The sequence below is a fragment of the Coturnix japonica genome, chromosome 4 (assembly GCF_054131305.1).
Source record: "Coturnix japonica strain WE chromosome 4, WE-NBRP24, whole genome shotgun sequence".
Taxonomy (NCBI): Eukaryota; Metazoa; Chordata; class Aves; order Galliformes; family Phasianidae; genus Coturnix; species Coturnix japonica.
The window spans coordinates 91,044,169-91,108,208 of record NC_140666.1 but is presented as its reverse complement, the minus strand read 5'-3'; the positions used below and the strand labels follow the sequence as shown (position 1 = coordinate 91,108,208).

At 51.6% G+C, this 64,040-nt stretch overlaps 9 protein-coding genes and 6 long non-coding RNA genes across 15 annotated transcripts; all 15 read left to right on the top strand.

The window, feature by feature from the left end:
• Positions 1-5,149: 5,149 nt before the first annotated feature.
• Positions 5,150-7,290, top strand: LOC146761210 (rho GTPase-activating protein 32-like; the record flags this gene model as incomplete). The annotated part of the gene is made up of 5 exons (XM_085547755.1): positions 5,150-5,237; positions 5,711-5,854; positions 6,289-6,391; positions 6,549-6,681; positions 7,183-7,290. Coding segments are annotated over 5 exons (576 nt in total), but the record flags the coding sequence as incomplete, so codon positions are not given.
• A 1,279-nt stretch (positions 7,291-8,569) lies between these two features.
• LOC146761209 (rho GTPase-activating protein 32-like) lies at positions 8,570-10,094 on the top strand. The gene is made up of 3 exons (XM_085547754.1): positions 8,570-8,826; positions 9,188-9,336; positions 9,587-10,094. The coding sequence occupies exons 1-3, from the start codon at positions 8,570-8,572 to the stop codon at positions 10,003-10,005; spliced, it is 825 nt and encodes a 274-aa protein (XP_085403880.1). The 3' UTR covers positions 10,006-10,094.
• Positions 10,095-11,071: 977 nt separating this feature from the next.
• Positions 11,072-11,990, top strand: LOC146761208 (uncharacterized). Its single transcript, XR_014945584.1, has 2 exons — positions 11,072-11,151; positions 11,890-11,990. It is a non-coding gene; the product is annotated as an uncharacterized LOC146761208 (long non-coding RNA).
• A 5,474-nt stretch (positions 11,991-17,464) lies between these two features.
• On the top strand, positions 17,465-18,860 carry LOC146761207 (uncharacterized). Its single transcript, XR_014945583.1, has 4 exons — positions 17,465-17,503; positions 17,976-18,119; positions 18,554-18,656; positions 18,814-18,860. It is a non-coding gene; the product is annotated as an uncharacterized LOC146761207 (long non-coding RNA).
• A 1,167-nt stretch (positions 18,861-20,027) lies between these two features.
• On the top strand, positions 20,028-22,359 carry LOC146761206 (rho GTPase-activating protein 32-like). Its single transcript, XM_085545945.1, has 3 exons — positions 20,028-21,091; positions 21,453-21,601; positions 21,852-22,359. Exons 1-3 carry the CDS (start codon positions 20,835-20,837, stop codon positions 22,268-22,270), a joined length of 825 nt encoding a protein of 274 aa, XP_085402071.1. The 5' UTR covers positions 20,028-20,834; the 3' UTR covers positions 22,271-22,359.
• Positions 22,360-23,336: 977 nt separating this feature from the next.
• On the top strand, positions 23,337-24,255 carry LOC146761205 (uncharacterized). The gene is made up of 2 exons (XR_014945582.1): positions 23,337-23,416; positions 24,155-24,255. It is a non-coding gene; the product is annotated as an uncharacterized LOC146761205 (long non-coding RNA).
• A 4,852-nt stretch (positions 24,256-29,107) lies between these two features.
• Positions 29,108-32,347, top strand: LOC146761204 (rho GTPase-activating protein 32-like). The gene is made up of 8 exons (XM_085547753.1): positions 29,108-29,173; positions 29,692-29,773; positions 30,247-30,390; positions 30,825-30,927; positions 31,085-31,217; positions 31,719-31,801; positions 32,164-32,271; positions 32,329-32,347. The coding sequence occupies exons 1-8, from the start codon at positions 29,108-29,110 to the stop codon at positions 32,345-32,347; spliced, it is 738 nt and encodes a 245-aa protein (XP_085403879.1).
• LOC146761203 (rho GTPase-activating protein 32-like) lies at positions 32,299-34,630 on the top strand. The gene is made up of 3 exons (XM_085545944.1): positions 32,299-33,362; positions 33,724-33,872; positions 34,123-34,630. The coding sequence occupies exons 1-3, from the start codon at positions 33,106-33,108 to the stop codon at positions 34,539-34,541; spliced, it is 825 nt and encodes a 274-aa protein (XP_085402070.1). The 5' UTR covers positions 32,299-33,105; the 3' UTR covers positions 34,542-34,630.
• A 977-nt stretch (positions 34,631-35,607) lies between these two features.
• LOC146761202 (uncharacterized) lies at positions 35,608-36,526 on the top strand. The gene is made up of 2 exons (XR_014945581.1): positions 35,608-35,687; positions 36,426-36,526. It is a non-coding gene; the product is annotated as an uncharacterized LOC146761202 (long non-coding RNA).
• A 4,852-nt stretch (positions 36,527-41,378) lies between these two features.
• On the top strand, positions 41,379-44,618 carry LOC146761201 (rho GTPase-activating protein 32-like). Its single transcript, XM_085547752.1, has 8 exons — positions 41,379-41,444; positions 41,963-42,044; positions 42,518-42,661; positions 43,096-43,198; positions 43,356-43,488; positions 43,990-44,072; positions 44,435-44,542; positions 44,600-44,618. Exons 1-8 carry the CDS (start codon positions 41,379-41,381, stop codon positions 44,616-44,618), a joined length of 738 nt encoding a protein of 245 aa, XP_085403878.1.
• Positions 44,282-46,901, top strand: LOC146761200 (rho GTPase-activating protein 32-like). The gene is made up of 3 exons (XM_085545943.1): positions 44,282-45,633; positions 45,995-46,143; positions 46,394-46,901. The coding sequence occupies exons 1-3, from the start codon at positions 45,377-45,379 to the stop codon at positions 46,810-46,812; spliced, it is 825 nt and encodes a 274-aa protein (XP_085402069.1). The 5' UTR covers positions 44,282-45,376; the 3' UTR covers positions 46,813-46,901.
• A 977-nt stretch (positions 46,902-47,878) lies between these two features.
• LOC146761199 (uncharacterized) lies at positions 47,879-48,797 on the top strand. Its single transcript, XR_014945579.1, has 2 exons — positions 47,879-47,958; positions 48,697-48,797. It is a non-coding gene; the product is annotated as an uncharacterized LOC146761199 (long non-coding RNA).
• A 4,852-nt stretch (positions 48,798-53,649) lies between these two features.
• Positions 53,650-56,889, top strand: LOC146761198 (rho GTPase-activating protein 32-like). The gene is made up of 8 exons (XM_085547751.1): positions 53,650-53,715; positions 54,234-54,315; positions 54,789-54,932; positions 55,367-55,469; positions 55,627-55,759; positions 56,261-56,343; positions 56,706-56,813; positions 56,871-56,889. The coding sequence occupies exons 1-8, from the start codon at positions 53,650-53,652 to the stop codon at positions 56,887-56,889; spliced, it is 738 nt and encodes a 245-aa protein (XP_085403877.1).
• On the top strand, positions 56,553-59,165 carry LOC146761197 (rho GTPase-activating protein 32-like). Its single transcript, XM_085545941.1, has 3 exons — positions 56,553-57,904; positions 58,266-58,414; positions 58,665-59,165. Exons 1-3 carry the CDS (start codon positions 57,648-57,650, stop codon positions 59,081-59,083), a joined length of 825 nt encoding a protein of 274 aa, XP_085402067.1. The 5' UTR covers positions 56,553-57,647; the 3' UTR covers positions 59,084-59,165.
• Positions 59,166-60,149: 984 nt separating this feature from the next.
• On the top strand, positions 60,150-61,068 carry LOC146761196 (uncharacterized). Its single transcript, XR_014945580.1, has 2 exons — positions 60,150-60,229; positions 60,968-61,068. It is a non-coding gene; the product is annotated as an uncharacterized LOC146761196 (long non-coding RNA).
• The last annotated feature ends 2,972 nt before the right edge of the window (positions 61,069-64,040 follow it).

The window sequence follows — 64,040 nt, the reverse complement described above, 5'->3', positions numbered from 1 at the left end:
TCCTTCTCAGCTCTCCACGACGGACCCCACTGTGGAGATGAGTGTAAACGAGGGCAGTTCAGAATCATCTCTTGCCAGCTTGATGTGCTGGATTTTGAGCTTGTGAAGCCTGCTGTGTCTTTCTGTGGTGTTTCCTTCTGTTCTAAAGGAGAAGGGCAGCATGGTGACTTTTCTCCTGCGGCTTGCAGCTGCACTCCTTGGCACAGCGCTTTGCTTCCAAGCAGCAGATTATTTTGCAGACTGGGGGTGTCTCAGATTCAGCCTTCTATTCCTCTAGTCTGAGAATCATTTTATTTTGAGGAGGAAAGAAAGAATGTGGTTTAATCATAATGACAGTTGAGTGTTAGCACAGTGAGGTGAAGGAGGGCCCCAGAAGCAAATTTGGTGCTGTTGAAGCACTGTGCGATGAGAAGGTGGGAGGTAACACGTGCTGGCAGATGTGGGAACTACTTTGGGATTGAGGTGTGGAGGAAAGGAAAGGCGATGACGGAGCTGATGGCAAAGAGTTTCCTGGGGAGGCTTGGTGCTTGCTTGGGGATGGATCTGATCAACTTCTTGTGTGCTGGTGTCCAGTTGGGCTTTGGAGAGCAGTCTGCATCCCAGGGTCTATCTGGTTAACTCATGCTAACGGCATGAGTTTCATGAGGGCCAAGTGTCGGGTCCTGCATTTTGGTCACAACAACCCCAGGCAACCCTACAGGCTTGGGGAGGTGTGGCTGGAAAGCTCCCAGAAGAAAAGAGACCTTGGTGTGCTGATGGACACTCGGCTGAATATGAGCCAGCAGTGTGCCCAGGTGGCCAAGAGGGCCAATGGAATCCTGGCTTGTATCAGGAATGGTGTGGTGAGCAGGACTAGGGAAGTCATCCTGCCTCTGTACTCGGCATTGGTGACTGGAATAGGCTCCCAAGGGAGGTGGTTGAATCGCCATCCCTGGTTGTATTTAAGAGCCATTTGGATGTGGTACTCAGGGATATGATTTAGTGTAGGGCTTTTAGAGTTAGGGTACTGGTTAGGCTGCGGTTGGACTTGATCATCTTCAAGGTCTTTTCCAACCTGAGTAATTCTACAATCCTATGGTAGGACCGGGGCTTGGGCCAGACCAGGGCAAATCCAGAGACAGGAGTCCAATGGATTTGAGACCTGACTTGAAGCCTGTGGGCATCACCCAGGACTTGGGGTGAGAGGATGAGGCGTAGGAACAAGAACCTCTTTGGTCCGTATTAGCTCCTGCCGTTCCCTTTTTTGTGGGGATCAATGTGGGGTATTTTTTTGTAAAGAACTGACTCATTGTGCAGCCTGTGAATGAATTCATTCTCACCTGCTGATTGGTGCTCTTCTCTAGATGGAGCTGCAGTGGAAATGGACACTTGTGGTCTGATGTCCGGCCCCCTCCCACATGCTCTGATCAGTTGAATTAGCAAGACCTGGCTCTTGGTTGGTGAGTTGGCTTTTGTTGGCTTGGAGACACGTCTTCCAGTTGCACCTCGTGTCATATCTGTTGTGTTGAGCTCTCGAGCTCCAACTGCAACTGGGAATCTAAGTATTAACACAGAAGGAGTAGCTTAGATCTATGTTTACCTTGATTGGAAATGCAGTGCCAAGGGCTGCACACTGTTATGACAGCTCTGAGAGTATGGAAAAGGTATCTGCTGGGTGAGCGCTTTGCTGGGTGAGCATCCCCCTGCTGAAGAGCAGGCAGCTGTTGTGTTTGTAGACAGAATCATCCGTGGGGATTGGAGGCGTTTCCAGCCTTCCAGCTCTTGGCTGTTGCTGTGAGAGTAGAGCTTCCTGCCCAGAGAGAACGAGCAGCAGAAGGGATCCAATGAGAGCAGCTTTAGAAGCTTTTCAGACAAAGCAGGTGGATCAGGCTGTGGCCTGTGCCTGTGCTTTGGAGTGAAGCCAGCAGGCTTTACTTCAAGCAGAATGAGCTGTGGGTGCAGCGTCCAGCAGTGCAAGTGGCCAACAGCTGGAGACAGCATCACCTTGAGCAGCACTCTTGAGGGAAATGCTCGGTGTGAATGAAGGCCACGAAGAAGAGAGTAGCTTGTGGCTGTGTTCACGGGGTAAGGTTTTCCTTCCTGAGCTGTTACCTCTCAGGTGCTGTGTGAGTCTTCTGCAGTGTGCCTACAGCTGTGCGATGTGCTCTGCAGGAAGCGCTGATGTTGCGCTTGCAGCCCTGTCTTTCATGTCTCGTGTCCAATTACACATGTTGTTTGAAGCACCACCTTAGAGGCAGCCTTGATTTCTGCAGCCCCGAGCTTTGTGCAACGAGAGCTCTCCTGCTTCTCGCTGTGATGTGAGACTGAATGGAAGGCCCTGCAGAAGTCTGGGTAGGTGATGTCAGTTGCTGTTCCTTTCCTCACTTGTGCTGGGAAAAGCAGGGAATGGGACTGGGGGACACCCCAACGCTGGGATCCTGCCTCAGCAGAACTGAATGGCTGTTCTAATCCACGTATTTTAACCTGAGTGAATCTGACACTAACCAGAGAGGGGAGGGTGCTGTGGGAAGAAGATGTATGTACCGCAGTTTGTGGTGCAAGTTGTTCTAGGAGCAGCTTGTAACAGTGCCCAGAAGGCTTCCTTTTTGATGGGGAGAGGATTAAGTAGGTTATTTGAATGAATCTATTTCCTTTCTGTTCATCTTTCATACTACCTCTCAAAAAACTGTCTGTGGATTCTGTCATGGTTTTGTGCTGTTGCTGTCAATATTCTACATCATAACATCATGTGCAGTATGAATCATTAATTGAGGGTATAAATAGTGGAATCATGTACAAAGGAAAAGGGTTAAAGAGAAAGAAAGTTTATGTGTGGATTCTGTGAATTCTCAAGTAGTATTTCTTGCTAAAGAGAATTAGTGTGCACCCTGAGCTTTCATATGTGCAAAGGATCTTGTAATCATCTCTGTCTGTGTTTATTAGACCCAGAGATGGAGCAGAGTGGAACACAGACTTGGGTGAATCTTCATTCAGGAGCACGAACACGTAATGCTCATCTTAGGTGTCTGGCTGACAACAAGAGCAGAGAGGTCACAAGGTCACGTGCCCATTTTATTTTATTTTTCATTCATGATGCATAGAGGCGTTACCCAGACAAAGTGAGCATTTGTCGGCTGGACTTTCTAGAAATGACCTATGCAGTGAAAATGGGTTTGAAGCATCCCAAAGAGCCCTGCAAGAGACTGCTGAGAGTTATTCTGGCACCCTCCTTTGGAAACATCCGGTGTCTGTCTGCTCTTCAGCTGTGCCCTAACACCTCCCATTGCGCTGCCACACCAGGATAGAATTCCAAACCCACACTGAGTTCTGGAATGTTGTGGTGCCGTGTTGGAAATAGACGTGACCACTTGGTCTTGCCTCCCCGCCTTGTGGGGGGTCATGGTGGACCAGGCTGTTGGCCCTTGGTGATGTCATAAGCGTCTGGAATGAGGGGAGGAGCGGTGCGTTCTGTGCTCCTTTGTGGGTGAGCTAGTGGTCGGAGTAGTTGGTTGGTTTGTTGCTCTTGTGCCTTTAGTGCCTTTAGTGCCTTTAGTGCCTTTTTCTTCACACCATCGTGCGCAGCATCTTGTAGGTAAGCTGAGCCAACGTGGGATGGACGGGTGGGCAGTGAGGTGTTGAGAACTGCTGGCTGTCGGAGCTCACAGCACCATATTACTTACTCTTGACCATCAGACGTAATTTTCCCCCGGTACACACGTTCCAAAGGGGCTATCCGTAAAGGTGGCACCCGTTCGGTGCTTCTTCCGTCGTCGTCTTTACTCAGTTGTGGAAGCATCGTAAAGTTGCTGGGAGGACAGGCATCACGTAGCCTGAGACTCAGCATGTCTTGCAGCAAGGGGATGGGACGGTTGTGCTGTGTGTGTTATTCCATGGCTGTCTTAGCCCTGCTCGCTGACCTGCTCTTTCTCTCTCCTCTCTTCACCATCCGCCCACTGCCTCGGTGCAGCTTTTGCTCTCATTACATCTGAGCAAAGCGACAAGGAACTGCTGCAGGTAGCTTGAGGTGATCTCACTGCCAGGTACATGCCATGTTTTGTCCCCCTTCATGGTTTTGCCGCAGGGCATGCGAGGGTAGTTCTGAAGAAGTGTCCCCATACTGTGCTGTGTGAACAGAGAAAACAGAAGTGTTTCTGCTCTGTTCCAGCTCTTCACACTTGCTGTGATGGGTGTCGCGTGCAGTGGGATCAGCCGCGAGCCTGAGGTGGCGGCGACGGAGGTACAGTATGAAGCTCTGGCTGGTCTTTGTTCCCTGTGTTGAGCCAGCAGAGGGAGCTGCAGATGTACTCTCCTGCAGGAAAGAATGGGCCAAAAAGGGCCTGGCCACCTGTCTGCACCAGTGCCACTGCTGATTAGTCTGGGTAGAGAGAGATGCATCTTTGCATGGCCTGGCAATGCACGCCAGGAAGAGAAACAACTGTGATGAGATGTGCAGCTCCTTCTGAAGTGCTCCCGACAAGGATGGAGCGCATTTGCTGCAGCTTTCTCTGCAGATGTGCTCCTCACCTTGAAATCCTCCTGGTTTGTCCTCAGCTCCTGACCAAGGCTTGTGCTCTGTTTTGCAGGCTGATAACATGCGGAAGCCGCAGCTGGAGCGTGCGGTGTCATCTCTTAACGTTCCGGCGATTGCGGCAGCCCATGTTATTAAGAGCCACGTCGCCCAGGGGCCGGATGAGCTCTCCCTGGAGGTAAGCAGTTCCAGGCGTTCCTTGTTGTCATGCACGGGAGAGTAGTATAGGGTGTGAACGCCTTTCGAATACTCTCAAGACTCCTTCAAAATGTCTCCCTTGCTGTCAAGCTTGAGGATATTCTGCAGCAAAGAATCAGGCAGTTATTTGAGCTGTGCTTTCCTGCCAGCTGTGCTGAAGCTGGGATTGATGTTTCAGTCTCTTGCAGGTTGGAGACTTGGTGTGCATAGTTGCTATGCCACCAAAGGAGCTGAGCCCCTGGTGGAGAGGCAAGCGTGGCTTTGAGGTAGGCACACGTTTCCGACTAGAGAGCACAACTTGAGTAGAGTCAGGAATCTCAGACTGGAGCTGCTCTGCCTGCACAGGACGGCTTCTAGACGCAAGCAGTTGCCCTGTGTCGGTGTCAGAGGACCTTCCCTTTGGTGCTGAGCTTGGGCTAATGCCCACCTGTCTTTTTGTTCTTGTTCCAGGTCGGGTTTTTCCCTGGTGAGTGCGTGGAACTCATCAGCGGAAAAGTTCCCGAGTCCCTCGTCAATTCCTTGCCAAAGCCAGGTACGTGTTTTACATTTGACAATGCGGATTAATAAAATGGGGACACAGCTTGGCTTTCAGGGGTTTTGTTAATGCCCGAGATGAGCAAGCTTAGCAAGAGGACTGCATTAAGCGGAACACGCAGAGATCTGGCCCAATCTCACTGTGTTTATTTTATTCTTGGGCATGGGGAAGTCACAGAATCCTCCTTGAATGGCTTGGGATTGGAAGGGGCCTAAAGGATCCTCAGGCTCCAAGGCCCCTGCCTCAGTCTGGGTCGCCAGCCTGTGCATTTAGCTGGAGATGAGAGCAGGCTGTATGGGGCCCCTTCTGACCTGGCCTTGGGCAGTTGCAGGGATGGGGAAAACCGTTCTTGCGTGTCCTTGTTCGGAATGTTCTTCCTGTTGTTACGTGCTCGGTCGAATGTGTTATGATCGGCCTCGTCCAACCGATCCAAGCCTGAAATGAACTGGTTTCTTTGTTTTGTTGTGCAGTGCTGAAGAAACGGGGCAAGCTCAGTACCTTCCTTCGTTCCTTGGTGAAGGCCCGCCCCAGGAGAGCAACGGAGCCGGAGCCAACGAAGGAAGGGGTGTTTGGCTGTGACCTGGGGGAGCACCTTCTCCGCTCTGGCCGTGATGGTAAGGAACAACCCATTCCTGAGATCTTTCTCCGTTGGGCATCTAAAGTTGAAAGGGAGATCATATCCAGAAATTGTTTCAGCCTGAAAACGTAGGAAGGCTTCTAGCCACAGAGAGCATCCTGCATCCTTTCCCTAGCTCTTCTGGATGTGAGATTGGATTCTTCCATTCCCCAGGGAGCTGTGATGGGACTTGCAGTGTCTGTGGCTTTGCCAGAATTACTTTCTCCAGGCTGTTGATAGGTCGTGGCATTTCTGGAAAGCCAAGAACGCGTCTCTGTGCACTATCCTCACAGCTGTCTCTGCCAGCTTTCTCCTGTAAGGAGGAAGCAAGCGGTAGCCCGGCTGGGCTTAGAGGATGGGATGTGAGAAGAGCACGGCCTGAACCAGGACTTAAGTAAGAAGCTGAGCTAACCGCTGGCTCTTGTTCTGTAGTCCCCCAGGTCCTCCTGAGCTGCGCTCAATTCATTGAGGAACATGGTGTGGTGCGGGGGATATACCGCCTGTCCGGCGTGGCATCCAGGATCCAGCAACTACGGTAAGAGTGCTGCAACTGACACAGCTGTCAGTAGGGGCCCGTGCCATGCTGCAGGCGTTCAGAGGAACCTCTTCCTTTTCTTGACTGTATGTGTGTCTTTGGACTTGTTTTCCTCTTTCTCAAAGCCCTCTGCCCAATTCTGTGTCCTTCTCTGCAGCCATGAATTCGATACGGAGCAGGTTCCCGAGCTAAGCGTCCGAGAACTTCACAGCGTGAGCTCCCTGTGCAAGTTGTACTTCAGGGAGCTCCCGAACCCTCTCCTGACCGACCAACTGTATGACAAGTTCTCGGTAAGCTCAGGGCAATGTCTTGGAAATGACACATACCTGTTCCCTGGGCGTCCTGGCTAGTGGTTGCAGCAGTGCCCCAGTTCTGAGGTCTTCTTTCTGTTAGCCCCATGAGGCATGCCTTTGCCACATCCTGCCTCTCACTGATGCCACTTGTGGTGGTGCCAGGAGGTGCTTATTTAAGCTATTCACAATGCTTGTGAGAATTCCCTTTCCTTTGCTGTTCCCCAGCTATTGGTAGAATGGGGTTAATAGCAAAGTGGACTTGGAGAGGAATGCCTGCTGCGAGGAGCTGTGCTGTGCAATCAGGCAGTAAAGCCCCCAGAGCTTGCACTGCTTGACCTCAATGACACAGGCTGTGTGCCGCTGTGTTCCCCTGATGCCTCTTGGAAGGCATCGAGTCTGCCTCGGTGCTGACCACCAGCGCGCTGTCCCCATGGTTCCCAAACCTGTGGCAGCTCTCCAGCCTGACTGGTGTCTGAATCCCTTCCTGCCTTTTTCCAGGACGCTGTTTGTGCTGCCACAGAGGAGGAGCGGATGCACAGAATGCAGGAAGCCATCCAGCAGCTGCCCGCTCCTCACTACAGGTCAGTGCTGCGCTCGGTCTGCTGAGCTCAGCCCTGCTGCCTTTCAGAGGGCAATGATGCGATTCCAGGTGTTGCCTCACACCTGCAACATCATGCCTGTGCACGCTGAAGCGGCTGAAGGCTGCACTGGGTCAATGGATTGGGTCAGTTCCTTGGCACGGGGGTACGATTGGTGCAGCCAATGGCTGCGGCTGTGCTTTGCAGGGCTTGGTACTGCAGCGTGGTGCCATTGGAAACGTTTTATCTACTTCATATTCAGGGACAGTAGCAATGACAACCACTAGCATGAAGTGAGGTTTGTTTTGTGCACTGCAGCACCGCTTGCTTTTTGGTGCTGAACATCTGCCTCTCTTGTTTTCCAGGACGCTGGAATACCTGATGAGACACTTGGCGTCTCTAGCCGGGAACAGCTCCGTCACCAACATGGACGCTAAGAATTTAGCGATAGTGTGGGCTCCAAACCTTTTAAGGTAAACTTCTTTTTCCGTTTCAACACCATGCTTACTTCTGCTCTCTCCCAACCCCAGGGGCACAATTTCTAGATGACAGTTTCTGCTCTCATGTTTAGATGGGTCTATTGTGTCCTTGAACTTCCTTGAGAATTTTGTCAGTGGCATTGCTGATGGCCCACTGCGGAAGTCTCCAGAGCCCAGTTTGACAGTTTTTCTCTGCAAAAATTCATACTTGGGGAAATGATCTTGGGGAAATGATTTGTAAGATCTGCCTTTTCTTCAGATCCCAGCAGAGCCAGTCTGCCTGCGCCAGCGGAGAAGTTGCCTGTATGGAGCTGCAGACGCAGTCGGCTGTTGTTGAGTTCATCATAAGCCACACAGACGTCATCTTCTGCTCCAAATCCACACCAGCCGTGGGAGAGGGTGAGCATCTTCCTCTATTAGCTTGATCTTGATCTGACATCTTGATCCAATCCAGGCCTTCTCTAAGACCTCTAAAAATGCTCTAACTGTCGAGGAGACAACAGGCTTCTGGGCTTAGATTAGAATATGGCACCCTGTTGCTATGTCCTTAGTGTGTCCAAACCCAAACCTTACATGGAGAAAACTGTCACTGCTGTTAAGATGTTTTGCCAGCAGGTGATGCATGATTGAAGTGTGGCAGCGAACCTTTCTGAGTTCCCTGCCCACTAGTTTTAATAGGGTTTTCGTTTGCCTATTTTGATACATTGAGCTGCTCTTAATTGTGGCTGTGTCCTTTGCCACGAGCATACCTCTAAGCACATGGTTAGTTTGAGCTCCTCGTCTTCCAGTGTCTCGGATAAGCAAGTCTGAGAGAAATGCAGAACTGGGATGGCTGTGCTGCTGCTGACTGATCCTCCCTCTTACCTGTGGTTTTCCCTTGCAGGGCACAGTTCTCTGGCCGGGCTAAAGTCTGTGTGGGTGTCTCCTCCTGCCACGAAGCTGCTCACCGTGCAGGAGGCACAGGCTGAGAGAAACGGCCAGAGCAGCTCTCCCACTGTGACACAGAGCAGCGAGATAGAAGAGGAGGAAGCCCCCGCAGTTGTACAGGGGAACTTCCACACAGTAATTGATTTTCCATCTAAAAGGTAAAGAGGACTTCCCTTTCCAGCCCCTATCATCATTGGTCGGTTGGGTTTTATTGGTTTAATTTTTGTCCATTATATATATATGAGCCTGCCAGCTCCTGTCCTGTCCTGCTGTGGAGCCTTTGCTCACATGCTCCACATCTTGCTTGACATGGTTGAGAGAAATGTAGCCAGCAGGACTTGAGGGCGGAGCTGTAGGAATGGAAGCGTCCTCTGCTGTTTGAAACAGAGCGCGTTTCTAAGCTGTGTTTCAGCAGAAAGCAGGCAGTGCCAGGAACGGGCAACTGTTGTCAAGGGCTCGGAGCAGCTCTTCCTTCACCCTACACCACGACTGACAGCATGCTCTGTTTTCTCTCTCCAGAGCAAGTTCTCCCAGAAAGAGGATGGAGTCATCGCGCTGCGGCAGTTGGTGTTCCTGCCTCTGCCTGCAAAGACCATCACCTGTGGCCGAACACCAACTGCAGCGCAGTGCCAGGGAGCCATCAGAAGCAGAAGTCGTGGTCCTGGCAGGTAAGAGTGCAAATCCAGCTTTCAAAACACTGCTTGTGAGCAACACAGCTAGAATTCATGCTTTCAGTGGGCTTGTACCTCCTTCACGAGGAGGATCCTGCACGAGGATCACTTTCAAGACAGTGACACTGTTGTTAGAAGCCTATTTGCTTCTGCCCACCACCCATACATAGCCAAATGTCAAGAACCTCTTCCATGATTCATCTTGCGAATGTTCGACACTAACCGCTGTGCATCTACTCCTTCCTAGGTGACTCCAGCCCTCATGTACCCCGAAGACTCAGGGCATGTGACGATGATGCATCCTGTGCTTCCATCAATGGAGAACTCATGGGAAGCACAGGATGCTGCAGTTCCAATGAAAGCCTTCCATATGACAGCAGTGATCAAGAGAAGAACGTCATCGAAGTTCAAGCCCTCATTCATCCCATCCCTGCTGAAGCTGCTGACCTGAGCCTGCCAGACACCACAGGCACCAGCCTGGACCCAGTGCTTCTGCAGTGCAGCCCAGCCCAAGCACAGCCTGAATGCCCCGACAGCAGCAGCACCATACAGGCTCAGGTCAGCGACGCAGAGGAGATGACGAGCCCCTTGGAGGGGGGCATAGAATCAGGCCACCAGGCCCAGGCTCCAAGTAACAGCAGGAGCTCTGAGCCACTCCCTCCTTAACAACAGAGGATGAGTCCCATCTTAAAGCCTGGACCTCTCACGCCCTCCTTTGTCCCATTGAATAAAGGCACGCTCGTGCTCAATCAACACTTTGGCTGCATTCCAAGTCTTCATTCACAGGGACTGGGAAGAGTGCAAGAAACAGCAAGGCAGCTCAGCTTGCAACGCTCTGGCTGTGGGGTGCGTGCAGCAGAGCTCTGGATGTGTTCACATTTTGCCTGACTTTGGGATGCCTGCAGTGAGAGCTCTGCTACCATTTTTTATGGCAGCAAATAGTCTCTAGCATCCTGGATACTGCTCATGAAAACTGCAAGCCTCCTGGCTGTGGCTTTGTGATGCTTTTCAGTGCTTTTTTTTATTGCTTTTTGGATGCTCTTCAACGCCGTGGCTGCTCCCTGACACTTCTGTCCTCCCACCGTGTCCATTCCTGGCTCCCACCTGTGAGCTGTCCCTGCAGATCATCTCCAGCCCTGCCATCATCGCGCTGCGGCAGGAGGAGCTCACCCTGACCAACATCAGGCAGTGCTGCCTGCCTCTCTCACTCTCTCGACCAAGTGTAACTACACTGTCGTGGAGACAAATGCTTTCTGTCACATCCTCTATCTCTGCAGACATTTACTGGTAGGCGGCTCTTGCAGAAGATTCAAGCAGCACAACCTTTTGCTCAGCTACAGCACATGAATGCTACCAAAGCAGAAACAACCCACAAGCTCTGGGTCTGTTTTTCTTACGAAGGCATGCACCGACAGCGTTTGATGGTACCCACCATCCTTGATTTCCTTCCCTGCTTCTTGTCTGATGGCACTGCTGAGCCAGGAACAAGCTGCCCAGTGTGGCAGAGAATGGTGCAGAGCTGTGCTGGAACCTCCTCCCCTTCCTCTGCTGCAGCTTGGTGTGCAACCTCACCCACTTCTCTGACAGACCTGCTGATCCCACGCATGCCATTGGGATGCTCTGGCACGGGATGTGCCTCCAACCCAAAGCTCATTCCCACCTCCCAAGGAAAAGCAAAGCAACCCAAGCATCTCCAGAAAAACTGCCCAGCAGACAGCAGGGAATGCAGACAGCTTCTGGCTGCTCCCCTGCACTCCCGTCCTAAGTAAGAGGCCCCACGAGGACTGGCTGGGAAATCAGTGCATGACACACGTGAGTGTGCACAGCATTGCACAAAGCAGTGGGGTTCCATGAGTTTGTGTGTTTGTGTGTATTTGTGCACCAATGGTGTTGCACACACATTTGTGTCCATGAGTGTACAAATCAGTGGGGTTGCTCAGGTGTGTGTAGGTCAGTGGGTATGTGTGTAAGGACGAGCCTGCACGTATATGTGCGTGCACAGGGGTGTGCAGAGTGTTGGAGCTGCGCAAGGACATTGTGGTACCGGTGTGTGTGTGCACTTTGGGAGTGAAAGGAAGGGGCTGCACATGTGTCTGTGTGTGTGCGCACAGGGCTGCACCAAGGGATGTGGTTGCATGAGTGTGTGTGAGCACACGGATAGTGCGTGGATGCGGTGGCACAATTGTGTGTTTGCACAGGGGTGTGTGAGGAGTTGGGTTGCACACAGGTGGAGACAAAGGGATGTTTTGTGGTATTTGTTGGCACATATGTGTTCCCAGGGATGGTTTGCACGTTTGTGAATGCTAAGGAGGGTACAAGATGCGTTGCGTGCATGAGGGTGTGTAGAAGGGGCAGAGCATTGCACATGTGTGCATGTGCACGTGGATAGGCGGAAGGCTGGGGTGCGGGCTGACCTCTGCTGAGGTGAGTGAGGATTCACGGTGTTGCTCATTGGTAGATTTGTTCACACTGAGTGCTAACAGGGAACTCGCACACCCTTTATGTTTCAGCTGTGCCAGCACTGTGATCCCTTACTGTGATCTCTTGCAGGAATCAAGCGTAGAGCAAAAGGGATGTTTGGGCCAGGTGACCGCAGGAAGGCTGGCTGTTTTAGATGGTGGCAGCTGATGGAAACAGGTGCTCTGGAGACAGTTCAGCTTTTAACAGAAGTCGGGGGACCTGCAGCAAGAACGACTAGGTTCTTGAATGGCTTCTAACATGCACTCTGAGTAGGTCTGTCCTGCTGTGCCATCTCTGCTTCGTTTTGATGAAAGCATTGTATACAACCGCGTGTTGGGCCTGTTTTCCTCTGGAAGGAAGAATTTTAGGTGCAGTTCTCAGTGAGAACGTCTGCTAGGATTTCTGTGTAAGTTAAATCTGAACTACCAGAAGGAGTGCTGCAGGGAAGGGCCCTGCCTCTGCCAGTAAGTTCCTTCTCAGCTCTCCACGACGGACCCCACTGTGGAGATGAGTGTAAACGAGGGCAGTTCAGAATCATCTCTTGCCAGCTTGATGTGCTGGATTTTGAGCTTGTGAAGCCTGCTGTGTCTTTCTGTGGTGTTTCCTTCTGTTCTAAAGGAGAAGGGCAGCATGGTGACTTTTCTCCTGCGGCTTGCAGCTGCACTCCTTGGCACAGCGCTTTGCTTCCAAGCAGCAGATTATTTTGCAGACTGGGGGTGTCTCAGATTCAGCCTTCTATTCCTCTAGTCTGAGAATCATTTTATTTTGAGGAGGAAAGAAAGAATGTGGTTTAATCATAATGACAGTTGAGTGTTAGCACAGTGAGGTGAAGGAGGGCCCCAGAAGCAAATTTGGTGCTGTTGAAGCACTGTGCGATGAGAAGGTGGGAGGTAACACGTGCTGGCAGATGTGGGAACTACTTTGGGATTGAGGTGTGGAGGAAAGGAAAGGCGATGACGGAGCTGATGGCAAAGAGTTTCCTGGGGAGGCTTGGTGCTTGCTTGGGGATGGATCTGATCAACTTCTTGTGTGCTGGTGTCCAGTTGGGCTTTGGAGAGCAGTCTGCATCCCAGGGTCTATCTGGTTAACTCATGCTAACGGCATGAGTTTCATGAGGGCCAAGTGTCGGGTCCTGCATTTTGGTCACAACAACCCCAGGCAACCCTACAGGCTTGGGGAGGTGTGGCTGGAAAGCTCCCAGAAGAAAAGAGACCTTGGTGTGCTGATGGACACTCGGCTGAATATGAGCCAGCAGTGTGCCCAGGTGGCCAAGAGGGCCAATGGAATCCTGGCTTGTATCAGGAATGGTGTGGTGAGCAGGACTAGGGAAGTCATCCTGCCTCTGTACTCGGCATTGGTGACTGGAATAGGCTCCCAAGGGAGGTGGTTGAATCGCCATCCCTGGTTGTATTTAAGAGCCATTTGGATGTGGTACTCAGGGATATGATTTAGTGTAGGGCTTTTAGAGTTAGGGTACTGGTTAGGCTGCGGTTGGACTTGATCATCTTCAAGGTCTTTTCCAACCTGAGTAATTCTACAATCCTATGGTAGGACCGGGGCTTGGGCCAGACCAGGGCAAATCCAGAGACAGGAGTCCAATGGATTTGAGACCTGACTTGAAGCCTGTGGGCATCACCCAGGACTTGGGGTGAGAGGATGAGGCGTAGGAACAAGAACCTCTTTGGTCCGTATTAGCTCCTGCCGTTCCCTTTTTTGTGGGGATCAATGTGGGGTATTTTTTTGTAAAGAACTGACTCATTGTGCAGCCTGTGAATGAATTCATTCTCACCTGCTGATTGGTGCTCTTCTCTAGATGGAGCTGCAGTGGAAATGGACACTTGTGGTCTGATGTCCGGCCCCCTCCCACATGCTCTGATCAGTTGAATTAGCAAGACCTGGCTCTTGGTTGGTGAGTTGGCTTTTGTTGGCTTGGAGACACGTCTTCCAGTTGCACCTCGTGTCATATCTGTTGTGTTGAGCTCTCGAGCTCCAACTGCAACTGGGAATCTAAGTATTAACACAGAAGGAGTAGCTTAGATCTATGTTTACCTTGATTGGAAATGCAGTGCCAAGGGCTGCACACTGTTATGACAGCTCTGAGAGTATGGAAAAGGTATCTGCTGGGTGAGCGCTTTGCTGGGTGAGCATCCCCCTGCTGAAGAGCAGGCAGCTGTTGTGTTTGTAGACAGAATCATCCGTGGGGATTGGAGGCGTTTCCAGCCTTCCAGCTCTTGGCTGTTGCTGTGAGAGTAGAGCTTCCTGCCCAGAGAGAACGAGCAGCAGAAGGGATCCAATGAGAGCAGCTTTAGAAGCTTTTCAGACAAAGCAGGTGGATCAGGCTGTGGCCTGTGCCTGTGCTTTGGAGTGAAGCCAGCAGGCTTTACTTCAAGCAGAATGAGCTGTGGGTGCAGCGTCCAGCAGTGCAAGTGGCCAACAGCTGGAGACAGCATCACCTTGAGCAGCACTCTTGAGGGAAATGCTCGGTGTGAATGAAGGCCACGAAGAAGAGAGTAGCTTGTGGCTGTGTTCACGGGGTAAGGTTTTCCTTCCTGAGCTGTTACCTCTCAGGTGCTGTGTGAGTCTTCTGCAGTGTGCCTACAGCTGTGCGATGTGCTCTGCAGGAAGCGCTGATGTTGCGCTTGCAGCCCTGTCTTTCATGTCTCGTGTCCAATTACACATGTTGTTTGAAGCACCACCTTAGAGGCAGCCTTGATTTCTGCAGCCCCGAGCTTTGTGCAACGAGAGCTCTCCTGCTTCTCGCTGTGATGTGAGACTGAATGGAAGGCCCTGCAGAAGTCTGGGTAGGTGATGTCAGTTGCTGTTCCTTTCCTCACTTGTGCTGGGAAAAGCAGGGAATGGGACTGGGGGACACCCCAACGCTGGGATCCTGCCTCAGCAGAACTGAATGGCTGTTCTAATCCACGTATTTTAACCTGAGTGAATCTGACACTAACCAGAGAGGGGAGGGTGCTGTGGGAAGAAGATGTATGTACCGCAGTTTGTGGTGCAAGTTGTTCTAGGAGCAGCTTGTAACAGTGCCCAGAAGGCTTCCTTTTTGATGGGGAGAGGATTAAGTAGGTTATTTGAATGAATCTATTTCCTTTCTGTTCATCTTTCATACTACCTCTCAAAAAACTGTCTGTGGATTCTGTCATGGTTTTGTGCTGTTGCTGTCAATATTCTACATCATAACATCATGTGCAGTATGAATCATTAATTGAGGGTATAAATAGTGGAATCATGTACAAAGGAAAAGGGTTAAAGAGAAAGAAAGTTTATGTGTGGATTCTGTGAATTCTCAAGTAGTATTTCTTGCTAAAGAGAATTAGTGTGCACCCTGAGCTTTCATATGTGCAAAGGATCTTGTAATCATCTCTGTCTGTGTTTCTTTTAGACCCAGAGATGGAGCAGAGTGGAACACAGACTTGGGTGAATCTTCATTCAGGAGCACGAACACGTAATGCTCATCTTAGGTGTCTGGCTGACAACAAGAGCAGAGAGGTCACAAGGTCACGTGCCCATTTTATTTTATTTTTCATTCATGATGCATAGAGGCGTTACCCAGACAAAGTGAGCATTTGTCGGCTGGACTTTCTAGAAATGACCTATGCAGTGAAAATGGGTTTGAAGCATCCCAAAGAGCCCTGCAAGAGACTGCTGAGAGTTATTCTGGCACCCTCCTTTGGAAACATCCGGTGTCTGTCTGCTCTTCAGCTGTGCCCTAACACCTCCCATTGCGCTGCCACACCAGGATAGAATTCCAAACCCACACTGAGTTCTGGAATGTTGTGGTGCCGTGTTGGAAATAGACGTGACCACTTGGTCTTGCCTCCCCGCCTTGTGGGGGGTCATGGTGGACCAGGCTGTTGGCCCTTGGTGATGTCATAAGCGTCTGGAATGAGGGGAGGAGCGGTGCGTTCTGTGCTCCTTTGTGGGTGAGCTAGTGGTCGGAGTAGTTGGTTGGTTTGTTGCTCTTGTGCCTTTAGTGCCTTTAGTGCCTTTAGTGCCTTTTTCTTCACACCATCGTGCGCAGCATCTTGTAGGTAAGCTGAGCCAACGTGGGATGGACGGGTGGGCAGTGAGGTGTTGAGAACTGCTGGCTGTCGGAGCTCACAGCACCATATTACTTACTCTTGACCATCAGACGTAATTTTCCCCCGGTACACACGTTCCAAAGGGGCTATCCGTAAAGGTGGCACCCGTTCGGTGCTTCTTCCGTCGTCGTCTTTACTCAGTTGTGGAAGCATCGTAAAGTTGCTGGGAGGACAGGCATCACGTAGCCTGAGACTCAGCATGTCTTGCAGCAAGGGGATGGGACGGTTGTGCTGTGTGTGTTATTCCATGGCTGTCTTAGCCCTGCTCGCTGACCTGCTCTTTCTCTCTCCTCTCTTCACCATCCGCCCACTGCCTCGGTGCAGCTTTTGCTCTCATTACATCTGAGCAAAGCGACAAGGAACTGCTGCAGGTAGCTTGAGGTGATCTCACTGCCAGGTACATGCCATGTTTTGTCCCCCTTCATGGTTTTGCCGCAGGGCATGCGAGGGTAGTTCTGAAGAAGTGTCCCCATACTGTGCTGTGTGAACAGAGAAAACAGAAGTGTTTCTGCTCTGTTCCAGCTCTTCACACTTGCTGTGATGGGTGTCGCGTGCAGTGGGATCAGCCGCGAGCCTGAGGTGGCGGCGACGGAGGTACAGTATGAAGCTCTGGCTGGTCTTTGTTCCCTGTGTTGAGCCAGCAGAGGGAGCTGCAGATGTACTCTCCTGCAGGAAAGAATGGGCCAAAAAGGGCCTGGCCACCTGTCTGCACCAGTGCCACTGCTGATTAGTCTGGGTAGAGAGAGATGCATCTTTGCATGGCCTGGCAATGCACGCCAGGAAGAGAAACAACTGTGATGAGATGTGCAGCTCCTTCTGAAGTGCTCCCGACAAGGATGGAGCGCATTTGCTGCAGCTTTCTCTGCAGATGTGCTCCTCACCTTGAAATCCTCCTGGTTTGTCCTCAGCTCCTGACCAAGGCTTGTGCTCTGTTTTGCAGGCTGATAACATGCGGAAGCCGCAGCTGGAGCGTGCGGTGTCATCTCTTAACGTTCCGGCGATTGCGGCAGCCCATGTTATTAAGAGCCACGTCGCCCAGGGGCCGGATGAGCTCTCCCTGGAGGTAAGCAGTTCCAGGCGTTCCTTGTTGTCATGCACGGGAGAGTAGTATAGGGTGTGAACGCCTTTCGAATACTCTCAAGACTCCTTCAAAATGTCTCCCTTGCTGTCAAGCTTGAGGATATTCTGCAGCAAAGAATCAGGCAGTTATTTGAGCTGTGCTTTCCTGCCAGCTGTGCTGAAGCTGGGATTGATGTTTCAGTCTCTTGCAGGTTGGAGACTTGGTGTGCATAGTTGCTATGCCACCAAAGGAGCTGAGCCCCTGGTGGAGAGGCAAGCGTGGCTTTGAGGTAGGCACACGTTTCCGACTAGAGAGCACAACTTGAGTAGAGTCAGGAATCTCAGACTGGAGCTGCTCTGCCTGCACAGGACGGCTTCTAGACGCAAGCAGTTGCCCTGTGTCGGTGTCAGAGGACCTTCCCTTTGGTGCTGAGCTTGGGCTAATGCCCACCTGTCTTTTTGTTCTTGTTCCAGGTCGGGTTTTTCCCTGGTGAGTGCGTGGAACTCATCAGCGGTTCCCGAGTCCCTCGTCAATTCCTTGCCAAAGCCAGGTACGTGTTTTACATTTGACAATGCGGAGTAATAAATGGGGACACAGCTTGGCTTTCAGGGGTTTTGTTAATGCCCGAGATGAGCAAGCTTAGCAAGAGGACTGCATTAAGCGGAACACGCAGAGATCTGGCCCAATCTCACTGTGTTTATTTTATTCTTGGGCATGGGGAAGTCACAGAATCCTCCTTGAATGGCTTGGGATTGGAAGGGGCCTAAAGGATCCTCAGGCTCCAAGGCCCCTGCCTCAGTCTGGGTCGCCAGCCTGTGCATTTAGCTGGAGATGAGAGCAGGCTGTATGGGGCCCCTTCTGACCTGGCCTTGGGCAGTTGCAGGGATGGGGAAAACCGTTCTTGCGTGTCCTTGTTCGGAATGTTCTTCCTGTTGTTACGTGCTCGGTCGAATGTGTTATGATCGGCCTCGTCCAACCGATCCAAGCCTGAAATGAACTGGTTTCTTTGTTTTGTTGTGCAGTGCTGAAGAAACGGGGCAAGCTCAGTACCTTCCTTCGTTCCTTGGTGAAGGCCCGCCCCAGGAGAGCAACGGAGCCGGAGCCAACGAAGGAAGGGGTGTTTGGCTGTGACCTGGGGGAGCACCTTCTCCGCTCTGGCCGTGATGGTAAGGAACAACCCATTCCTGAGATCTTTCTCCGTTGGGCATCTAAAGTTGAAAGGGAGATCATATCCAGAAATTGTTTCAGCCTGAAAACGTAGGAAGGCTTCTAGCCACAGAGAGCATCCTGCATCCTTTCCCTAGCTCTTCTGGATGTGAGATTGGATTCTTCCATTCCCCAGGGAGCTGTGATGGGACTTGCAGTGTCTGTGGCTTTGCCAGAATTACTTTCTCCAGGCTGTTGATAGGTCGTGGCATTTCTGGAAAGCCAAGAACGCGTCTCTGTGCACTATCCTCACAGCTGTCTCTGCCAGCTTTCTCCTGTAAGGAGGAAGCAAGCGGTAGCCCGGCTGGGCTTAGAGGATGGGATGTGAGAAGAGCACGGCCTGAACCAGGACTTAAGTAAGAAGCTGAGCTAACCGCTGGCTCTTGTTCTGTAGTCCCCCAGGTCCTCCTGAGCTGCGCTCAATTCATTGAGGAACATGGTGTGGTGCGGGGGATATACCGCCTGTCCGGCGTGGCATCCAGGATCCAGCAACTACGGTAAGAGTGCTGCAACTGACACAGCTGTCAGTAGGGGCCCGTGCCATGCTGCAGGCGTTCAGAGGAACCTCTTCCTTTTCTTGACTGTATGTGTGTCTTTGGACTTGTTTTCCTCTTTCTCAAAGCCCTCTGCCCAATTCTGTGTCCTTCTCTGCAGCCATGAATTCGATACGGAGCAGGTTCCCGAGCTAAGCGTCCGAGAACTTCACAGCGTGAGCTCCCTGTGCAAGTTGTACTTCAGGGAGCTCCCGAACCCTCTCCTGACCGACCAACTGTATGACAAGTTCTCGGTAAGCTCAGGGCAATGTCTTGGAAATGACACATACCTGTTCCCTGGGCGTCCTGGCTAGTGGTTGCAGCAGTGCCCCAGTTCTGAGGTCTTCTTTCTGTTAGCCCCATGAGGCATGCCTTTGCCACATCCTGCCTCTCACTGATGCCACTTGTGGTGGTGCCAGGAGGTGCTTATTTAAGCTATTCACAATGCTTGTGAGAATTCCCTTTCCTTTGCTGTTCCCCAGCTATTGGTAGAATGGGGTTAATAGCAAAGTGGACTTGGAGAGGAATGCCTGCTGCGAGGAGCTGTGCTGTGCAATCAGGCAGTAAAGCCCCCAGAGCTTGCACTGCTTGACCTCAATGACACAGGCTGTGTGCCGCTGTGTTCCCCTGATGCCTCTTGGAAGGCATCGAGTCTGCCTCGGTGCTGACCACCAGCGCGCTGTCCCCATGGTTCCCAAACCTGTGGCAGCTCTCCAGCCTGACTGGTGTCTGAATCCCTTCCTGCCTTTTTCCAGGACGCTGTTTGTGCTGCCACAGAGGAGGGGCGGATGCACAGAATGCAGGAAGCCATCCAGCAGCTGCCCGCTCCTCACTACAGGTCAGTGCTGCGCTCGGTCTGCTGAGCTCAGCCCTGCTGCCTTTCAGAGGGCAATGATGCGATTCCAGGTGTTGCCTCACACCTGCAACATCATGCCTGTGCACGCTGAAGCGGCTGAAGGCTGCACTGGGTCAATGGATTGGGTCAGTTCCTTGGCACGGGGGTACGATTGGTGCAGCCAATGGCTGCGGCTGTGCTTTGCAGGGCTTGGTACTGCAGCGTGGTGCCATTGGAAACGTTTTATCTACTTCATATTCAGGGACAGTAGCAATGACAACCACTAGCATGAAGTGAGGTTTGTTTTGTGCACTGCAGCACCGCTTGCTTTTTGGTGCTGAACATCTGCCTCTCTTGTTTTCCAGGACGCTGGAATACCTGATGAGACACTTGGCGTCTCTAGCCGGGAACAGCTCCGTCACCAACATGGACGCTAAGAATTTAGCGATAGTGTGGGCTCCAAACCTTTTAAGGTAAACTTCTTTTTCCGTTTCAACACCATGCTTACTTCTGCTCTCTCCCAACCCCAGGGGCACAATTTCTAGATGACAGTTTCTGCTCTCATGTTTAGATGGGTCTATTGTGTCCTTGAACTTCCTTGAGAATTTTGTCAGTGGCATTGCTGATGGCCCACTGCGGAAGTCTCCAGAGCCCAGTTTGACAGTTTTTCTCTGCAAAAATTCATACTTGGGGAAATGATCTTGGGGAAATGATTTGTAAGATCTGCCTTTTCTTCAGATCCCAGCAGAGCCAGTCTGCCTGCGCCAGCGGAGAAGTTGCCTGTATGGAGCTGCAGACGCAGTCGGCTGTTGTTGAGTTCATCATAAGCCACACAGACGTCATCTTCTGCTCCAAATCCACACCAGCCGTGGGAGAGGGTGAGCATCTTCCTCCATTAGCTTGATCTTGATCTGACATCTTGATCCAATCCAGGCCTTCTCTAAGACCTCTAAAAATGCTCTAACTGTCGAGGAGACAACAGGCTTCTGGGCTTAGATTAGAATATGGCACCCTGTTGCTATGTCCTTAGTGTGTCCAAACCCAAACCTTACATGGAGAAAACTGTCACTGCTGTTAAGATGTTTTGCCAGCAGGTGATGCATGATTGAAGTGTGGCAGCGAACCTTTCTGAGTTCCCTGCCCACTAGTTTTAATAGGGTTTTCGTTTGCCTATTTTGATACATTGAGCTGCTCTTAATTGTGGCTGTGTCCTTTGCCACGAGCATACCTCTAAGCACATGGTTAGTTTGAGCTCCTCGTCTTCCAGTGTCTCGGATAAGCAAGTCTGAGAGAAATGCAGAACTGGGATGGCTGTGCTGCTGCTGACTGATCCTCCCTCTTACCTGTGGTTTTCCCTTGCAGGGCACAGTTCTCTGGCCGGGCTAAAGTCTGTGTGGGTGTCTCCTCCTGCCACGAAGCTGCTCACCGTGCAGGAGGCACAGGCTGAGAGAAACGGCCAGAGCAGCTCTCCCACTGTGACACAGAGCAGCGAGATAGAAGAGGAGGAAGCCCCCGCAGTTGTACAGGGGAACTTCCACACAGTAATTGATTTTCCATCTAAAAGGTAAAGAGGACTTCCCTTTCCAGCCCCTATCATCATTGGTCGGTTGGGTTTTATTGGTTTAATTTTTGTCCATTATATATATATGAGCCTGCCAGCTCCTGTCCTGTCCTGCTGTGGAGCCTTTGCTCACATGCTCCACATCTTGCTTGACATGGTTGAGAGAAATGTAGCCAGCAGGACTTGAGGGCGGAGCTGTAGGAATGGAAGCGTCCTCTGCTGTTTGAAACAGAGCGCGTTTCTAAGCTGTGTTTCAGCAGAAAGCAGGCAGTGCCAGGAACGGGCAACTGTTGTCAAGGGCTCGGAGCAGCTCTTCCTTCACCCTACACCACGACTGACAGCATGCTCTGTTTTCTCTCTCCAGAGCAAGTTCTCCCAGAAAGAGGATGGAGTCATCGCGCTGCGGCAGTTGGTGTTCCTGCCTCTGCCTGCAAAGACCATCACCTGTGGCCGAACACCAACTGCAGCGCAGTGCCAGGGAGCCATCAGAAGCAGAAGTCGTGGTCCTGGCAGGTAAGAGTGCAAATCCAGCTTTCAAAACACTGCTTGTGAGCAACACAGCTAGAATTCATGCTTTCAGTGGGCTTGTACCTCCTTCACGAGGAGGATCCTGCACGAGGATCACTTTCAAGACAGTGACACTGTTGTTAGAAGCCTATTTGCTTCTGCCCACCACCCATACATAGCCAAATGTCAAGAACCTCTTCCATGATTCATCTTGCGAATGTTCGACACTAACCGCTGTGCATCTACTCCTTCCTAGGTGACTCCAGCCCTCATGTACCCCGAAGACTCAGGGCATGTGACGATGATGCATCCTGTGCTTCCATCAATGGAGAACTCATGGGAAGCACAGGATGCTGCAGTTCCAATGAAAGCCTTCCATATGACAGCAGTGATCAAGAGAAGAACGTCATCGAAGTTCAAGCCCTCATTCATCCCATCCCTGCTGAAGCTGCTGACCTGAGCCTGCCAGACACCACAGGCACCAGCCTGGACCCAGTGCTTCTGCAGTGCAGCCCAGCCCAAGCACAGCCTGAATGCCCCGACAGCAGCAGCACCATACAGGCTCAGGTCAGCGACGCAGAGGAGATGACGAGCCCCTTGGAGGGGGGCATAGAATCAGGCCACCAGGCCCAGGCTCCAAGTAACAGCAGGAGCTCTGAGCCACTCCCTCCTTAACAACAGAGGATGAGTCCCATCTTAAAGCCTGGACCTCTCACGCCCTCCTTTGTCCCATTGAATAAAGGCACGCTCGTGCTCAATCAACACTTTGGCTGCATTCCAAGTCTTCATTCACAGGGACTGGGAAGAGTGCAAGAAACAGCAAGGCAGCTCAGCTTGCAACGCTCTGGCTGTGGGGTGCGTGCAGCAGAGCTCTGGATGTGTTCACATTTTGCCTGACTTTGGGATGCCTGCAGTGAGAGCTCTGCTACCATTTTTTATGGCAGCAAATAGTCTCTAGCATCCTGGATACTGCTCATGAAAACTGCAAGCCTCCTGGCTGTGGCTTTGTGATGCTTTTCAGTGCTTTTTTTTATTGCTTTTTGGATGCTCTTCAACGCCGTGGCTGCTCCCTGACACTTCTGTCCTCCCACCGTGTCCATTCCTGGCTCCCACCTGTGAGCTGTCCCTGCAGATCATCTCCAGCCCTGCCATCATCGCGCTGCGGCAGGAGGAGCTCACCCTGACCAACATCAGGCAGTGCTGCCTGCCTCTCTCACTCTCTCGACCAAGTGTAACTACACTGTCGTGGAGACAAATGCTTTCTGTCACATCCTCTATCTCTGCAGACATTTACTGGTAGGCGGCTCTTGCAGAAGATTCAAGCAGCACAACCTTTTGCTCAGCTACAGCACATGAATGCTACCAAAGCAGAAACAACCCACAAGCTCTGGGTCTGTTTTTCTTACGAAGGCATGCACCGACAGCATTTGATGGTACCCACCATCCTTGATTTCCTTCCCTGCTTCTTGTCTGATGGCACTGCTGAGCCAGGAACAAGCTGCCCAGTGTGGCAGAGAATGGTGCAGAGCTGTGCTGGAACCTCCTCCCCTTCCTCTGCTGCAGCTTGGTGTGCAACCTCACCCACTTCTCTGACAGACCTGCTGATCCCACGCATGCCATTGGGATGCTCTGGCACGGGATGTGCCTCCAACCCAAAGCTCATTCCCACCTCCCAAGGAAAAGCAAAGCAACCCAAGCATCTCCAGAAAAACTGCCCAGCAGACAGCAGGGAATGCAGACAGCTTCTGGCTGCTCCCCTGCACTCCCGTCCTAAGTAAGAGGCCCCACGAGGACTGGCTGGGAAATCAGTGCATGACACACGTGAGTGTGCACAGCATTGCACAAAGCAGTGGGGTTCCATGAGTTTGTGTGTTTGTGTGTATTTGTGCACCAATGGTGTTGCACACACATTTGTGTCCATGAGTGTACAAATCAGTGGGGTTGCTCAGGTGTGTGTAGGTCAGTGGGTATGTGTGTAAGGACGAGCCTGCACGTATATGTGCGTGCACAGGGGTGTGCAGAGTGTTGGAGCTGCGCAAGGACATTGTGGTACCGGTGTGTGTGTGCACTTTGGGAGTGAAAGGAAGGGGCTGCACATGTGTCTGTGTGTGTGCGCACAGGGCTGCACCAAGGGATGTGGTTGCATGAGTGTGTGTGAGCACACGGATAGTGCGTGGATGCGGTGGCACAATTGTGTGTTTGCACAGGGGTGTGTGAGGAGTTGGGTTGCACACAGGTGGAGACAAAGGGATGTTTTGTGGTATTTGTTGGCACATATGTGTTCCCAGGGATGGTTTGCACGTTTGTGAATGCTAAGGAGGGTACAAGATGCGTTGCGTGCATGAGGGTGTGTAGAAGGGGCAGAGCATTGCACATGTGTGCATGTGCACGTGGATAGGCGGAAGGCTGGGGTGCGGGCTGACCTCTGCTGAGGTGAGTGAGGATTCACGGTGTTGCTCATTGGTAGATTTGTTCACACTGAGTGCTAACAGGGAACTCGCACACCCTTTATGTTTCAGCTGTGCCAGCACTGTGATCCCTTACTGTGATCTCTTGCAGGAATCAAGCGTAGAGCAAAAGGGATGTTTGGGCCAGGTGACCGCAGGAAGGCTGGCTGTTTTAGATGGTGGCAGCTGATGGAAACAGGTGCTCTGGAGACAGTTCAGCTTTTAACAGAAGTCGGGGGACCTGCAGCAAGAACGACTAGGTTCTTGAATGGCTTCTAACATGCACTCTGAGTAGGTCTGTCCTGCTGTGCCATCTCTGCTTCGTTTTGATGAAAGCATTGTATACAACCGCGTGTTGGGCCTGTTTTCCTCTGGAAGGAAGAATTTTAGGTGCAGTTCTCAGTGAGAACGTCTGCTAGGATTTCTGTGTAAGTTAAATCTGAACTACCAGAAGGAGTGCTGCAGGGAAGGGCCCTGCCTCTGCCAGTAAGTTCCTTCTCAGCTCTCCACGACGGACCCCACTGTGGAGATGAGTGTAAACGAGGGCAGTTCAGAATCATCTCTTGCCAGCTTGATGTGCTGGATTTTGAGCTTGTGAAGCCTGCTGTGTCTTTCTGTGGTGTTTCCTTCTGTTCTAAAGGAGAAGGGCAGCATGGTGACTTTTCTCCTGCGGCTTGCAGCTGCACTCCTTGGCACAGCGCTTTGCTTCCAAGCAGCAGATTATTTTGCAGACTGGGGGTGTCTCAGATTCAGCCTTCTATTCCTCTAGTCTGAGAATCATTTTATTTTGAGGAGGAAAGAAAGAATGTGGTTTAATCATAATGACAGTTGAGTGTTAGCACAGTGAGGTGAAGGAGGGCCCCAGAAGCAAATTTGGTGCTGTTGAAGCACTGTGCGATGAGAAGGTGGGAGGTAACACGTGCTGGCAGATGTGGGAACTACTTTGGGATTGAGGTGTGGAGGAAAGGAAAGGCGATGACGGAGCTGATGGCAAAGAGTTTCCTGGGGAGGCTTGGTGCTTGCTTGGGGATGGATCTGATCAACTTCTTGTGTGCTGGTGTCCAGTTGGGCTTTGGAGAGCAGTCTGCATCCCAGGGTCTATCTGGTTAACTCATGCTAACGGCATGAGTTTCATGAGGGCCAAGTGTCGGGTCCTGCATTTTGGTCACAACAACCCCAGGCAACCCTACAGGCTTGGGGAGGTGTGGCTGGAAAGCTCCCAGAAGAAAAGAGACCTTGGTGTGCTGATGGACACTCGGCTGAATATGAGCCAGCAGTGTGCCCAGGTGGCCAAGAGGGCCAATGGAATCCTGGCTTGTATCAGGAATGGTGTGGTGAGCAGGACTAGGGAAGTCATCCTGCCTCTGTACTCGGCATTGGTGACTGGAATAGGCTCCCAAGGGAGGTGGTTGAATCGCCATCCCTGGTTGTATTTAAGAGCCATTTGGATGTGGTACTCAGGGATATGATTTAGTGTAGGGCTTTTAGAGTTAGGGTACTGGTTAGGCTGCGGTTGGACTTGATCATCTTCAAGGTCTTTTCCAACCTGAGTAATTCTACAATCCTATGGTAGGACCGGGGCTTGGGCCAGACCAGGGCAAATCCAGAGACAGGAGTCCAATGGATTTGAGACCTGACTTGAAGCCTGTGGGCATCACCCAGGACTTGGGGTGAGAGGATGAGGCGTAGGAACAAGAACCTCTTTGGTCCGTATTAGCTCCTGCCGTTTCCTTTTTTGTGGGGATCAATGTGGGGTATTTTTGTGTAAAGAACTGACTCATTGTGCAGCCTGTGAATGAATTCATTCTCACCTGCTGATTGGTGCTCTTCTCTAGATGGAGCTGCAGTGGAAATGGACACTTGTGGTCTGATGTCCGGCCCGCTCCCACATGCTCTGATCAGTTGAATTAGCAAGACCTGGCTCTTGGTTGGTGAGTTGGCTTTTGTTGGCTTGGAGACACGTCTTCCAGTTGCACCTCGTGTCATATCTGTTGTGTTGAGCTCTCGAGCTCCAACTGCAACTGGGAATCTAAGTATTAACACAGAAGGAGTAGCTTAGATCTATGTTTACCTTGATTGGAAATGCAGTGCCAAGGGCTGCACACTGTTGTGACTGCTCTGAGAGTATGGAAAAGGTATCTGCTGGGTGAGCGCTTTGCTGGGTGAGCATCCCCCTGCTGAAGAGCAGGCAGCTGTTGTGTTTGTAGACAGAATCATCCGTGGGGATTGGAGGCGTTTCCAGCCTTCCAGCTCTTGGCTGTTGCTGTGAGAGTAGAGCTTCCTGCCCAGAGAGAACGAGCAGCAGAAGGGATCCAATGAGAGCAGCTTTAGAAGCTTTTCAGACAAAGCAGGTGGATCAGGCTGTGGCCTGTGCCTGTGCTTTGGAGTGAAGCCAGCAGGCTTTACTTCAAGCAGAATGAGCTGTGGGTGCAGCGTCCAGCAGTGCAAGTGGCCAACAGCTGGAGACAGCATCACCTTGAGCAGCACTCTTGAGGGAAATGCTCGGTGTGAATGAAGGCCACGAAGAAGAGAGTAGCTTGTGGCTGTGTTCACAGGGTAAGGTTTTCCTTCCTGAGCTGTTACCTCTCAGGTGCTGTGTGAGTCTTCTGCAGTGTGCCTACAGCTGTGCGATGTGCTCTGCAGGAAGCGCTGATGTTGCGCTTGCAGCCCTGTCTTTCATGTCTCGTGTCCAATTACACATGTTGTTTGAAGCACCACCTTAGAGGCAGCCTTGATTTCTGCAGCCCCGAGCTTTGTGCAACGAGAGCTCTCCTGCTTCTCGCTGTGATGTGAGACTGAATGGAAGGCCCTGCAGAAGTCTGGGTAGGTGATGTCAGTTGCTGTTCCCTTCACCACCCGTGCTGGGAAAAGCAGGAAATGGGACTGGGGGACATCCCGGCAGTGGGATCCTGCCTCAGCAGAACTGAATGGCTGTTCTGATCCACGTATTTTAACCTGAGTGAATCTGACACTAACCAGAGAGGGGAGGGTGCTGTGGGAAGAAGATGTATGTACCGCAGTTTGTGGTGCAAGTTGTTCTAGGAGCAGCTTGTAACAGTGCCCAGAAGGCTTCCTTTTTGATGGGGAGAGGATTAAGTAGGTTATTTGAATGAATCTATTTCCTTTCTGTTCATCTTTCATACTACCTCTCAAAAAACTGTCTGTGGATTCTGTCATGGTTTTGTGCTGTTGCTGTCAATATTCTACATCATAACATCATGTGCAGTATGAATCATTAATTGAGGGTATAAATAGTGGAATCATGTACAAAGGAAAAGGTTTAAAAAGAAAGAAAGTTTATGTGTGGATTCTGTGAATTCTCAAGTAGTATTTCTTGCTAAAGAGAATTAGTGTGCACCCTGAGCTTTCATATGTGCAAAGGATCTTGTAATCATCTCTGTCTGTGTTTCTTTTAGACCCAGAGATGGAGCAGAGTGGAACACAGACTTGGGTGAATCTTCATTCAGGAGCACGAACACGTAATGCTCATCTTAGGTGTCTGGCTGACAACAAGAGCAGAGAGGTCACAAGGTCACGTGCCCATTTTATTTTATTTTTCATTCATGATGCATAGAGGCGTTACCCAGACAAAGTGAGCATTTGTCGGCTGGACTTTCTAGAAATGACCTATGCAGTGAAAATGGGTTTGAAGCATCCCAAAGAGCCCTGCAAGAGACTGCTGAGAGTTATTCTGGCACCCTCCTTTGGAAACATCCGGTGTCTGTCTGCTCTTCAGCTGTGCCCTAACACCTCCCATTGCGCTGCCACACCAGGATAGAATTCCAAACCCACACTGAGTTCTGGAATGTTGTGGTGCCGTGTTGGAAATAGACGTGACCACTTGGTCTTGCCTCCCCGCCTTGTGGGGGGTCATGGTGGACCAGGCTGTTGGCCCTTGGTGATGTCATAAGCGTCTGGAATGAGGGGAGGAGCGGTGCGTTCTGTGCTCCTTTGTGGGTGAGCTAGTGGTCGGAGTAGTTGGTTGGTTTGTTGCTCTTGTGCCTTTAGTGCCTTTAGTGCCTTTAGTGCCTTTTTCTTCACACCATCGTGCGCAGCATCTTGTAGGTAAGCTGAGCCAACGTGGGATGGACGGGTGGGCAGTGAGGTGTTGAGAACTGCTGGCTGTCGGAGCTCACAGCACCATATTACTTACTCTTGACCATCAGACGTAATTTTCCCCCGGTACACACGTTCCAAAGGGGCTATCCGTAAAGGTGGCACCCGTTCGGTGCTTCTTCCGTCGTCGTCTTTACTCAGTTGTGGAAGCATCGTAAAGTTGCTGGGAGGACAGGCATCACGTAGCCTGAGACTCAGCATGTCTTGCAGCAAGGGGATGGGACGGTTGTGCTGTGTGTGTTATTCCATGGCTGTCTTAGCCCTGCTCGCTGACCTGCTCTTTCTCTCTCCTCTCTTCACCATCCGCCCACTGCCTCGGTGCAGCTTTTGCTCTCATTACATCTGAGCAAAGCGACAAGGAACTGCTGCAGGTAGCTTGAGGTGATCTCACTGCCAGGTACATGCCATGTTTTGTCCCCCTTCATGGTTTTGCCGCAGGGCATGCGAGGGTAGTTCTGAAGAAGTGTCCCCATACTGTGCTGTGTGAACAGAGAAAACAGAAGTGTTTCTGCTCTGTTCCAGCTCTTCACACTTGCTGTGATGGGTGTCGCGTGCAGTGGGATCAGCCGCGAGCCTGAGGTGGCGGCGACGGAGGTACAGTATGAAGCTCTGGCTGGTCTTTGTTCCCTGTGTTGAGCCAGCAGAGGGAGCTGCAGATGTACTCTCCTGCAGGAAAGAATGGGCCAAAAAGGGCCTGGCCACCTGTCTGCACCAGTGCCACTGCTGATTAGTCTGGGTAGAGAGAGATGCATCTTTGCATGGCCTGGCAATGCACGCCAGGAAGAGAAACAACTGTGATGAGATGTGCAGCTCCTTCTGAAGTGCTCCCGACAAGGATGGAGCGCATTTGCTGCAGCTTTCTCTGCAGATGTGCTCCTCACCTTGAAATCCTCCTGGTTTGTCCTCAGCTCCTGACCAAGGCTTGTGCTCTGTTTTGCAGGCTGATAACATGCGGAAGCCGCAGCTGGAGCGTGCGGTGTCATCTCTTAACGTTCCGGCGATTGCGGCAGCCCATGTTATTAAGAGCCACGTCGCCCAGGGGCCGGATGAGCTCTCCCTGGAGGTAAGCAGTTCCAGGCGTTCCTTGTTGTCATGCACGGGAGAGTAGTATAGGGTGTGAACGCCTTTCGAATACTCTCAAGACTCCTTCAAAATGTCTCCCTTGCTGTCAAGCTTGAGGATATTCTGCAGCAAAGAATCAGGCAGTTATTTGAGCTGTGCTTTCCTGCCAGCTGTGCTGAAGCTGGGATTGATGTTTCAATCTCTTGCAGGTTGGAGACTTGGTGTGCATAGTTGCTATGCCACCAAAGGAGCTGAGCCCCTGGTGGAGAGGCAAGCGTGGCTTTGAGGTAGGCACACGTTTCCGACTAGAGAGCACAACTTGAGTAGAGTCAGGAATCTCAGACTGGAGCTGCTCTGCCTGCACAGGACGGCTTCTAGACGCAAGCAGTTGCCCTGTGTCGGTGTCAGAGGACCTTCCCTTTGGTGCTGAGCTTGGGCTAATGCCCACCTGTCTTTTTGTTCTTGTTCCAGGTCGGGTTTTTCCCTGGTGAGTGCGTGGAACTCATCAGCAGAAAAGTTCCCGAGTCCCTCGTCAATTCCTTGCCAAAGCCAGGTACGTGTTTTACATTTGACAATGCGGATTAATAAAATGGGGACACAGCTTGGCTTTCAGGGGTTTTGTTAATGCCCGAGATGAGCAAGCTTAGCAAGAGGACTGCATTAAGCGGAACACGCAGAGATCTGGCCCAATCTCACTGTGTTTATTTTATTCTTGGGCATGGGGAAGTCACAGAATCCTCCTTGAATGGCTTGGGATTGGAAGGGGCCTAAAGGATCCTCAGGCTCCAAGGCCCCTGCCTCAGTCTGGGTCGCCAGCCTGTGCATTTAGCTGGAGATGAGAGCAGGCTGTATGGGGCCCCTTCTGACCTGGCCTTGGGCAGTTGCAGGGATGGGGAAAACCGTTCTTGCGTGTCCTTGTTCGGAATGTTCTTCCTGTTGTTACGTGCTCGGTCGAATGTGTTATGATCGGCCTCGTCCAACCGATCCAAGCCTGAAATGAACTGGTTTCTTTGTTTTGTTGTGCAGTGCTGAAGAAACGGGGCAAGCTCAGTACCTTCCTTCGTTCCTTGGTGAAGGCCCGCCCCAGGAGAGCAACGGAGCCGGAGCCAACGAAGGAAGGGGTGTTTGGCTGTGACCTGGGGGAGCACCTTCTCCGCTCTGGCCGTGATGGTAAGGAACAACCCATTCCTGAGATCTTTCTCCGTTGGGCATCTAAAGTTGAAAGGGAGATCATATCCAGAAATTGTTTCAGCCTGAAAACGTAGGAAGGCTTCTAGCCACAGAGAGCATCCTGCATCCTTTCCCTAGCTCTTCTGGATGTGAGATTGGATTCTTCCATTCCCCAGGGAGCTGTGATGGGACTTGCAGTGTCTGTGGCTTTGCCAGAATTACTTTCTCCAGGCTGTTGATAGGTCGTGGCATTTCTGGAAAGCCAAGAACGCGTCTCTGTGCACTATCCTCACAGCTGTCTCTGCCAGCTTTCTCCTGTAAGGAGGAAGCAAGCGGTAGCCCGGCTGGGCTTAGAGGATGGGATGTGAGAAGAGCACGGCCTGAACCAGGACTTAAGTAAGAAGCTGAGCTAACCGCTGGCTCTTGTTCTGTAGTCCCCCAGGTCCTCCTGAGCTGCGCTCAATTCATTGAGGAACATGGTGTGGTGCGGGGGATATACCGCCTGTCCGGCGTGGCATCCAGGATCCAGCAACTACGGTAAGAGTGCTGCAACTGACACATATGTCAGTAGGGGCCCGTGCCATGCTGCAGGCGTTCAGAGGAACCTCTTCCTTTTCTTGACTGTATGTGTGTCTTTGGACTTGTTTTCCTCTTTCTCAAAGCCCTCTGCCCAATTCTGTGTCCTTCTCTGCAGCCATGAATTCGATACGGAGCAGGTTCCCGAGCTAAGCGTCCGAGAACTTCACAGCGTGAGCTCCCTGTGCAAGTTGTACTTCAGGGAGCTCCCGAACCCTCTCCTGACCGACCAACTGTATGACAAGTTCTCGGTAAGCTCAGGGCAATGTCTTGGAAATGACACATACCTGTTCCCTGGGCGTCCTGGCTAGTGGTTGCAGCAGTGCCCCAGTTCTGAGGTCTTCTTTCTGTTAGCCCCATGAGGCATGCCTTTGCCACATCCTGCCTCTCACTGATGCCACTTGTGGTGGTGCCAGGAGGTGCTTATTTAAGCTATTCACAATGCTTGTGAGAATTCCCTTTCCTTTGCTGTTCCCCAGCTATTGGTAGAATGGGGTTAATAGCAAAGTGGACTTGGAGAGGAATGCCTGCTGCGAGGAGCTGTGCTGTGCAATCAGGCAGTAAAGCCCCCAGAGCTTGCACTGCTTGACCTCAATGACACAGGCTGTGTGCCGCTGTGTTCCCCTGATGCCTCTTGGAAGGCATCGAGTCTGCCTCGGTGCTGACCACCAGCGCGCTGTCCCCATGGTTCCCAAACCTGTGGCAGCTCTCCAGCCTGACTGGTGTCTGAATCCCTTCCTGCCTTTTTCCAGGACGCTGTTTGTGCTGCCACAGAGGAGGAGCGGATGCACAGAATGCAGGAAGCCATCCAGCAGCTGCCCGCTCCTCACTACAGGTCAGTGCTGCGCTCGGTCTGCTGAGCTCAGCCCTGCTGCCTTTCAGAGGGCAATGATGCGATTCCAGGTGTTGCCTCACACCTGCAACATCATGCCTGTGCACGCTGAAGCGGCTGAAGGCTGCACTGGGTCAATGGATTGGGTCAGTTCCTTGGCACGGGGGTACGATTGGTGCAGCCAATGGCTGCGGCTGTGCTTTGCAGGGCTTGGTACTGCAGCGTGGTGCCATTGGAAACGTTTTATCTACTTCATATTCAGGGACAGTAGCAATGACAACCACTAGCATGAAGTGAGGTTTGTTTTGTGCACTGCAGCACCGCTTGCTTTTTGGTGCTGAACATCTGCCTCTCTTGTTTTCCAGGACGCTGGAATACCTGATGAGACACTTGGCGTCTCTAGCCGGGAACAGCTCCGTCACCAACATGGACGCTAAGAATTTAGCGATAGTGTGGGCTCCAAACCTTTTAAGGTAAACTTCTTTTTCCGTTTCAACACCATGCTTACTTCTGCTCTCTCCCAACCCCAGGGGCACAATTTCTAGATGACAGTTTCTGCTCTCATGTTTAGATGGGTCTATTGTGTCCTTGAACTTCCTTGAGAATTTTGTCAGTGGCATTGCTGATGGCCCACTGCGGAAGTCTCCAGAGCCCAGTTTGACAGTTTTTCTCTGCAAAAATTCATACTTGGGGAAATGATCTTGGGGAAATGATTTGTAAGATCTGCCTTTTCTTCAGATCCCAGCAGAGCCAGTCTGCCTGCGCCAGCGGAGAAGTTGCCTGTATGGAGCTGCAGACGCAGTCGGCTGTTGTTGAGTTCATCATAAGCCACACAGACGTCATCTTCTGCTCCAAATCCACACCAGCCGTGGGAGAGGGTGAGCATCTTCCTCCATTAGCTTGATCTTGATCTGACATCTTGATCCAATCCAGGCCTTCTCTAAGACCTCTAAAAATGCTCTAACTGTCGAGGAGACAACAGGCTTCTGGGCTTAGATTAGAATATGGCACCCTGTTGCTATGTCCTTAGTGTGTCCAAACCCAAACCTTACATGGAGAAAACTGTCACTGCTGTTAAGATGTTTTGCCAGCAGGTGATGCATGATTGAAGTGTGGCAGCGAACCTTTCTGAGTTCCCTGCCCACTAGTTTTAATAGGGTTTTCGTTTGCCTATTTTGATACATTGAGCTGCTCTTAATTGTGGCTGTGTCCTTTGCCACGAGCATACCTCTAAGCACATGGTTAGTTTGAGCTCCTCGTCTTCCAGTGTCTCGGATAAGCAAGTCTGAGAGAAATGCAGAACTGGGATGGCTGTGCTGCTGCTGACTGATCCTCCCTCTTACCTGTGGTTTTCCCTTGCAGGGCACAGTTCTCTGGCCGGGCTAAAGTCTGTGTGGGTGTCTCCTCCTGCCACGAAGCTGCTCACCGTGCAGGAGGCACAGGCTGAGAGAAACGGCCAGAGCAGCTCTCCCACTGTGACACAGAGCAGCGAGATAGAAGAGGAGGAAGCCCCCGCAGTTGTACAGGGGAACTTCCACACAGTAATTGATTTTCCATCTAAAAGGTAAAGAGGACTTCCCTTTCCAGCCCCTATCATCATTGGTCGGTTGGGTTTTATTGGTTTAATTTTTGTCCATTATATATATATGAGCCTGCCAGCTCCTGTCCTGTCCTGCTGTGGAGCCTTTGCTCACATGCTCCACATCTTGCTTGACATGGTTGAGAGAAATGTAGCCAGCAGGACTTGAGGGCGGAGCTGTAGGAATGGAAGCGTCCTCTGCTGTTTGAAACAGAGCGCGTTTCTAAGCTGTGTTTCAGCAGAAAGCAGGCAGTGCCAGGAACGGGCAACTGTTGTCAAGGGCTCGGAGCAGCTCTTCCTTCACCCTACACCACGACTGACAGCATGCTCTGTTTTCTCTCTCCAGAGCAAGTTCTCCCAGAAAGAGGATGGAGTCATCGCGCTGCGGCAGTTGGTGTTCCTGCCTCTGCCTGCAAAGACCATCACCTGTGGCCGAACACCAACTGCAGCGCAGTGCCAGGGAGCCATCAGAAGCAGAAGTCGTGGTCCTGGCAGGTAAGAGTGCAAATCCAGCTTTCAAAACACTGCTTGTGAGCAACACAGCTAGAATTCATGCTTTCAGTGGGCTTGTACCTCCTTCACGAGGAGGATCCTGCACGAGGATCACTTTCAAGACAGTGACACTGTTGTTAGAAGCCTATTTGCTTCTGCCCACCACCCATACATAGCCAAATGTCAAGAACCTCTTCCATGATTCATCTTGCGAATGTTCGACACTAACCGCTGTGCATCTACTCCTTCCTAGGTGACTCCAGCCCTCATGTACCCCGAAGACTCAGGGCATGTGACGATGATGCATCCTGTGCTTCCATCAATGGAGAACTCATGGGAAGCACAGGATGCTGCAGTTCCAATGAAAGCCTTCCATATGACAGCAGTGATCAAGAGAAGAACGTCATCGAAGTTCAAGCCCTCATTCATCCCATCCCTGCTGAAGCTGCTGACCTGAGCCTGCCAGACACCACAGGCACCAGCCTGGACCCAGTGCTTCTGCAGTGCAGCCCAGCCCAAGCACAGCCTGAATGCCCCGACAGCAGCAGCACCATACAGGCTCAGGTCAGCGACGCAGAGGAGATGACGAGCCCCTTGGAGGGGGGCATAGAATCAGGCCACCAGGCCCAGGCTCCAAGTAACAGCAGGAGCTCTGAGCCACTCCCTCCTTAACAACAGAGGATGAGTCCCATCTTAAAGCCTGGACCTCTCACGCCCTCCTTTGTCCCATTGAATAAAGGCACGCTCGTGCTCAATCAACACTTTGGCTGCATTCCAAGTCTTCATTCACAGGGACTGGGAAGAGTGCAAGAAACAGCAAGGCAGCTCAGCTTGCAACGCTCTGGCTGTGGGGTGCGTGCAGCAGAGCTCTGGATGTGTTCACATTTTGCCTGACTTTGGGATGCCTGCAGTGAGAGCTCTGCTACCATTTTTTATGGCAGCAAATAGTCTCTAGCATCCTGGATACTGCTCATGAAAACTGCAAGCCTCCTGGCTGTGGCTTTGTGATGCTTTTCAGTGCTTTTTTTTATTGCTTTTTGGATGCTCTTCAACGCCGTGGCTGCTCCCTGACACTTCTGTCCTCCCACCGTGTCCATTCCTGGCTCCCACCTGTGAGCTGTCCCTGCAGATCATCTCCAGCCCTGCCATCATCGCGCTGCGGCAGGAGGAGCTCACCCTGACCAACATCAGGCAGTGCTGCCTGCCTCTCTCACTCTCTCGACCAAGTGTAACTACACTGTCGTGGAGACAAATGCTTTCTGTCACATCCTCTATCTCTGCAGACATTTACTGGTAGGCGGCTCTTGCAGAAGATTCAAGCAGCACAACCTTTTGCTCAGCTACAGCACATGAATGCTACCAAAGCAGAAACAACCCACAAGCTCTGGGTCTGTTTTTCTTACGAAGGCATGCACCGACAGCATTTGATGGTACCCACCATCCTTGATTTCCTTCCCTGCTTCTTGTCTGATGGCACTGCTGAGCCAGGAACAAGCTGCCCAGTGTGGCAGAGAATGGTGCAGAGCTGTGCTGGAACCTCCTCCCCTTCCTCTGCTGCAGCTTGGTGTGCAACCTCACCCACTTCTCTGACAGACCTGCTGATCCCACGCATGCCATTGGGATGCTCTGGCACGGGATGTGCCTCCAACCCAAAGCTCATTCCCACCTCCCAAGGAAAAGCAAAGCAACCCAAGCATCTCCAGAAAAACTGCCCAGCAGACAGCAGGGAATGCAGACAGCTTCTGGCTGCTCCCCTGCACTCCCGTCCTAAGTAAGAGGCCCCACGAGGACTGGCTGGGAAATCAGTGCATGACACACGTGAGTGTGCACAGCATTGCACAAAGCAGTGGGGTTCCATGAGTTTGTGTGTTTGTGTGTATTTGTGCACCAATGGTGTTGCACACACATTTGTGTCCATGAGTGTACAAATCAGTGGGGTTGCTCAGGTGTGTGTAGGTCAGTGGGTATGTGTGTAAGGACGAGCCTGCACGTATATGTGCGTGCACAGGGGTGTGCAGAGTGTTGGAGCTGCGCAAGGACATTGTGGTACCGGTGTGTGTGTGCACTTTGGGAGTGAAAGGAAGGGGCTGCACATGTGTCTGTGTGTGTGCGCACAGGGCTGCACCAAGGGATGTGGTTGCATGAGTGTGTGTGAGCACACGGATAGTGCGTGGATGCGGTGGCACAATTGTGTGTTTGCACAGGGGTGTGTGAGGAGTTGGGTTGCACACAGGTGGAGACAAAGGGATGTTTTGTGGTATTTGTTGGCACATATGTGTTCCCAGGGATGGTTTGCACGTTTGTGAATGCTAAGGAGGGTACAAGATGCGTTGCGTGCATGAGGGTGTGTAGAAGGGGCAGAGCATTGCACATGTGTGCATGTGCACGTGGATAGGCGGAAGGCTGGGGTGCGGGCTGACCTCTGCTGAGGTGAGTGAGGATTCACGGTGTTGCTCATTGGTAGATTTGTTCACACTGAGTGCTAACAGGGAACTCGCACACCCTTTATGTTTCAGCTGTGCCAGCACTGTGATCCCTTACTGTGATCTCTTGCAGGAATCAAGCGTAGAGCAAAAGGGATGTTTGGGCCAGGTGACCGCAGGAAGGCTGGCTGTTTTAGATGGTGGCAGCTGATGGAAACAGGTGCTCTGGAGACAGTTCAGCTTTTAACAGAAGTCGGGGGACCTGCAGCAAGAACGACTAGGTTCTTGAATGGCTTCTAACATGCACTCTGAGTAGGTCTGTCCTGCTGTGCCATCTCTGCTTCGTTTTGATGAAAGCATTGTATACAACCGCGTGTTGGGCCTGTTTTCCTCTGGAAGGAAGAATTTTAGGTGCAGTTCTCAGTGAGAACGTCTGCTAGGATTTCTGTGTAAGTTAAATCTGAACTACCAGAAGGAGTGCTGCAGGGAAGGGCCCTGCCTCTGCCAGTAAGTTCCTTCTCAGCTCTCCACGACGGACCCCACTGTGGAGATGAGTGTAAACGAGGGCAGTTCAGAATCATCTCTTGCCAGCTTGATGTGCTGGATTTTGAGCTTGTGAAGCCTGCTGTGTCTTTCTGTGGTGTTTCCTTCTGTTCTAAAGGAGAAGGGCAGCATGGTGACTTTTCTCCTGCGGCTTGCAGCTGCACTCCTTGGCACAGCGCTTTGCTTCCAAGCAGCAGATTATTTTGCAGACTGGGGGTGTCTCAGATTCAGCCTTCTATTCCTCTAGTCTGAGAATCATTTTATTTTGAGGAGGAAAGAAAGAATGTGGTTTAATCATAATGACAGTTGAGTGTTAGCACAGTGAGGTGAAGGAGGGCCCCAGAAGCAAATTTGGTGCTGTTGAAGCACTGTGCGATGAGAAGGTGGGAGGTAACACGTGCTGGCAGATGTGGGAACTACTTTGGGATTGAGGTGTGGAGGAAAGGAAAGGCGATGACGGAGCTGATGGCAAAGAGTTTCCTGGGGAGGCTTGGTGCTTGCTTGGGGATGGATCTGATCAACTTCTTGTGTGCTGGTGTCCAGTTGGGCTTTGGAGAGCAGTCTGCATCCCAGGGTCTATCTGGTTAACTCATGCTAACGGCATGAGTTTCATGAGGGCCAAGTGTCGGGTCCTGCATTTTGGTCACAACAACCCCAGGCAACCCTACAGGCTTGGGGAGGTGTGGCTGGAAAGCTCCCAGAAGAAAAGAGACCTTGGTGTGCTGATGGACACTCGGCTGAATATGAGCCAGCAGTGTGCCCAGGTGGCCAAGAGGGCCAATGGAATCCTGGCTTGTATCAGGAATGGTGTGGTGAGCAGGACTAGGGAAGTCATCCTGCCTCTGTACTCGGCATTGGTGACTGGAATAGGCTCCCAAGGGAGGTGGTTGAATCGCCATCCCTGGTTGTATTTAAGAGCCATTTGGATGTGGTACTCAGGGATATGATTTAGTGTAGGGCTTTTAGAGTTAGGGTACTGGTTAGGCTGCGGTTGGACTTGATCATCTTCAAGGTCTTTTCCAACCTGAGTAATTCTACAATCCTATGGTAGGACCGGGGCTTGGGCCAGACCAGGGCAAATCCAGAGACAGGAGTCCAATGGATTTGAGACCTGACTTGAAGCCTGTGGGCATCACCCAGGACTTGGGGTGAGAGGATGAGGCGTAGGAACAAGAACCTCTTTGGTCCGTATTAGCTCCTGCCGTTTCCTTTTTTGTGGGGATCAATGTGGGGTATTTTTGTGTAAAGAACTGACTCATTGTGCAGCCTGTGAATGAATTCATTCTCACCTGCTGATTGGTGCTCTTCTCTAGATGGAGCTGCAGTGGAAATGGACACTTGTGGTCTGATGTCCGGCCCGCTCCCACATGCTCTGATCAGTTGAATTAGCAAGACCTGGCTCTTGGTTGGTGAGTTGGCTTTTGTTGGCTTGGAGACACGTCTTCCAGTTGCACCTCGTGTCATATCTGTTGTGTTGAGCTCTCGAGCTCCAACTGCAACTGGGAATCTAAGTATTAACACAGAAGGAGTAGCTTAGATCTATGTTTACCTTGATTGGAAATGCAGTGCCAAGGGCTGCACACTGTTGTGACTGCTCTGAGAGTATGGAAAAGGTATCTGCTGGGTGAGCGCTTTGCTGGGTGAGCATCCCCCTGCTGAAGAGCAGGCAGCTGTTGTGTTTGTAGACAGAATCATCCGTGGGGATTGGAGGCGTTTCCAGCCTTCCAGCTCTTGGCTGTTGCTGTGAGAGTAGAGCTTCCTGCCCAGAGAGAACGAGCAGCAGAAGGGATCCAATGAGAGCAGCTTTAGAAGCTTTTCAGACAAAGCAGGTGGATCAGGCTGTGGCCTGTGCCTGTGCTTTGGAGTGAAGCCAGCAGGCTTTACTTCAAGCAGAATGAGCTGTGGGTGCAGCGTCCAGCAGTGCAAGTGGCCAACAGCTGGAGACAGCATCACCTTGAGCAGCACTCTTGAGGGAAATGCTCGGTGTGAATGAAGGCCACGAAGAAGAGAGTAGCTTGTGGCTGTGTTCACAGGGTAAGGTTTTCCTTCCTGAGCTGTTACCTCTCAGGTGCTGTGTGAGTCTTCTGCAGTGTGCCTACAGCTGTGCGATGTGCTCTGCAGGAAGCGCTGATGTTGCGCTTGCAGCCCTGTCTTTCATGTCTCGTGTCCAATTACACATGTTGTTTGAAGCACCACCTTAGAGGCAGCCTTGATTTCTGCAGCCCCGAGCTTTGTGCAACGAGAGCTCTCCTGCTTCTCGCTGTGATGTGAGACTGAATGGAAGGCCCTGCAGAAGTCTGGGTAGGTGATGTCAGTTGCTGTTCCTTTCCTCACTTGTGCTGGGAAAAGCAGGGAATGGGACTGGGGGACACCCCAACGCTGGGATCCTGCCTCAGCAGAACTGAATGGCTGTTCTAATCCACGTATTTTAACCTGAGTGAATCTGACACTAACCAGAGAGGGGAGGGTGCTGTGGGAAGAAGATGTATGTACCGCAGTTTGTGGTGCAAGTTGTTCTAGGAGCAGCTTGTAACAGTGCCCAGAAGGCTTCCTTTTTGATGGGGAGAGGATTAAGTAGGTTATTTGAATGAATCTATTTCCTTTCTGTTCATCTTTCATACTACCTCTCAAAAAACTGTCTGTGGATTCTGTCATGGTTTTGTGCTGTTGCTGTCAATATTCTACATCATAACATCATGTGCAGTATGAATCATTAATTGAGGGTATAAATAGTGGAATCATGTACAAAGGAAAAGGGTTAAAGAGAAAGAAAGTTTATGTGTGGATTCTGTGAATTCTCAAGTAGTATTTCTTGCTAAAGAGAATTAGTGTGCACCCTGAGCTTTCATATGTGCAAAGGATCTTGTAATCATCTCTGTCTGTGTTTCTTTTAGACCCAGAGATGGAGCAGAGTGGAACACAGACTTGGGTGAATCTTCATTCAGGAGCACGAACACGTAATGCTCATCTTAGGTGTCTGGCTGACAACAAGAGCAGAGAGGTCACAAGGTCACGTGCCCATTTTATTTTATTTTTCATTCATGATGCATAGAGGCGTTACCCAGACAAAGTGAGCATTTGTCGGCTGGACTTTCTAGAAATGACCTATGCAGTGAAAATGGGTTTGAAGCATCCCAAAGAGCCCTGCAAGAGACTGCTGAGAGTTATTCTGGCACCCTCCTTTGGAAACATCCGGTGTCTGTCTGCTCTTCAGCTGTGCCCTAACACCTCCCATTGCGCTGCCACACCAGGATAGAATTCCAAACCCACACTGAGTTCTGGAATGTTGTGGTGCCGTGTTGGAAATAGACGTGACCACTTGGTCTTGCCTCCCCGCCTTGTGGGGGGTCATGGTGGACCAGGCTGTTGGCCCTTGGTGATGTCATAAGCGTCTGGAATGAGGGGAGGAGCGGTGCGTTCTGTGCTCCTTTGTGGGTGAGCTAGTGGTCGGAGTAGTTGGTTGGTTTGTTGCTCTTGTGCCTTTAGTGCCTTTAGTGCCTTTAGTGCCTTTTTCTTCACACCATCGTGCGCAGCATCTTGTAGGTAAGCTGAGCCAACGTGGGATGGACGGGTGGGCAGTGAGGTGTTGAGAACTGCTGGCTGTCGGAGCTCACAGCACCATATTACTTACTCTTGACCATCAGACGTAATTTTCCCCCGGTACACACGTTCCAAAGGGGCTATCCGTAAAGGTGGCACCCGTTCGGTGCTTCTTCCGTCGTCGTCTTTACTCAGTTGTGGAAGCATCGTAAAGTTGCTGGGAGGACAGGCATCACGTAGCCTGAGACTCAGCATGTCTTGCAGCAAGGGGATGGGACGGTTGTGCTGTGTGTGTTATTCCATGGCTGTCTTAGCCCTGCTCGCTGACCTGCTCTTTCTCTCTCCTCTCTTCACCATCCGCCCACTGCCTCGGTGCAGCTTTTGCTCTCATTACATCTGAGCAAAGCGACAAGGAACTGCTGCAGGTAGCTTGAGGTGATCTCACTGCCAGGTACATGCCATGTTTTGTCCCCCTTCATGGTTTTGCCGCAGGGCATGCGAGGGTAGTTCTGAAGAAGTGTCCCCATACTGTGCTGTGTGAACAGAGAAAACAGAAGTGTTTCTGCTCTGTTCCAGCTCTTCACACTTGCTGTGATGGGTGTCGCGTGCAGTGGGATCAGCCGCGAGCCTGAGGTGGCGGCGACGGAGGTACAGTATGAAGCTCTGGCTGGTCTTTGTTCCCTGTGTTGAGCCAGCAGAGGGAGCTGCAGATGTACTCTCCTGCAGGAAAGAATGGGCCAAAAAGGGCCTGGCCACCTGTCTGCACCAGTGCCACTGCTGATTAGTCTGGGTAGAGAGAGATGCATCTTTGCATGGCCTGGCAATGCACGCCAGGAAGAGAAACAACTGTGATGAGATGTGCAGCTCCTTCTGAAGTGCTCCCGACAAGGATGGAGCGCATTTGCTGCAGCTTTCTCTGCAGATGTGCTCCTCACCTTGAAATCCTCCTGGTTTGTCCTCAGCTCCTGACCAAGGCTTGTGCTCTGTTTTGCAGGCTGATAACATGCGGAAGCCGCAGCTGGAGCGTGCGGTGTCATCTCTTAACGTTCCGGCGATTGCGGCAGCCCATGTTATTAAGAGCCACGTCGCCCAGGGGCCGGATGAGCTCTCCCTGGAGGTAAGCAGTTCCAGGCGTTCCTTGTTGTCATGCACGGGAGAGTAGTATAGGGTGTGAACGCCTTTCGAATACTCTCAAGACTCCTTCAAAATGTCTCCCTTGCTGTCAAGCTTGAGGATATTCTGCAGCAAAGAATCAGGCAGTTATTTGAGCTGTGCTTTCCTGCCAGCTGTGCTGAAGCTGGGATTGATGTTTCAATCTCTTGCAGGTTGGAGACTTGGTGTGCATAGTTGCTATGCCACCAAAGGAGCTGAGCCCCTGGTGGAGAGGCAAGCGTGGCTTTGAGGTAGGCACACGTTTCCGACTAGAGAGCACAACTTGAGTAGAGTCAGGAATCTCAGACTGGAGCTGCTCTGCCTGCACAGGACGGCTTCTAGACGCAAGCAGTTGCCCTGTGTCGGTGTCAGAGGACCTTCCCTTTGGTGCTGAGCTTGGGCTAATGCCCACCTGTCTTTTTGTTCTTGTTCCAGGTCGGGTTTTTCCCTGGTGAGTGCGTGGAACTCATCAGCGGAAAAGTTCCCGAGTCCCTCGTCAATTCCTTGCCAAAGCCAGGTACGTGTTTTACATTTGACAATGCGGATTAATAAAATGGGGACACAGCTTGGCTTTCAGGGGTTTTGTTAATGCCCGAGATGAGCAAGCTTAGCAAGAGGACTGCATTAAGCGGAACACGCAGAGATCTGGCCCAATCTCACTGTGTTTATTTTATTCTTGGGCATGGGGAAGTCACAGAATCCTCCTTGAATGGCTTGGGATTGGAAGGGGCCTAAAGGATCCTCAGGCTCCAAGGCCCCTGCCTCAGTCTGGGTCGCCAGCCTGTGCATTTAGCTGGAGATGAGAGCAGGCTGTATGGGGCCCCTTCTGACCTGGCCTTGGGCAGTTGCAGGGATGGGGAAAACCGTTCTTGCGTGTCCTTGTTCGGAATGTTCTTCCTGTTGTTACGTGCTCGGTCGAATGTGTTATGATCGGCCTCGTCCAACCGATCCAAGCCTGAAATGAACTGGTTTCTTTGTTTTGTTGTGCAGTGCTGAAGAAACGGGGCAAGCTCAGTACCTTCCTTCGTTCCTTGGTGAAGGCCCGCCCCAGGAGAGCAACGGAGCCGGAGCCAACGAAGGAAGGGGTGTTTGGCTGTGACCTGGGGGAGCACCTTCTCCGCTCTGGCCGTGATGGTAAGGAACAACCCATTCCTGAGATCTTTCTCCGTTGGGCATCTAAAGTTGAAAGGGAGATCATATCCAGAAATTGTTTCAGCCTGAAAACGTAGGAAGGCTTCTAGCCACAGAGAGCATCCTGCATCCTTTCCCTAGCTCTTCTGGATGTGAGATTGGATTCTTCCATTCCCCAGGGAGCTGTGATGGGACTTGCAGTGTCTGTGGCTTTGCCAGAATTACTTTCTCCAGGCTGTTGATAGGTCGTGGCATTTCTGGAAAGCCAAGAACGCGTCTCTGTGCACTATCCTCACAGCTGTCTCTGCCAGCTTTCTCCTGTAAGGAGGAAGCAAGCGGTAGCCCGGCTGGGCTTAGAGGATGGGATGTGAGAAGAGCACGGCCTGAACCAGGACTTAAGTAAGAAGCTGAGCTAACCGCTGGCTCTTGTTCTGTAGTCCCCCAGGTCCTCCTGAGCTGCGCTCAATTCATTGAGGAACATGGTGTGGTGCGGGGGATATACCGCCTGTCCGGCGTGGCATCCAGGATCCAGCAACTACGGTAAGAGTGCTGCAACTGACACATATGTCAGTAGGGGCCCGTGCCATGCTGCAGGCGTTCAGAGGAACCTCTTCCTTTTCTTGACTGTATGTGTGTCTTTGGACTTGTTTTCCTCTTTCTCAAAGCCCTCTGCCCAATTCTGTGTCCTTCTCTGCAGCCATGAATTCGATACGGAGCAGGTTCCCGAGCTAAGCGTCCGAGAACTTCACAGCGTGAGCTCCCTGTGCAAGTTGTACTTCAGGGAGCTCCCGAACCCTCTCCTGACCGACCAACTGTATGACAAGTTCTCGGTAAGCTCAGGGCAATGTCTTGGAAATGACACATACCTGTTCCCTGGGCGTCCTGGCTAGTGGTTGCAGCAGTGCCCCAGTTCTGAGGTCTTCTTTCTGTTAGCCCCATGAGGCATGCCTTTGCCACATCCTGCCTCTCACTGATGCCACTTGTGGTGGTGCCAGGAGGTGCTTATTTAAGCTATTCACAATGCTTGTGAGAATTCCCTTTCCTTTGCTGTTCCCCAGCTATTGGTAGAATGGGGTTAATAGCAAAGTGGACTTGGAGAGGAATGCCTGCTGCGAGGAGCTGTGCTGTGCAATCAGGCAGTAAAGCCCCCAGAGCTTGCACTGCTTGACCTCAATGACACAGGCTGTGTGCCGCTGTGTTCCCCTGATGCCTCTTGGAAGGCATCGAGTCTGCCTCGGTGCTGACCACCAGCGCGCTGTCCCCATGGTTCCCAAACCTGTGGCAGCTCTCCAGCCTGACTGGTGTCTGAATCCCTTCCTGCCTTTTTCCAGGACGCTGTTTGTGCTGCCACAGAGGAGGAGCGGATGCACAGAATGCAGGAAGCCATCCAGCAGCTGCCCGCTCCTCACTACAGGTCAGTGCTGCGCTCGGTCTGCTGAGCTCAGCCCTGCTGCCTTTCAGAGGGCAATGATGCGATTCCAGGTGTTGCCTCACACCTGCAACATCATGCCTGTGCACGCTGAAGCGGCTGAAGGCTGCACTGGGTCAATGGATTGGGTCAGTTCCTTGGCACGGGGGTACGATTGGTGCAGCCAATGGCTGCGGCTGTGCTTTGCAGGGCTTGGTACTGCAGCGTGGTGCCATTGGAAACGTTTTATCTACTTCATATTCAGGGACAGTAGCAATGACAACCACTAGCATGAAGTGAGGTTTGTTTTGTGCACTGCAGCACCGCTTGCTTTTTGGTGCTGAACATCTGCCTCTCTTGTTTTCCAGGACGCTGGAATACCTGATGAGACACTTGGCGTCTCTAGCCGGGAACAGCTCCGTCACCAACATGGACGCTAAGAATTTAGCGATAGTGTGGGCTCCAAACCTTTTAAGGTAAACTTCTTTTTCCGTTTCAACACCATGCTTACTTCTGCTCTCTCCCAACCCCAGGGGCACAATTTCTAGATGACAGTTTCTGCTCTCATGTTTAGATGGGTCTATTGTGTCCTTGAACTTCCTTGAGAATTTTGTCAGTGGCATTGCTGATGGCCCACTGCGGAAGTCTCCAGAGCCCAGTTTGACAGTTTTTCTCTGCAAAAATTCATACTTGGGGAAATGATCTTGGGGAAATGATTTGTAAGATCTGCCTTTTCTTCAGATCCCAGCAGAGCCAGTCTGCCTGCGCCAGCGGAGAAGTTGCCTGTATGGAGCTGCAGACGCAGTCGGCTGTTGTTGAGTTCATCATAAGCCACACAGACGTCATCTTCTGCTCCAAATCCACACCAGCCGTGGGAGAGGGTGAGCATCTTCCTCCATTAGCTTGATCTTGATCTGACATCTTGATCCAATCCAGGCCTTCTCTAAGACCTCTGAAAATGCTCTAACTGTCGAGGAGACAACAGGCTTCTGGGCTTAGATTAGAATATGGCACCCTGTTGCTATGTCCTTAGTGTGTCCAAACCCAAACCTTACATGGAGAAAACTGTCACTGCTGTTAAGATGTTTTGCCAGCAGGTGATGCATGATTGAAGTGTGGCAGCGAACCTTTCTGAGTTCCCTGCCCACTAGTTTTAATAGGGTTTTCGTTTGCCTATTTTGATACATTGAGCTGCTCTTAATTGTGGCTGTGTCCTTTGCCACGAGCATACCTCTAAGCACATGGTTAGTTTGAGCTCCTCGTCTTCCAGTGTCTCGGATAAGCAAGTCTGAGAGAAATGCAGAACTGGGATGGCTGTGCTGCTGCTGTCTGATCCTCCCTCTTACCTGTGGTTTTCCCTTGCAGGGCACAGTTCTCTGGCCGGGCTAAAGTCTGTGTGGGTGTCTCCTCCTGCCACGAAGCTGCTCACCGTGCAGGAGGCACAGGCTGAGAGAAACGGCCAGAGCAGCTCTCCCACTGTGACACAGAGCAGCGAGATAGAAGAGGAGGAAGCCCCCGCAGTTGTACAGGGGAACTTCCACACAGTAATTGATTTTCCATCTAAAAGGTAAAGAGGACTTCCCTTTCCAGCCCCTATCATCATTGGTCGGTTGGGTTTTATTGGTTTAATTTTTGTCCATTATATATATATGAGCCTGCCAGCTCCTGTCCTGTCCTGCTGTGGAGCCTTTGCTCACATGCTCCACATCTTGCTTGACATGGTTGAGAGAAATGTAGCCAGCAGGACTTGAGGGCGGAGCTGTAGGAATGGAAGCGTCCTCTGCTGTTTGAAACAGAGCGCGTTTCTAAGCTGTGTTTCAGCAGAAAGCAGGCAGTGCCAGGAACGGGCAACTGTTGTCAAGGGCTCGGAGCAGCTCTTCCTTCACCCTACACCACGACTGACAGCATGCTCTGTTTTCTCTCTCCAGAGCAAGTTCTCCCAGAAAGAGGATGGAGTCATCGCGCTGCGGCAGTTGGTGTTCCTGCCTCTGCCTGCAAAGACCATCACCTGTGGCCGAACACCAACTGCAGCGCAGTGCCAGGGAGCCATCAGAAGCAGAAGTCGTGGTCCTGGCAGGTAAGAGTGCAAATCCAGCTTTCAAAACACTGCTTGTGAGCAACACAGCTAGAATTCATGCTTTCAGTGGGCTTGTACCTCCTTCACGAGGAGGATCCTGCACGAGGATCACTTTCAAGACAGTGACACTGTTGTTAGAAGCCTATTTGCTTCTGCCCACCACCCATACATAGCCAAATGTCAAGAACCTCTTCCATGATTCATCTTGCGAATGTTCGACACTAACCGCTGTGCATCTACTCCTTCCTAGGTGACTCCAGCCCTCATGTACCCCGAAGACTCAGGGCATGTGACGATGATGCATCCTGTGCTTCCATCAATGGAGAACTCATGGGAAGCACAGGATGCTGCAGTTCCAATGAAAGCCTTCCATATGACAGCAGTGATCAAGAGAAGAACGTCATCGAAGTTCAAGCCCTCATTCATCCCATCCCTGCTGAAGCTGCTGACCTGAGCCTGCCAGACACCACAGGCACCAGCCTGGACCCAGTGCTTCTGCAGTGCAGCCCAGCCCAAGCACAGCCTGAATGCCCCGACAGCAGCAGCACCATACAGGCTCAGGTCAGCGACGCAGAGGAGATGACGAGCCCCTTGGAGGGGGGCATAGAATCAGGCCACCAGGCCCAGGCTCCAAGTAACAGCAGGAGCTCTGAGCCACTCCCTCCTTAACAACAGAGGATGAGTCCCATCTTAAAGCCTGGACCTCTCACGCCCTCCTTTGTCCCATTGAATAAAGGCACGCTCGTGCTCAATCAACACTTTGGCTGCATTCCAAGTCTTCATTCACAGGGACTGGGAAGAGTGCAAGAAACAGCAAGGCAGCTCAGCTTGCAACGCTCTGGCTGTGGGGTGCGTGCAGCAGAGCTCTGGATGTGTTCACATTTTGCCTGACTTTGGGATGCCTGCAGTGAGAGCTCTGCTACCATTTTTTATGGCAGCAAATAGTCTCTAGCATCCTGGATACTGCTCATGAAAACTGCAAGCCTCCTGGCTGTGGCTTTGTGATGCTTTTCAGTGCTTTTTTTTATTGCTTTTTGGATGCTCTTCAACGCCGTGGCTGCTCCCTGACACTTCTGTCCTCCCACCGTGTCCATTCCTGGCTCCCACCTGTGAGCTGTCCCTGCAGATCATCTCCAGCCCTGCCATCATCGCGCTGCGGCAGGAGGAGCTCACCCTGACCAACATCAGGCAGTGCTGCCTGCCTCTCTCACTCTCTCGACCAAGTGTAACTACACTGTCGTGGAGACAAATGCTTTCTGTCACATCCTCTATCTCTGCAGACATTTACTGGTAGGCGGCTCTTGCAGAAGATTCAAGCAGCACAACCTTTTGCTCAGCTACAGCACATGAATGCTACCAAAGCAGAAACAACCCACAAGCTCTGGGTCTGTTTTTCTTACGAAGGCATGCACTGACAGCGTTTGATGGTACCCACCATCCTTGATTTCCTTCCCTGCTTCTTGTCTGATGGCACTGCTGAGCCAGGAACAAGCTGCCCAGTGTGGCAGAGAATGGTGCAGAGCTGTGCTGGAACCTCCTCCCCTTCCTCTGCTGCAGCTTGGTGTGCAACCTCACCCACTTCTCTGACAGACCTGCTGATCCCACGCATGCCATTGGGATGCTCTGGCACGGGATGTGCCTCCAACCCAAAGCTCATTCCCACCTCCCAAGGAAAAGCAAAGCAACCCAAGCATCTCCAGAAAAACTGCCCAGCAGACAGCAGGGAATGCAGACAGCTTCTGGCTGCTCCCCTGCACTCCCGTCCTAAGTAAGAGGCCCCACGAGGACTGGCTGGGAAATCAGTGCATGACACACGTGAGTGTGCACAGCATTGCACAAAGCAGTGGGGTTCCATGAGTTTGTGTGTTTGTGTGTATTTGTGCACCAATGGTGTTGCACACACATTTGTGTCCATGAGTGTACAAATCAGTGGGGTTGCTCAGGTGTGTGTAGGTCAGTGGGTATGTGTGTAAGGACGAGCCTGCACGTATATGTGCGTGCACAGGGGTGTGCAGAGTGTTGGAGCTGCGCAAGGACATTGTGGTACCGGTGTGTGTGTGCACTTTGGGAGTGAAAGGAAGGGGCTGCACATGTGTCTGTGTGTGTGCGCACAGGGCTGCACCAAGGGATGTGGTTGCATGAGTGTGTGTGAGCACACGGATAGTGCGTGGATGCGGTGGCACAATTGTGTGTTTGCACAGGGGTGTGTGAGGAGTTGGGTTGCACACAGGTGGAGACAAAGGGATGTTTTGTGGTATTTGTTGGCACATATGTGTTCCCAGGGATGGTTTGCACGTTTGTGAATGCTAAGGAGGGTACAAGATGCGTTGCGTGCATGAGGGTGTGTAGAAGGGGCAGAGCATTGCACATGTGTGCATGTGCACGTGGATAGGCGGAAGGCTGGGGTGCGGGCTGACCTCTGCTGAGGTGAGTGAGGATTCACGGTGTTGCTCATTGGTAGATTTGTTCACACTGAGTGCTAACAGGGAACTCGCACACCCTTTATGTTTCAGCTGTGCCAGCACTGTGATCCCTTACTGTGATCTCTTGCAGGAATCAAGCGTAGAGCAAAAGGGATGTTTGGGCCAGGTGACCGCAGGAAGGCTGGCTGTTTTAGATGGTGGCAGCTGATGGAAACAGGTGCTCTGGAGACAGTTCAGCTTTTAACAGAAGTCGGGGGACCTGCAGCAAGAACGACTAGGTTCTTGAATGGCTTCTAACATGCACTCTGAGTAGGTCTGTCCTGCTGTGCCATCTCTGCTTCGTTTTGATGAAAGCATTGTATACAACCGCGTGTTGGGCCTGTTTTCCTCTGGAAGGAAGAATTTTAGGTGCAGTTCTCAGTGAGAACGTCTGCTAGGATTTCTGTGTAAGTTAAATCTGAACTACCAGAAGGAGTGCTGCAGGGAAGGGCCCTGCCTCTGCCAGTAAGTTCCTTCTCAGCTCTCCACGACGGACCCCACTGTGGAGATGAGTGTAAACGAGGGCAGTTCAGAATCATCTCTTGCCAGCTTGATGTGCTGGATTTTGAGCTTGTGAAGCCTGCTGTGTCTTTCTGTGGTGTTTCCTTCTGTTCTAAAGGAGAAGGGCAGCATGGTGACTTTTCTCCTGCGGCTTGCAGCTGCACTCCTTGGCACAGCGCTTTGCTTCCAAGCAGCAGATTATTTTGCAGACTGGGGGTGTCTCAGATTCAGCCTTCTATTCCTCTAGTCTGAGAATCATTTTATTTTGAGGAGGAAAGAAAGAATGTGGTTTAATCATAATGACAGTTGAGTGTTAGCACAGTGAGGTGAAGGAGGGCCCCAGAAGCAAATTTGGTGCTGTTGAAGCACTGTGCGATGAGAAGGTGGGAGGTAACACGTGCTGGCAGATGTGGGAACTACTTTGGGATTGAGGTGTGGAGGAAAGGAAAGGCGATGACGGAGCTGATGGCAAAGAGTTTCCTGGGGAGGCTTGGTGCTTGCTTGGGGATGGATCTGATCAACTTCTTGTGTGCTGGTGTCCAGTTGGGCTTTGGAGAGCAGTCTGCATCCCAGGGTCTATCTGGTTAACTCATGCTAACGGCATGAGTTTCATGAGGGCCAAGTGTCGGGTCCTGCATTTTGGTCACAACAACCCCAGGCAACCCTATAGGCTTGGGGAGGTGTGGCTGGAAAGCTCCCAGAAGAAAAGAGACCTTGGTGTGCTGATGGACACTCGGCTGAATATGAGCCAGCAGTGTGCCCAGGTGGCCAAGAGGGCCAATGGAATCCTGGCTTGTATCAGGAATGGTGTGGTGAGCAGGACTAGGGAAGTCATCCTGCCTCTGTACTCGGCATTGGTGACTGGAATAGGCTCCCAAGGGAGGTGGTTGAATCGCCATCCCTGGTTGTATTTAAGAGCCATTTGGATGTGGTACTCAGGGATATGATTTAGTGTAGGGCTTTTAGAGTTAGGGTACTGGTTAGGCTGCGGTTGGACTTGATCATCTTCAAGGTCTTTTCCAACCTGAGTAATTCTACAATCCTATGGTAGGACCGGGGCTTGGGCCAGACCAGGGCAAATCCAGAGACAGGAGTCCAATGGATTTGAGACCTGACTTGAAGCCTGTGGGCATCACCCAGGACTTGGGGTGAGAGGATGAGGCGTAGGAACAAGAACCTCTTTGGTCCGTATTAGCTCCTGCCGTTCCCTTTTTTGTGGGGATCAATGTGGGGTATTTTTGTGTAAAGAACTGACTCATTGTGCAGCCTGTGAATGAATTCATTCTCACCTGCTGATTGGTGCTCTTCTCTAGATGGAGCTGCAGTGGAAATGGACACTTGTGGTCTGATGTCCGGCCCCCTCCCACATGCTCTGATCAGTTGAATTAGCAAGACCTGGCTCTTGGTTGGTGAGTTGGCTTTTGTTGGCTTGGAGACACGTCTTCCAGTTGCACCTCGTGTCATATCTGTTGTGTTGAGCTCTCGAGCTCCAACTGCAACTGGGAATCTAAGTATTAACACAGAAGGAGTAGCTTAGATCTATGTTTACCTTGATTGGAAATGCAGTGCCAAGGGCTGCACACTGTTATGACAGCTCTGAGAGTATGGAAAAGGTATCTGCTGGGTGAGCGCTTTGCTGGGTGAGCATCCCCCTGCTGAAGAGCAGGCAGCTGTTGTGTTTGTAGACAGAATCATCCGTGGGGATTGGAGGCGTTTCCAGCCTTCCAGCACTTGGCTGTTTCTGTGAGAGTAGAGCTTCCTGCCCAGAGAGAACGAGCAGCAGAAGGGATCCAATGAGAGCAGCTTTAGAAGCTTTTCAGACAAAGCAGGTGGATCAGGCTGTGGCCTGTGCCTGTGCTTTGGAGTGAAGCCAGCAGGCTTTACTTCAAGCAGAATGAGCTGTGGGTGCAGCGTCCAGCAGTGCAAGTGGCCAACAGCTGGAGACAGCATCACCTTGAGCAGCACTCTTGAGGGAAATGCTCGGTGTGAATGAAGGCCACGAAGAAGAGAGTAGCTTGTGGCTGTGTTCACAGGGTAAGGTTTTCCTTCCTGAGCTGTTACCTCTCAGGTGCTGTGTGAGTCTTCTGCAGTGTGCCTACAGCTGCGCGATGTGCTCTGCAGGAAGCGCTGATGTTGCGCTTGCAGCCCTGTCTTTCATGTCTCGTGTCCAATTACACATGTTGTTTGAAGCACCACCTTAGAGGCAGCCTTGATTTCTGCAGCCCCGAGCTTTGTGCAACGAGAGCTCTCCTGCTTCTCGCTGTGATGTGAGACTGAATGGAAGGCCCTGCAGAAGTCTGGGTAGGTGATGTCAGTTGCTGTTCCTTTCCTCACTTGTGCTGGGAAAAGCAGGGAATGGGACTGGGGGACACCCCAACGCTGGGATCCTGCCTCAGCAGAACTGAATGGCTGTTCTAATCCACGTATTTTAACCTGAGTGAATCTGACACTAACCAGAGAGGGGAGGGTGCTGTGGGAAGAAGATGTATGTACCGCAGTTTGTGGTGCAAGTTGTTCTAGGAGCAGCTTGTAACAGTGCCCAGAAGGCTTCCTTTTTGATGGGGAGAGGATTAAGTAGGTTATTTGAATGAATCTATTTCCTTTCTGTTCATCTTTCATACTACCTCTCAAAAAACTGTCTGTGGATTCTGTCATGGTTTTGTGCTGTTGCTGTCAATATTCTACATCATAACATCATGTGCAGTATGAATCATTAATTGAGGGTATAAATAGTGGAATCATGTACAAAGGAAAAGGTTTAAAAAGAAAGAAAGTTTATGTGTGGATTCTGTGAATTCTCAAGTAGTATTTCTTGCTAAAGAGAATTAGTGTGCACCCTGAGCTTTCATATGTGCAAAGGATCTTGTAATCATCTCTGTCTGTGTTTCTTTTAGACCCAGAGATGGAGCAGAGTGGAACACAGACTTGGATGAATCTTCATTCAGGAGCACGAACACGTAATGCTCATCTTAGGTGTCTGGCTGACAACAAGAGCAGAGAGGTCACAAGGTCACGTGCCCATTTTATTTTATTTTTCATTCATGATGCATAGAGGCGTTACCCAGACAAAGTGAGCATTTGTCGGCTGGACTTTCTAGAAATGACCTATGCAGTGAAAATGGGTTTGAAGCATCCCAAAGAGCCCTGCAAGAGACTGCTGAGAGTTATTCTGGCACCCTCCTTTGGAAACATCCGGTGTCTGTCTGCTCTTCAGCTGTGCCCTAACACCTCCCATTGCGCTGCCACACCAGGATAGAATTCCAAACCCACACTGAGTTCTGGAATGTTGTGGTGCCGTGTTGGAAATAGACGTGACCACTTGGTCTTGCCTCCCCGCCTTGTGGGGGGTCATGGTGGACCAGGCTGTTGGCCCTTGGTGATGTCATAAGCGTCTGGAATGAGGGGAGGAGCGGTGCGTTCTGTGCTCCTTTGTGGGTGAGCTAGTGGTCGGAGTAGTTGGTTGGTTTGTTGCTCTTGTGCCTTTAGTGCCTTTAGTGCCTTTAGTGCCTTTTTCTTCACACCATCGTGCGCAGCATCTTGTAGGTAAGCTGAGCCAACGTGGGATGGACGGGTGGGCAGTGAGGTGTTGAGAACTGCTGGCTGTCGGAGCTCACAGCACCATATTACTTACTCTTGACCATCAGACGTAATTTTCCCCCGGTACACACGTTCCAAAGGGGCTATCCGTAAAGGTGGCACCCGTTCGGTGCTTCTTCCGTCGTCGTCTTTACTCAGTTGTGGAAGCATCGTAAAGTTGCTGGGAGGACAGGCATCACGTAGCCTGAGACTCAGCATGTCTTGCAGCAAGGGGATGGGACGGTTGTGCTGTGTGTGTTATTCCATGGCTGTCTTAGCCCTGCTCGCTGACCTGCTCTTTCTCTCTCCTCTCTTCACCATCCGCCCACTGCCTCGGTGCAGCTTTTGCTCTCATTACATCTGAGCAAAGCGACAAGGAACTGCTGCAGGTAGCTTGAGGTGATCTCACTGCCAGGTACATGCCATGTTTTGTCCCCCTTCATGGTTTTGCCGCAGGGCATGCGAGGGTAGTTCTGAAGAAGTGTCCCCATACTGTGCTGTGTGAACAGAGAAAACAGAAGTGTTTCTGCTCTGTTCCAGCTCTTCACACTTGCTGTGATGGGTGTCGCGTGCAGTGGGATCAGCCGCGAGCCTGAGGTGGCGGCGACGGAGGTACAGTATGAAGCTCTGGCTGGTCTTTGTTCCCTGTGTTGAGCCAGCAGAGGGAGCTGCAGATGTACTCTCCTGCAGGAAAGAATGGGCCAAAAAGGGCCTGGCCACCTGTCTGCACCAGTGCCACTGCTGATTAGTCTGGGTAGAGAGAGATGCATCTTTGCATGGCCTGGCAATGCACGCCAGGAAGAGAAACAACTGTGATGAGATGTGCAGCTCCTTCTGAAGTGCTCCCGACAAGGATGGAGCGCATTTGCTGCAGCTTTCTCTGCAGATGTGCTCCTCACCTTGAAATCCTCCTGGTTTGTCCTCAGCTCCTGACCAAGGCTTGTGCTCTGTTTTGCAGGCTGATAACATGCGGAAGCCGCAGCTGGAGCGTGCGGTGTCATCTCTTAACGTTCCGGCGATTGCGGCAGCCCATGTTATTAAGAGCCACGTCGCCCAGGGGCCGGATGAGCTCTCCCTGGAGGTAAGCAGTTCCAGGCGTTCCTTGTTGTCATGCACGGGAGAGTAGTATAGGGTGTGAACGCCTTTCGAATACTCTCAAGACTCCTTCAAAATGTCTCCCTTGCTGTCAAGCTTGAGGATATTCTGCAGCAAAGAATCAGGCAGTTATTTGAGCTGTGCTTTCCTGCCAGCTGTGCTGAAGCTGGGATTGATGTTTCAATCTCTTGCAGGTTGGAGACTTGGTGTGCATAGTTGCTATGCCACCAAAGGAGCTGAGCCCCTGGTGGAGAGGCAAGCGTGGCTTTGAGGTAGGCACACGTTTCCGACTAGAGAGCACAACTTGAGTAGAGTCAGGAATCTCAGACTGGAGCTGCTCTGCCTGCACAGGACGGCTTCTAGACGCAAGCAGTTGCCCTGTGTCGGTGTCAGAGGACCTTCCCTTTGGTGCTGAGCTTGGGCTAATGCCCACCTGTCTTTTTGTTCTTGTTCCAGGTCGGGTTTTTCCCTGGTGAGTGCGTGGAACTCATCAGCAGAAAAGTTCCCGAGTCCCTCGTCAATTCCTTGCCAAAGCCAGGTACGTGTTTTACATTTGACAATGCGGATTAATAAAATGGGGACACAGCTTGGCTTTCAGGGGTTTTGTTAATGCCCGAGATGAGCAAGCTTAGCAAGAGGACTGCATTAAGCGGAACACGCAGAGATCTGGCCCAATCTCACTGTGTTTATTTTATTCTTGGGCATGGGGAAGTCACAGAATCCTCCTTGAATGGCTTGGGATTGGAAGGGGCCTAAAGGATCCTCAGGCTCCAAGGCCCCTGCCTCAGTCTGGGTCGCCAGCCTGTGCATTTAGCTGGAGATGAGAGCAGGCTGTATGGGGCCCCTTCTGACCTGGCCTTGGGCAGTTGCAGGGATGGGGAAAACCGTTCTTGCGTGTCCTTGTTCGGAATGTTCTTCCTGTTGTTACGTGCTCGGTCGAATGTGTTATGATCGGCCTCGTCCAACCGATCCAAGCCTGAAATGAACTGGTTTCTTTGTTTTGTTGTGCAGTGCTGAAGAAACGGGGCAAGCTCAGTACCTTCCTTCGTTCCTTGGTGAAGGCCCGCCCCAGGAGAGCAACGGAGCCGGAGCCAACGAAGGAAGGGGTGTTTGGCTGTGACCTGGGGGAGCACCTTCTCCGCTCTGGCCGTGATGGTAAGGAACAACCCATTCCTGAGATCTTTCTCCGTTGGGCATCTAAAGTTGAAAGGGAGATCATATCCAGAAATTGTTTCAGCCTGAAAACGTAGGAAGGCTTCTAGCCACAGAGAGCATCCTGCATCCTTTCCCTAGCTCTTCTGGATGTGAGATTGGATTCTTCCATTCCCCAGGGAGCTGTGATGGGACTTGCAGTGTCTGTGGCTTTGCCAGAATTACTTTCTCCAGGCTGTTGATAGGTCGTGGCATTTCTGGAAAGCCAAGAACGCGTCTCTGTGCACTATCCTCACAGCTGTCTCTGCCAGCTTTCTCCTGTAAGGAGGAAGCAAGCGGTAGCCCGGCTGGGCTTAGAGGATGGGATGTGAGAAGAGCACGGCCTGAACCAGGACTTAAGTAAGAAGCTGAGCTAACCGCTGGCTCTTGTTCTGTAGTCCCCCAGGTCCTCCTGAGCTGCGCTCAATTCATTGAGGAACATGGTGTGGTGCGGGGGATATACCGCCTGTCCGGCGTGGCATCCAGGATCCAGCAACTACGGTAAGAGTGCTGCAACTGACACAGCTGTCAGTAGGGGCCCGTGCCATGCTGCAGGCGTTCAGAGGAACCTCTTCCTTTTCTTGACTGTATGTGTGTCTTTGGACTTGTTTTCCTCTTTCTCAAAGCCCTCTGCCCAATTCTGTGTCCTTCTCTGCAGCCATGAATTCGATACGGAGCAGGTTCCCGAGCTAAGCGTCCGAGAACTTCACAGCGTGAGCTCCCTGTGCAAGTTGTACTTCAGGGAGCTCCCGAACCCTCTCCTGACCGACCAACTGTATGACAAGTTCTCGGTAAGCTCAGGGCAATGTCTTGGAAATGACACATACCTGTTCCCTGGGCGTCCTGGCTAGTGGTTGCAGCAGTGCCCCAGTTCTGAGGTCTTCTTTCTGTTAGCCCCATGAGGCATGCCTTTGCCACATCCTGCCTCTCACTGATGCCACTTGTGGTGGTGCCAGGAGGTGCTTATTTAAGCTATTCACAATGCTTGTGAGAATTCCCTTTCCTTTGCTGTTCCCCAGCTATTGGTAGAATGGGGTTAATAGCAAAGTGGACTTGGAGAGGAATGCCTGCTGCGAGGAGCTGTGCTGTGCAATCAGGCAGTAAAGCCCCCAGAGCTTGCACTGCTTGACCTCAATGACACAGGCTGTGTGCCGCTGTGTTCCCCTGATGCCTCTTGGAAGGCATCGAGTCTGCCTCGGTGCTGACCACCAGCGCGCTGTCCCCATGGTTCCCAAACCTGTGGCAGCTCTCCAGCCTGACTGGTGTCTGAATCCCTTCCTGCCTTTTTCCAGGACGCTGTTTGTGCTGCCACAGAGGAGGAGCGGATGCACAGAATGCAGGAAGCCATCCAGCAGCTGCCCGCTCCTCACTACAGGTCAGTGCTGCGCTCGGTCTGCTGAGCTCAGCCCTGCTGCCTTTCAGAGGGCAATGATGCGATTCCAGGTGTTGCCTCACACCTGCAACATCATGCCTGTGCACGCTGAAGCGGCTGAAGGCTGCACTGGGTCAATGGATTGGGTCAGTTCCTTGGCACGGGGGTACGATTGGTGCAGCCAATGGCTGCGGCTGTGCTTTGCAGGGCTTGGTACTGCAGCGTGGTGCCATTGGAAACGTTTTATCTACTTCATATTCAGGGACAGTAGCAATGACAACCACTAGCATGAAGTGAGGTTTGTTTTGTGCACTGCAGCACCGCTTGCTTTTTGGTGCTGAACATCTGCCTCTCTTGTTTTCCAGGACGCTGGAATACCTGATGAGACACTTGGCGTCTCTAGCCGGGAACAGCTCCGTCACCAACATGGACGCTAAGAATTTAGCGATAGTGTGGGCTCCAAACCTTTTAAGGTAAACTTCTTTTTCCGTTTCAACACCATGCTTACTTCTGCTCTCTCCCAACCCCAGGGGCACAATTTCTAGATGACAGTTTCTGCTCTCATGTTTAGATGGGTCTATTGTGTCCTTGAACTTCCTTGAGAATTTTGTCAGTGGCATTGCTGATGGCCCACTGCGGAAGTCTCCAGAGCCCAGTTTGACAGTTTTTCTCTGCAAAAATTCATACTTGGGGAAATGATCTTGGGGAAATGATTTGTAAGATCTGCCTTTTCTTCAGATCCCAGCAGAGCCAGTCTGCCTGCGCCAGCGGAGAAGTTGCCTGTATGGAGCTGCAGACGCAGTCGGCTGTTGTTGAGTTCATCATAAGCCACACAGACGTCATCTTCTGCTCCAAATCCACACCAGCCGTGGGAGAGGGTGAGCATCTTCCTCCATTAGCTTGATCTTGATCTGACATCTTGATCCAATCCAGGCCTTCTCTAAGACCTCTGAAAATGCTCTAACTGTCGAGGAGACAACAGGCTTCTGGGCTTAGATTAGAATATGGCACCCTGTTGCTATGTCCTTAGTGTGTCCAAACCCAAACCTTACATGGAGAAAACTGTCACTGCTGTTAAGATGTTTTGCCAGCAGGTGATGCATGATTGAAGTGTGGCAGCGAACCTTTCTGAGTTCCCTGCCCACTAGTTTTAATAGGGTTTTCGTTTGCCTATTTTGATACATTGAGCTGCTCTTAATTGTGGCTGTGTCCTTTGCCACGAGCATACCTCTAAGCACATGGTTAGTTTGAGCTCCTCGTCTTCCAGTGTCTCGGATAAGCAAGTCTGAGAGAAATGCAGAACTGGGATGGCTGTGCTGCTGCTGTCTGATCCTCCCTCTTACCTGTGGTTTTCCCTTGCAGGGCACAGTTCTCTGGCCGGGCTAAAGTCTGTGTGGGTGTCTCCTCCTGCCACGAAGCTGCTCACCGTGCAGGAGGCACAGGCTGAGAGAAACGGCCAGAGCAGCTCTCCCACTGTGACACAGAGCAGCGAGATAGAAGAGGAGGAAGCCCCCGCAGTTGTACAGGGGAACTTCCACACAGTAATTGATTTTCCATCTAAAAGGTAAAGAGGACTTCCCTTTCCAGCCCCTATCATCATTGGTCGGTTGGGTTTTATTGGTTTAATTTTTGTCCATTATATATATATGAGCCTGCCAGCTCCTGTCCTGTCCTGCTGTGGAGCCTTTGCTCACATGCTCCACATCTTGCTTGACATGGTTGAGAGAAATGTAGCCAGCAGGACTTGAGGGCGGAGCTGTAGGAATGGAAGCGTCCTCTGCTGTTTGAAACAGAGCGCGTTTCTAAGCTGTGTTTCAGCAGAAAGCAGGCAGTGCCAGGAACGGGCAACTGTTGTCAAGGGCTCGGAGCAGCTCTTCCTTCACCCTACACCACGACTGACAGCATGCTCTGTTTTCTCTCTCCAGAGCAAGTTCTCCCAGAAAGAGGATGGAGTCATCGCGCTGCGGCAGTTGGTGTTCCTGCCTCTGCCTGCAAAGACCATCACCTGTGGCCGAACACCAACTGCAGCGCAGTGCCAGGGAGCCATCAGAAGCAGAAGTCGTGGTCCTGGCAGGTAAGAGTGCAAATCCAGCTTTCAAAACACTGCTTGTGAGCAACACAGCTAGAATTCATGCTTTCAGTGGGCTTGTACCTCCTTCACGAGGAGGATCCTGCACGAGGATCACTTTCAAGACAGTGACACTGTTGTTAGAAGCCTATTTGCTTCTGCCCACCACCCATACATAGCCAAATGTCAAGAACCTCTTCCATGATTCATCTTGCGAATGTTCGACACTAACCGCTGTGCATCTACTCCTTCCTAGGTGACTCCAGCCCTCATGTACCCCGAAGACTCAGGGCATGTGACGATGATGCATCCTGTGCTTCCATCAATGGAGAACTCATGGGAAGCACAGGATGCTGCAGTTCCAATGAAAGCCTTCCATATGACAGCAGTGATCAAGAGAAGAACGTCATCGAAGTTCAAGCCCTCATTCATCCCATCCCTGCTGAAGCTGCTGACCTGAGCCTGCCAGACACCACAGGCACCAGCCTGGACCCAGTGCTTCTGCAGTGCAGCCCAGCCCAAGCACAGCCTGAATGCCCCGACAGCAGCAGCACCATACAGGCTCAGGTCAGCGACGCAGAGGAGATGACGAGCCCCTTGGAGGGGGGCATAGAATCAGGCCACCAGGCCCAGGCTCCAAGTAACAGCAGGAGCTCTGAGTCACTCCCTCCTTAACAACAGAGGATGAGTCCCATCTTAAAGCCTGGACCTCTCACGCCCTCCTTTGTCCCATTGAATAAAGACACGCTCGTGCTCAATCAACACTTTGGCTGCATTCCAAGTCTTCATTCACAGGGACTGGGAAGAGTGCAAGAAACAGCAAGGCAGCTCAGCTTGCAACGCTCTGGCTGTGGGGTGCGTGCAGCAGAGCTCTGGATGTGTTCACATTTTGCCTGACTTTGGGATGCCTGCAGTGAGAGCTCTGCTACCATTTTTTATGGCAGCAAATAGTCTCTAGCATCCTGGATACTGCTCATGAAAACTGCAAGCCTCCTGGCTGTGGCTTTGTGATGCTTTTCAGTGCTTTTTTTTATTGCTTTTTGGATGCTCTTCAACGCCGTGGCTGCTCCCTGACACCTCTGTCCTCCCACCGTGTCCATTCCTGGCTCCCACCTGTGAGCTGTCCCTGCAGATCATCTCCAGCCCTGCCATCATCGCGCTGCGGCAGGAGGAGCTCACCCTGACCAACATCAGGCAGTGCTGCCTGCCTCTCTCACTCTCTCAACCAAGTGTAACTACACTGTCGTGGAGACAAATGCTTTCTGTCACATCCTCTATCTCTGCAGACATTTACTGGTAGGCGGCTCTTGCAGAAGATTCAAGCAGCACAACCTTTTGCTCAGCTACAGCACATGAATGCTACCAAAGCAGAAACAACCCACAAGCTCTGGGTCTGTTTTTCTTACGAAGGCATGCACTGACAGCGTTTGATGGTACCCACCATCCTTGATTTCCTTCCCTGCTTCTTGTCTGATGGCACTGCTGAGCCAGGAACAAGCTGCCCAGTGTGGCAGAGAATGGTGCAGAGCTGTGCTGGAACCTCCTCCCCTTCCTCTGCTGCAGCTTGGTGTGCAACCTCACCCACTTCTCTGACAGACCTGCTGATCCCACGCATGCCATTGGGATGCTCTGGCACGGGATGTGCCTCCAACCCAAAGCTCATTCCCACCTCCCAAGGAAAAGCAAAGCAACCCAAGCATCTCCAGAAAAACTGCCCAGCAGACAGCAGGGAATGCAGACAGCTTCTGGCTGCTCCCCTGCACTCCCGTCCTAAGTAAGAGGCCCCACGAGGACTGGCTGGGAAATCAGTGCATGACACACGTGAGTGTGCACAGCATTGCACAAAGCAGTGGGGTTCCATGAGTTTGTGTGTTTGTGTGTATTTGTGCACCAATGGTGTTGCACACACATTTGTGTCCATGAGTGTACAAATCAGTGGGGTTGCTCAGGTGTGTGTAGGTCAGTGGGTATGTGTGTAAGGACGAGCCTGCACGTATATGTGCGTGCACAGGGGTGTGCAGAGTGTTGGAGCTGCGCAAGGACATTGTGGTACCGGTGTGTGTGTGCACTTTGGGAGTGAAAGGAAGGGGCTGCACATGTGTCTGTGTGTGTGCGCACAGGGCTGCACCAAGGGATGTGGTTGCATGAGTGTGTGTGAGCACACGGATAGTGCGTGGATGCGGTGGCACAATTGTGTGTTTGCACAGGGGTGTGTGAGGAGTTGGGTTGCACACAGGTGGAGACAAAGGGATGTTTTGTGGTATTTGTTGGCACATATGTGTTCCCAGGGATGGTTTGCACGTTTGTGAATGCTAAGGAGGGTACAAGATGCGTTGCGTGCATGAGGGTGTGTAGAAGGGGCAGAGCATTGCACATGTGTGCATGTGCACGTGGATAGGCGGAAGGCTGGGGTGCGGGCTGACCTCTGCTGAGGTGAGTGAGGATTCACGGTGTTGCTCATTGGTAGATTTGTTCACACTGAGTGCTAACAGGGAACTCGCACACCCTTTATGTTTCAGCTGTGCCAGCACTGTGATCCCTTACTGTGATCTCTTGCAGGAATCAAGCGTAGAGCAAAAGGGATGTTTGGGCCAGGTGACCGCAGGAAGGCTGGCTGTTTTAGATGGTGGCAGCTGATGGAAACAGGTGCTCTGGAGACAGTTCAGCTTTTAACAGAAGTCGGGGGACCTGCAGCAAGAACGACTAGGTTCTTGAATGGCTTCTAACATGCACTCTGAGTAGGTCTGTCCTGCTGTGCCATCTCTGCTTCGTTTTGATGAAAGCATTGTATACAACCGCGTGTTGGGCCTGTTTTCCTCTGGAAGGAAGAATTTTAGGTGCAGTTCTCAGTGAGAACGTCTGCTAGGATTTCTGTGTAAGTTAAATCTGAACTACCAGAAGGAGTGCTGCAGGGAAGGGCCCTGCCTCTGCCAGTAAGTTCCTTCTCAGCTCTCCACGACGGACCCCACTGTGGAGATGAGTGTAAACGAGGGCAGTTCAGAATCATCTCTTGCCAGCTTGATGTGCTGGATTTTGAGCTTGTGAAGCCTGCTGTGTCTTTCTGTGGTGTTTCCTTCTGTTCTAAAGGAGAAGGGCAGCATGGTGACTTTTCTCCTGCGGCTTGCAGCTGCACTCCTTGGCACAGCGCTTTGCTTCCAAGCAGCAGATTATTTTGCAGACTGGGGGTGTCTCAGATTCAGCCTTCTATTCCTCTAGTCTGAGAATCATTTTATTTTGAGGAGGAAAGAAAGAATGTGGTTTAATCATAATGACAGTTGAGTGTTAGCACAGTGAGGTGAAGGAGGGCCCCAGAAGCAAATTTGGTGCTGTTGAAGCACTGTGCGATGAGAAGGTGGGAGGTAACACGTGCTGGCAGATGTGGGAACTACTTTGGGATTGAGGTGTGGAGGAAAGGAAAGGCGATGACGGAGCTGATGGCAAAGAGTTTCCTGGGGAGGCTTGGTGCTTGCTTGGGGATGGATCTGATCAACTTCTTGTGTGCTGGTGTCCAGTTGGGCTTTGGAGAGCAGTCTGCATCCCAGGGTCTATCTGGTTAACTCATGCTAACGGCATGAGTTTCATGAGGGCCAAGTGTCGGGTCCTGCATTTTGGTCACAACAACCCCAGGCAACCCTACAGGCTTGGGGAGGTGTGGCTGGAAAGCTCCCAGAAGAAAAGAGACCTTGGTGTGCTGATGGACACTCGGCTGAATATGAGCCAGCAGTGTGCCCAGGTGGCCAAGAGGGCCAATGGAATCCTGGCTTGTATCAGGAATGGTGTGGTGAGCAGGACTAGGGAAGTCATCCTGCCTCTGTACTCGGCATTGGTGACTGGAATAGGCTCCCAAGGGAGGTGGTTGAATCGCCATCCCTGGTTGTATTTAAGAGCCATTTGGATGTGGTACTCAGGGATATGATTTAGTGTAGGGCTTTTAGAGTTAGGGTACTGGTTAGGCTGCGGTTGGACTTGATCATCTTCAAGGTCTTTTCCAACCTGAGTAATTCTACAATCCTATGGTAGGACCGGGGCTTGGGCCAGACCAGGGCAAATCCAGAGACAGGAGTCCAATGGATTTGAGACCTGACTTGAAGCCTGTGGGCATCACCCAGGACTTGGGGTGAGAGGATGAGGCGTAGGAACAAGAACCTCTTTGGTCCGTATTAGCTCCTGCCGTTTCCTTTTTTGTGGGGATCAGTGTGGGGTATTTTTGTGTAAAGAACTGACTCATTGTGCAGCCTGTGAATGAATTCATTCTCACCTGCTGATTGGTGCTCTTCTCTAGATGGAGCTGCAGTGGAAATGGACACTTGTGGTCTGATGTCCGGCCCGCTCCCACATGCTCTGATCAGTTGAATTAGCAAGACCTGGCTCTTGGTTGGTGAGTTGGCTTTTGTTGGCTTGGAGACACGTCTTCCAGTTGCACCTCGTGTCATATCTGTTGTGTTGAGCTCTCGAGCTCCAACTGCAACTGGGAATCTAAGTATTAACACAGAAGGAGTAGCTTAGATCTATGTTTACCTTGATTGGAAATGCAGTGCCAAGGGCTGCACACTGTTGTGACTGCTCTGAGAGTATGGAAAAGGTATCTGCTGGGTGAGCGCTTTGCTGGGTGAGCATCCCCCTGCTGAAGAGCAGGCAGCTGTTGTGTTTGTAGACAGAATCATCCGTGGGGATTGGAGGCGTTTCCAGCCTTCCAGCTCTTGGCTGTTGCTGTGAGAGTAGAGCTTCCTGCCCAGAGAGAACGAGCAGCAGAAGGGATCCAATGAGAGCAGCTTTAGAAGCTTTTCAGACAAAGCAGGTGGATCAGGCTGTGGCCTGTGCCTGTGCTTTGGAGTGAAGCCAGCAGGCTTTACTTCAAGCAGAATGAGCTGTGGGTGCAGCGTCCAGCAGTGCAAGTGGCCAACAGCTGGAGACAGCATCACCTTGAGCAGCACTCTTGAGGGAAATGCTCGGTGTGAATGAAGGCCACGAAGAAGAGAGTAGCTTGTGGCTGTGTTCACAGGGTAAGGTTTTCCTTCCTGAGCTGTTACCTCTCAGGTGCTGTGTGAGTCTTCTGCAGTGTGCCTACAGCTGTGCGATGTGCTCTGCAGGAAGCGCTGATGTTGCGCTTGCAGCCCTGTCTTTCATGTCTCGTGTCCAATTACACATGTTGTTTGAAGCACCACCTTAGAGGCAGCCTTGATTTCTGCAGCCCCGAGCTTTGTGCAACGAGAGCTCTCCTGCTTCTCGCTGTGATGTGAGACTGAATGGAAGGCCCTGCAGAAGTCTGGGTAGGTGATGTCAGTTGCTGTTCCCTTCACCACCCGTGCTGGGAAAAGCAGGAAATGGGACTGGGGGACATCCCGGCAGTGGGATCCTGCCTCAGCAGAACTGAATGGCTGTTCTGATCCACGTATTTTAACCTGAGTGAATCTGACACTAACCAGAGAGGGGAGGGTGCTGTGGGAAGAAGATGTATGTACCGCAGTTTGTGGTGCAAGTTGTTCTAGGAGCAGCTTGTAACAGTGCCCAGAAGGCTTCCTTTTTGATGGGGAGAGGATTAAGTAGGTTATTTGAATGAATCTATTTCCTTTCTGTTCATCTTTCATACTACCTCTCAAAAAACTGTCTGTGGATTCTGTCATGGTTTTGT

Excerpts from the sequence above, each read along its gene's own strand:
- LOC146761209 (XM_085547754.1), top strand. The coding sequence starts at position 8,570 with ATGGCTGTGCTGCTGCTGACTGATCCTCCCTCTTACCTGTGGTTTTCC. Across the intron at positions 8,827-9,187 it reads ATTGATTTTCCATCTAAAAG|AGCAAGTTCTCCCAGAAAGA; the intron begins GTAAAGAGGACT and ends TTCTCTCTCCAG. Across the intron at positions 9,337-9,586 it reads AGAAGTCGTGGTCCTGGCAG|GTGACTCCAGCCCTCATGTA; the intron begins GTAAGAGTGCAA and ends ACTCCTTCCTAG.
- LOC146761206 (XM_085545945.1), top strand. The coding sequence starts at position 20,835 with ATGGCTGTGCTGCTGCTGACTGATCCTCCCTCTTACCTGTGGTTTTCC. Across the intron at positions 21,092-21,452 it reads ATTGATTTTCCATCTAAAAG|AGCAAGTTCTCCCAGAAAGA; the intron begins GTAAAGAGGACT and ends TTCTCTCTCCAG. Across the intron at positions 21,602-21,851 it reads AGAAGTCGTGGTCCTGGCAG|GTGACTCCAGCCCTCATGTA; the intron begins GTAAGAGTGCAA and ends ACTCCTTCCTAG.
- LOC146761204 (XM_085547753.1), top strand. The coding sequence starts at position 29,108 with ATGCGGAAGCCGCAGCTGGAGCGTGCGGTGTCATCTCTTAACGTTCCG. Across the intron at positions 30,391-30,824 it reads TCTCCGCTCTGGCCGTGATG|TCCCCCAGGTCCTCCTGAGC; the intron begins GTAAGGAACAAC and ends CTTGTTCTGTAG. Across the intron at positions 31,218-31,718 it reads AACTGTATGACAAGTTCTCG|GACGCTGTTTGTGCTGCCAC; the intron begins GTAAGCTCAGGG and ends GCCTTTTTCCAG.
- LOC146761203 (XM_085545944.1), top strand. The coding sequence starts at position 33,106 with ATGGCTGTGCTGCTGCTGACTGATCCTCCCTCTTACCTGTGGTTTTCC. Across the intron at positions 33,363-33,723 it reads ATTGATTTTCCATCTAAAAG|AGCAAGTTCTCCCAGAAAGA; the intron begins GTAAAGAGGACT and ends TTCTCTCTCCAG. Across the intron at positions 33,873-34,122 it reads AGAAGTCGTGGTCCTGGCAG|GTGACTCCAGCCCTCATGTA; the intron begins GTAAGAGTGCAA and ends ACTCCTTCCTAG.
- LOC146761201 (XM_085547752.1), top strand. The coding sequence starts at position 41,379 with ATGCGGAAGCCGCAGCTGGAGCGTGCGGTGTCATCTCTTAACGTTCCG. Across the intron at positions 42,045-42,517 it reads CAATTCCTTGCCAAAGCCAG|TGCTGAAGAAACGGGGCAAG; the intron begins GTACGTGTTTTA and ends TTTGTTGTGCAG. Across the intron at positions 43,199-43,355 it reads TCCAGGATCCAGCAACTACG|CCATGAATTCGATACGGAGC; the intron begins GTAAGAGTGCTG and ends CCTTCTCTGCAG.
- LOC146761200 (XM_085545943.1), top strand. The coding sequence starts at position 45,377 with ATGGCTGTGCTGCTGCTGTCTGATCCTCCCTCTTACCTGTGGTTTTCC. Across the intron at positions 45,634-45,994 it reads ATTGATTTTCCATCTAAAAG|AGCAAGTTCTCCCAGAAAGA; the intron begins GTAAAGAGGACT and ends TTCTCTCTCCAG. Across the intron at positions 46,144-46,393 it reads AGAAGTCGTGGTCCTGGCAG|GTGACTCCAGCCCTCATGTA; the intron begins GTAAGAGTGCAA and ends ACTCCTTCCTAG.
- LOC146761198 (XM_085547751.1), top strand. The coding sequence starts at position 53,650 with ATGCGGAAGCCGCAGCTGGAGCGTGCGGTGTCATCTCTTAACGTTCCG. Across the intron at positions 53,716-54,233 it reads CGGCGATTGCGGCAGCCCAT|GTCGGGTTTTTCCCTGGTGA; the intron begins GTTATTAAGAGC and ends TTCTTGTTCCAG. Across the intron at positions 56,344-56,705 it reads CTGCCCGCTCCTCACTACAG|GACGCTGGAATACCTGATGA; the intron begins GTCAGTGCTGCG and ends CTTGTTTTCCAG.
- LOC146761197 (XM_085545941.1), top strand. The coding sequence starts at position 57,648 with ATGGCTGTGCTGCTGCTGTCTGATCCTCCCTCTTACCTGTGGTTTTCC. Across the intron at positions 57,905-58,265 it reads ATTGATTTTCCATCTAAAAG|AGCAAGTTCTCCCAGAAAGA; the intron begins GTAAAGAGGACT and ends TTCTCTCTCCAG. Across the intron at positions 58,415-58,664 it reads AGAAGTCGTGGTCCTGGCAG|GTGACTCCAGCCCTCATGTA; the intron begins GTAAGAGTGCAA and ends ACTCCTTCCTAG.